The sequence below is a fragment of the Neltuma alba genome, unplaced genomic scaffold (assembly GCF_004799145.2).
Source record: "Neltuma alba isolate B1F8T4 unplaced genomic scaffold, ASM479914v2 tig00011322_pilon, whole genome shotgun sequence".
NCBI classification, from domain to species: domain Eukaryota; kingdom Viridiplantae; phylum Streptophyta; class Magnoliopsida; order Fabales; family Fabaceae; genus Neltuma; species Neltuma alba.
In genome coordinates this window covers 272,654-332,806 of record NW_021636029.1, presented here as the reverse complement: position 1 = coordinate 332,806, position 60,153 = coordinate 272,654, and the positions used below count along the sequence as shown (strand labels likewise).

Below are 60,153 nucleotides of genomic sequence, written 5' to 3'. Positions count from 1 at the left end.
TAACAGCATGAGATTGCAAAAAAGGATCACAGGATTAATACCTCTCAATTACAATCACATATGCTACAATCAGAATGACCGTTCGTGTTTAAATTTTTTTCTGTCGATATAATGCTTTTCTCCGTCTCTCAACCTTGCAGACCTCACATCACAAATGAAGTCGGTTCACTCCAGACCGGCGAACGAGGCTCAAATGAAGGGTTAATTAGATTGCGTTTTTTATTTTATTAGCGGCACATTCAAAAGGCATGCTAAAATCAGTCACTTTTCTGGTCTTATCTTTTAATAATTTTTCTCTCGATATATTGCCTTCCCCGGTTTCTCAACCTCGCAGACTTCCATCACAAGCTCCACTCACTCACAGATACAAATGAAGTTGCCTTCTTGGCCAGTAATCTTTATCCCCTTCCTCTTCTTCCTCCTCCTCTTCCATCGTCTCCTCTCCCGCCGATATAACCTGCCACCGGGACCAAAACCGTGGCCTATCATCGGAAACCTTAATCTCATAGGCCCTCTTCCTCACCACTCCTTTTATGAACTCTCCCAAAAATACTGACCCATCCTGCATCTCAAATTAGGCTTAAAACATGTCGTCGTCGTATCATCAGCCGACGTTGCCAAAGCCTTCCTCCAAACCCACGGCCAGACCTTCTCATCCCGACCCAGAACTAACGCCGGAAAGTACATAGTCTACAATTACTCCGATATGCTCTGGGCCCCCTACGGTCCACACTGGCGCCAAGCCCGCAAGATATGCTTCACACAGCTATTATCTCAGAGGAGCATAGAATCCAGCGAGTATATCAGAAAGGAAGAGATGAAATGTATGCTGAATGAACTTTTCATTTCTTCGAGCAAACCCGTACTGCTGAGAGATTATCTTTATGCTTTAAACCTAAATATTATTAGTCGCATGGTGTTGGGGAAGAAGTACGTGCGGAAGGATAAGAGTGGGTTTATCAGCTGGGAAGAGTTCAGAAGACTGGTGGATGAGTTTTTCTTGCTGAATACGTTTGCGAATATTGGGGATCTGATCCCTTGGCTCAATTTCTTGGACTTGCAGGGTTATACAAAGAGAATGAAGGATTTTAGTGTGAAGTTTGATAGGTTTCTGGAGCATGTGCTGGATGAACACGAAGAGAGAAGAAAAGGAGTTGAGAATTATGTACCCAAAGATATGGTGGATGTGCTTTTGCAGCTTGCTGAAGACCCCACTCTTGAGGTTAAACTTCAAAGGCACATAGTCAAAGCATTAACTCTGGTACGTCAGTGTGCCTTCATCACTTTAGTAACTTTATTGCCGAATTCAAAGCCTAATTAGAACTGAATTCAAAGCGCTATCCTTCAGTTCAAAAAGCTGCAGCATGTTTTATGAATAAGCCACTTCTAGTATTTTACGGTAAGGGGGGCTTGTAGATTTAAGGTTAAAACTCATCAATAGGGACATATAGACAAGCAGTAATTAAGCAATATGCAGTGAACTATTGATCAGAAGGACAAATTAAATCTAACCGTACTCGCAATAAGTTTATTAACAAGCTTTAATTTGTCTACTACTCAGGACCTTGTGATAGCTGCGATAGATACCTCCAATGTAGTTGTAGAATGGGCAATGTCAGAGCTCTTGAAAAACCCAGAAATCCTGAGGAAGGCCACAGAAGAATTAGACAGAGTGATCGGGCGAGACAGATGGGTAGAAGAGAAGGACATAGTGAACTTGCCTTATTGTGAAGCCATTTGCAAAGAAACTATGAGATTGCACCCTGCAGCAGCTGTGTTGCCTCCGACGACGTCAGCCGTAGACGGCGACTCTAAAGTTGTAGGGTATGACATCCCAAAAGGGACCCAAGTGATCGTCAATGTGTGGGCTATCGGCAGAGACCCTGCAATATGGGACAACCCTAATGAGTTATACCCAGAGAGGTTCATAGGTAAGGATATTGATGTGACAGGACACAACTTTGAGTTATTGCCATTTGGTGCTGGAAGAAGAATCTGCCCTGGTTATCCTCTTGCTCTTAAGGTCGTGCATTTAAGCTTAGCCAACTTGGCGCATGGCTTCTCATGGAGCCTGCCGGATCATATGAAGAAGGAGGACGTAAACATGGATGAAATTCCAAGGCTTACTAGCGTCAGAAAACAACCACTTGAGGCTGTTATTAGGCCTAGACTTTCATCTCATGATCTTTACTTTCAGTGATTATGCATAAGAAAGGAAAATAAACGCTTAATAATGACGCATAATAATATAGCAATGAAAATTAAGAACCCTATCAGCTAGGGTTATTAATGTAAGTCGCAAGGTTTAGGCACTATTTTCCTCACATATAGTCACTTAATGCAGGATGATATTTCCATTTTAATTACACACACGCATGCTGTATTTGGGGTGGGTGCAGGTGGCAGGGACTACTACTATCGCAAATGGAAAAATTTTTAGTGTGGTGGTCTGTGCGATCTGGAGCATTGTCATTTAGCCTCTTGTTATTGTGTAATAAATGTAAAAGCATATGGTACAAATGATATAAAAATTATTACTTGATAGTACGTTTTACTATTTCCTGTGAATTAGTGATCCACTGGTTTGGTATGCAACCTAAGTAGGGTTGGATTAGTAATAACGAGAATTTCCAACTGATCCACTCGATGAACCTAATCATTTGCCCTTATTCAATTTTATGTTGGAAATTATTATTTTTTTGATAGTACTGTACAATAGATAAGAAAAGAAGCTAAGTCACAGGAAGAGAATGAAACTGACTTAAAAGTATCCTACAATCTTCAACTAGACCCCTTAGCTCTTCACTGACTTATCGTTCTATTAGCTGACGCGCTTCTAAAATTCTCATCCGCATGTGTATGAAGAGGAAAGGATAACGGTTGAATTCTTTTTAAACAACTTATGAAAATAAATCAATAACTGGATTAAATTGAATGTCACTTGAAAATCTTCAGCCTAGAACTTGAGAAATTTATTTAAGAGTATTGCCAAACCATCACTACCCACTTAAACCACTATCTAATTTAACTCAATTGCCGATAGCTAATCTGAGGAAAAAGAAATTGGGATGTTGCAATGGAGAGAGCAGTGAAGAGAGAAGGAAAAGATAAAATATCTTCGGCTGTTTATTGGTGGTTTGATTAGAAAATTAAACTTGATAGGATCATGCCAAAAAGTATATCATATTTTTTGACTAAATGAACCCAAAGTTGTTGTCTTATCTAAAACGCATGAAATTATTAGTTAACTTGTAGTATTTGGTATCCAAAATTCGTACAACAGATAAGGGAACAAAATCTTGAGAATCTCATGAGTATCTTATCACCTACAAAAGTCCAGGAGAAAAAGCATGGCTTCCCACTCTGCATGAGGTCATCATGCTGGTAAGGCATGGTCTCAATTATCATCACGTTGAAGAATATCTTGAGTTGTAATTTAAAATACCTTTTGTGCTTTCATCTTTTTAAAGAAAAAATGATGATAAATATCGGACTGACCTACTCACTCCCACAAAGTTCCCAACCCTCGCACACAAGCTTCAAAAACATAAAAGCAATTACTCATACGTTAAATACCATAAGCAAATAATTAGAACCTTTTCCTTTATATTGACTCACAAATGGAAGAAGTATTATTTTAATTGATGGTTAATTATAAAAGCTTTAGAAGGCAAGCTTTACTATATGAAGCGAAAAAAGTCATGCATGTTTGATATGCTTGCTTTTTTTTTTTAAAATACAGGTATTCTCGTATCAGAGATAATTTTATTCAAGGCACTATCAAAAGCCGCACAATTTTTCTAATGAGAATTCAAACTTTAATTTATAGAAAACTAATTTCTTCTGGATTGTTTGAATTGTTTCAGATGCTTTTTGATAACAGCGGAACGGGCAGTGCCTGAAAAAGCCAGAAATCTGGAAAATGAGGCTACGCCCACACTGCAAAGGATCCCAAGTGGCGGGGAATCTACGGGCTATACAGGGACCCAACACTTAGGACAAGCCCCGCAAGCTTGGGCCAAGTTAAGGTTCCTGTACCACCCACGGTTTAAATGGTCAGGGCCTGCCCATGTGACCCAAGTTTGTTCAACCAAAAACGCAATCTGATCGCCTGGCCTGGTTTCAGAGCTTTCAAATTTCGTTTTGCAATTAGGAGACACCCTTGCATGATACAAGCATTTGACATTTTCATCTTTTTTTTTTTTTTTTGGGTTTTGTCCACAGCTCTAACTCTGCAAGTTATGCAGCGCTGCACATGGCTTCATTTGAGAATAGTCTCATGGGTGTTCATGCAATTATAGGACACAAGACAGAGTAACAAATTGTTGGAAGATAAAGTGTCAACTTTGTTTGTTTTTTGGATGAATGACTTTAATTAGAATTATGATAACGCCGACTTCAAATGATAGTGTCATTTAGGTCATATTACTTTCGGTTCTTAATATAAAAGCTAATTTGACATTTAATTTTGTCCTAAATATAATACCTCAATCCACTTTGTTTCCCATATTTATTTATTTTTTAAAAAATAATCATTGTAGTAATCGAACATGTTAAATATTTTATCAAATAATAATTTTAACTAATACACATGATTAGCAAAAGTATTCTAAGAAAGACAATACATATTTGTTATAAATAACTAACTTAACTAATTTTTTTAACATATTCAAATTAGTCAACAGTTCTTATATTAAGTACCGGAGTTAGTATATAATTCCAAGGTTTAGTCTAGGATGAGTGTCCTTGTAACTTCTTCAACCCCACTTCCAGACTTTGCATAAATAAAAATATATATATTCATTTTAATGCTAACTAACCAGAATATATATATTCATTTTAATGCTAACTAACCAGAATATATATATTCATTTTAATGCTAACTAACCAGAATACTTAATGACTAACCATGCATGTATGCAATATTCTAATTTGTTTCCCACTTTGAAATATTATAACTTGTATGGTTTTTTCAACGATAAGAATGATTTCGCGGTGAATATAATTATAACGTCTTTATTTTTATGTCTGTGTTGGGGGAAAACATGACTACCTTACGTTCATTGAAAAGGAGTGACTCATTTTCACTGACAAATTGCAGCAACGCACGTATCTCTTGTCCAATACCGATGATGCAAAACTAGACCCATTCATAAATTATAAAATAAATACGTGCGATTTTTCTAAAATATTTTATCATTTAAGTAAATTAGTTCTGAAGAAAATAATAAATATGAGCAATAAAGCATATTAAACTTGTATATTTAAGAATAAATTTAATTCTCTAACTAGGTCCAGTATTAGAAAAAAGAGGGAACACATTAATTTATTTATAGCCGGTCTAATTAATTATGGTTAGACCATGATTGTGTCAGTAAATTATAAATTAATGCCTCTAATGAGTGATCCTATTTTTTTGAAAAAATGTCTAGCGACTGGATTTACGAGGATGACAACACAATGGGCTCTTTGCTAGTCCACAATGGTAGGCGCATTGCTATCATTATTGAGCGTACCATTAATGCCTACAAAATTGAAAAAGAATTAGAAGAAGAATCAAATAATAATAATAATAATTTTATCTTATTTCAAAATACAGTACTAAATAATAGAAAGAACTTAATCACATGGAATGCTTGTTACACATATTGATCGTGGAATATTCAGATCCAGTTGTCTTACTCAAACAAGGTTGCCAATTATGAGTGGGATCACACCTAACTTCTATCAAAACTGGACATTTAAAAAATATCAATACTTATATAGATTAGGTAATATGTCCAGTAATTCTTAAAGTTAAGCATGATTATTATGTTTTGTATTTTAGCGTCACAGTCTCTAAATTCTGCGTTCCAAATATAATAATATGACAAAAACAGATTTGGTGTTCTTTGATTTTTTTTTCTAATAAAAATTTAGGTGGGTTGGATATTAGAGGTTTACCGACCAAGACAAGGCATGCATCCAGATTTATTTATAAAGATATTTACATATTGCTCATCAAAAAGATCTTCATATCAGTAGCAAGATTTGAATTCACGATCTTGTAAGTTATGAGTTAACTCCTTATTAACTGAAATTTTTATTGGCTTCTTTAAATATTATTACGAGGTAACATGTTAATATGTATACCACACTTTAATTTAGCTTCAAAACTAAGGGATGAAATAAGCTTGTGCAATGCAAAAAGCAAATAGATTCCATGCAGATATTTTATTTTTGTTGTGTGATCGATATTTAATCAAAGCATTGAAAAGGATCCTCGATGGATCGCTAGTGCTGAAGTCTTAATTAGACAATTATTATGTATTGCTCAATTTCCTCGTCATTCATATGGACCATCCTTCCTTGAGCCTTTTCTACTTGTCTGTATCTAAATGGATTATATGTCCTTTGTTTATCATCACATTTAATTAAAATTATTACTTATTATATCTTTATTAACAGTAATATTTTTGTTATTTTTATTTCTAAATGATGGGAAGGACCAAAATTAAGAAAATAAATATCATATGAATCATAAAGCTCAATTTAAAATTTAAACCCTTGTTACAGACTGATGCCATATTCGTCAAGACGATTTTGTTTCAAGGAACGCAAATTGTATCTCTAAAATGAAAAATCACTTATAAAAAAAATTCATGGATATGTTTTTTTGGTTAATAAAAAATTTAAATATTATTAATATCAAGAAAATTCTCATATTAATGACAAAATTCCAGCACATGCTCTTATAAAGGTGATTGTTATGTGAGAGTCAATTCTTACCTACTACACATTAATAGTCATTAGCTAATAAAACAAGACTGTAATTCACAAAAGTAGAAGCAAATGACGTGATTATAATTGACCAAAACAATTAGATTACAAAAAATACAAAGATTAAAATCTATTGACATACCCGATTTAGTAGTGCTTATATAATAATTTCTTGATTCAATGATCACCGGCATATTCCAACGAATATTCATTTATTATTGCTGAATTAATAGGATTTTTTTTTTGTTATTGTGGTGAAATAATGAATATGAATTAGTGGGAGTAAAGGAAAATATATACACTTGAATTAGATTATCAGACGCACTCACATCGAGAGGGACTGGACATTTGCGCAGTAAACCAAGTCATCATGGATTGCTGATGATGATAAACACAGTAAAGAAACACCAAAAAGAGTCAGAAAAAATGGGAAAGGATTTGATTAATTAAGTAATTAATCAATTCACTGCTCAAGTAGATTGGTTCGGTGACATCTCACCAAGTTAATTAAAACAGCTGTCCAAGATTCTTACTTAGTGATATTAGCATCGCCACAAGTGATTTTCATTAACCCCACATTGTTTTATTCGTTGGCTTTGGTTGGGTTTGGTGAATAATGAAAACAACATGTGCGTGTGAGAGAGGGAGTCCCTTAGCCATCACTCTGCCAAAATTAAGCACTTCTTTAGCCTCTAAAAACATAAATTATCAAAAACTAAAATTTCTGGGGGGAAAAAAAGAAGAAGAGTTCATGGCTTTCATTTCCCAGTTTTCCCCTTCGTTTTCTTTTTTATTGTTTCTTTTGCATGTTAGTTCTGAGGGTACGTGGGGTTCAGGAAAATGTTAACAGTTGGAAGGGGGATAATAGAATAAAAATCGAAGGTCAGATTTGTTTGGTATGATGGAAGTTCCCTCCAACCTTCATATTTTTATTTCTATCATACCAAACACCACTTAAAAATATACTCCTCCGGTCCTAATTATAAGACCCAATTGACTTATTTGAGGAGATTAAGGAAGTAAGTTAAGTTGGTTATTTATAATAAATAAGTGTTGTCATTCCTAAAATATCCTTACTAATTAAGTATATTGGCTAAAACTATCATTATTAGAAGGATTATCTTGGAAAAAAATGCATAAATATAAAAGACAAAATGGATTGGGTCTTATAATTAGGACCAAATAAAAAGTCAAATTGGGTCTTATAATAAGGACCGGAGGAGTACTTCTTTCTTTATTTTTCTTTATTTTTCCTCCAAGCATATTAAACGTTATTTTTTCTTAATATAATGCTCATTTCATTTCATTAAAAATCTTTCCAATATACCAAAACGTTTCAAACATAACTTATATGCCAAGCAAGCTTCTAGCAGCCTTAACTTGAATAACCCATCTTGTGATGTGAATAATGATGATTAAACTAAAATGAAACAATTAATGTGAACCTCTCAGTCTTTTCTTCTTCTTTTTTGTCAAAGAGACAACAATGTGAATCCCAATAAGAAAAAATTAAATTGACGTATTTTTTTCCTTAGTTTAATCCACACGCGCAAATGGAAGGTAACTAATATAATTCCAAGAAATCAAATGCAAAGTCATGTGACAGTTAAAAACTGTAAAGAAGAAGAAATCGAGTGCTGCAATTTTGAATCTTCTTCTCTCCATTATTGTCCTCCGCACGAAGTGTTCTTTATTTGATAATTCACGGCAAAAGTCAACGGCGTAGGTCAATGGCTGATTTGGCCCGTTTCTGTCTTGTTCAGTATATTTAGCTCATTAACCATTTTTTTCCAACACAACTTTGTGTGACTTTCTAACTAAATGTTCTTCTTAATTTGTGGCCCTTGTTTCATTTCTTCATCTCTAAGCCATGGTGGGAACGGCCGCTAACGTCCCTGTAATATGGCGACATCACATCCACTCTGAAAAAATATAGACTCCCCGACATGAGATTAAAATCTAAATTTTTAATTAATTAAAATATCCATGCATGATTGTATTGGGAAAGAAAAACATGAATGAGTAATACTCCCTTCATTATAAAGAATTAATTTTTAACTAAATCATACAGACTAATATGAGTAGTTAATGTCTTTAAAACATTCTAATCATTTTAAATATATTTTTTATTGGATACAGTCGGTTGTTCTTTTAAGGGATGAACCAAAAAAATGGGATCTAGGAATAGTTTCAGGATAAATGCATCGATTACTTTCAGTACTCTGTAAAATGGCTTATAATAATAAGCAAAGTAAATAGTTTTTATACGAACCCAAAAAAAATGTAACTCCATTAATTATTAGGTGACTTGACAAATTGTTATTCAGTTAAATTAAACCCAATACACACTTGCCCTCAAAGTTGAGGTTGTGTATGACATTAAGTCAGTTGTTCACATCGTTCTAGTGTGAAAAAAAAAACAATAATCCTGCCCAATTAAATCATGTATATGAAACAAAATTAACCATGACCGACATGTGTTAATTAATATAGGCTGCATTGATCCTGCTAGTAAATATTAAAAGTTTAACGTTGTTTTATAAACATAATATTTACATTTTCAATGTGCCTTGACAAATAATTAATTTTAGCCAAGATGAATGTTGTTAAATAAGAGATGAAAAAACTTTAACCTTGAATTATAAGTCAGTAACAATGAAAAAAATATAGCACATGTTTATAGTAACCATTTTTACATAAGTTATTACCAATTCATAGAAATCAAACAAACAAACGTTTAATGTACACTATTATCGCTTTCTTTTTATCTACCTTGCTATTCTATTCTATTCTATGCCTAATTGCCTATCTATTTCTTATGCAACAAAAAAAAAAAGCAGATTAAATATCAATTTATCACACTAATTTGATTGTACAAGCTAGAACCAAGAGATTTATACAATGTCGTATCAGTGTAAACGGCACGAGACCTGAGGGGTCTAATCCGTCGTTTACGTCTTCGATTTTTCCTATTCCTCGGCCGGCCCTTCTCCTTCGTCTCCACCTTCTGCTCTCTGTTCTCGGTCTTGCCTCCTTTTTCAATTTTACTTTGTATCCAACCTTCCAGTTCACCCTCGTTAGGAACGACGTATACAAAGTGGCCTTGTGGAATGTCGGTGAGGTTCATGATAGACTCTAATGACTTGACCACTGCGCGCATTGATGGTCGAGTCTTGGCCTGATGACTCAGACATCGGTGAACCAAAGCAGCCACCTTTCTGGCTCCTTCACTGGAGTATTGACCCTCCAGTCTTGGATCCATTATCCTTTCTAGTTTCTGGTTATCTTTCAGAAGAGGCCTTGCCCATACTACTAAATCCTGCTCTCTCGGAGGTCGATTCTTATCCACAGATCTCTTTCCTGTAAGTAGCTCTAAAAGAACCACCCCATAGCTGTACACATCGCTCATTGTTGTTAAATGTCCTGGGTGAGACAAAAATTTGAATCCTTCAGTTAATGCCTTCTTAGTTTTTAGCAAATGCAAGAAGGGTTTGGCTTAAGAAAGGAACAATTATAACCTGTCATAATATACTCAGGAGCAGCATAGCCGTGGGTACCCATAACTCGAGTTGTGATGTGGCTTTGATCCTCGTCTGGACCGTCTATTGCTAGCCCAAAATCAGAGAGTTTAGCATTGTAATCCTGATCATTCGAATGGATATCTCAGTTTGAGTTGTGATAGGTAGAATACATTACTGATGACTTGAATGGTACATAGTGGTCATATTGAGTGAGACTCTGAAAGAACTTACGGCATCTAATAGTATGTTTGAGGCTTTAACATCTCTGTATATGACTGGTTTCTCTTCTTCGTGAAGAAAAGCAAGACCTTTTGCTGCCCCAATCGCTATTTTGATTCTTGTTAACCATGGCAAGGCTGCTAAATAGCCTGCATTTGTCAAGGATGAAGAAACACTGTTTTCATCTCACTCTTCAGAAGACTATTCTCTGCTTCATCAATTTCAAAACGAGAGAATTATGAATTTAATTACCTTTGAAAAGCTTGTCCTCTAAATTGCCCCTTTCCATGTATTCGTATACCAGTAGCCTGTTTTTGTCTTCACAGCAATACCCGATTAAGTTCACCAGATTGGGATGCTTCAACTGCCCCAGAAATATTACTTCCGCCTATTCATTTCATTTCATGACTTGGTTAGAAAAACACGTCTTTAATTAGACAGTAATGATAATAGTATAACATATTGCAGAAAGCTCGCCCTGTTAAGAAAACAGAGCGAGTGCTCTGATTATGAGATTCACTTGGAGATTTTAACTTAATATTTTTCATACATTGTAATTACCCATTCTATCTAAAGGTTAAAAATAATGTAGCTGCTTACCAACCACTCCCTATGGCCTTGTTTCCCATCTAAGTCTAAAGCCTTAACTGCCACAACTTGAGGTTTTAACCCAGGCCTAAGCTTGTCATCAATGAAGCCTTTATACACCTTGCCGAACCCACCTTCTCCAAGAACACTGCTGCTGCTGAAGTTGTTGGTGATCTCTTGGAGCTCCTTGTAGGTGAAAATATGAAGATTTGGTCCAAGAACAGAGTTGGACAAATCACTCACGATAGAGATTGAAGAAACATTGCTCAAATCAGAGAGGGACAGTCTCCTGGAGAGTGGCTTTTTGGAGACAAGAGTTGGATCAGAGGTTGGGTTATTAATATTCTTGGCCTTGAAACAGCCAAGTAGGAAGGTTTTGCAGGGCATGCTATTCTAACAGATGAATTACCTATGTATGTGAATGTTAAGCTTATTTGATAGCTTTATCAAACAAAAGAGCCTTGCCTTTTATATAGAGAAGCCTAAAACGTGATGCCATTACTTCCTTCTTTTCCTTCCTAGTGGCCAATGGTATAAAGCATAAAACTTGGCCCAGCATTATACAAGTCAATCTGTTAATGTAGTGGTTTAAAGTTTAAACGGCGTTAATATGCTTTTGACTAGAGAGAGAGAGAGAGAGGTGTTAATTACCAGTGTTTGGTAGCTGTATGATTATATCAAAGGGAAGGAGAAGAGGATAAATGAGAAAGCTGGCAGGTCATGGCAAGCATTTTCAAGGTGGGATGGAAATTTTCTGGAGATGGGCAATATCAACAATATTATTGCAGGAGAGCACAAAAAGCAAAAAATACGTTGTTGACGAGATAAGTTTCATTTTATTGGATGGGAAAAGGGCATTGGCTCGGCCGTATGATATTGACTTTGATTACTGAAACCCCAAATTCTCTTGGATGTTCACACTTTGCAAGTGTTACGTAAGCCAGCCTTTTCTAGTTGTCTTCATACACATGATCTCATTATTCTGCACACCTCTTTCTTTGTTATTTCAGCTCCCTCTGGGAACCTGGAGGTCTCCTTTTCATTTTTGAAATATTTTATGGTCATAAATTTATTGGATACACCGAGACAGAGCAATCAAAGAAAAATAATAGATAAATAGATATAAAAATAGATTGTGACATTCTTCTATACTTTCACGTTTGTTTGACTTTAAAAGATCTCATATGCTTTTTTAAATGGGAAAATTTCAATTAAGGACCACAGAAGAAAATTTATATCAATCAACCCCCAAAATATGATGAAATATCACTGCAAGACCGAAGGACCAAATTGAAATTAAAATTTAGAGTAAGATTACACTTGAGCACGGGTCCGGAACAGTGACGTCCATTAATATTTATTTTTTAATAAAATAAAAAGGAGGGGTATTATTGTAGTTTTACTCTAAATTTTAATTTCAATTTGGTCATTTGATCCTACAGTAATATTTCAGAATGTTTTGGGGGTTGACTGATATAAATTCTCTTCTACGGTCTTTAACTGAAATTTTCCCTTTTTAAATTCTGTGCAGCTGGTTTCTTTGCAATTTCATCATGAGGAAGCTTTGGGGAAAATTTTGAAAAGATAAATGAAAAAAGGATATGCATGGGAGGTTGGGAAACTTCCTCCAAGGTTGGCTGGGGTGGAATGTCCAGTTGCTTATGTTACTTAGCTATTCCCTTTCTTAAGTCATTGTTGTGTGGTCACAATACGAGTAAGGGTATTTCTCCCTCATCTTCTGGTTAACCTTTGAATATGATTAAGAAAGGTAAAATAATAGTTATCGAGACATGATTTTCTGGATTTTGGAAATTTCATTAAACTCAAGGGTTTGGATTTTTAAAAATTCATAAAAATAATTTTCAAATAAGTGAAAGAGAAAGAGAATAATGAATAAAAAGAAAATAGCCCCTTTTTTATGGTAGTACGAGAATCGATTGGACTGGTCGGTTTGACTAGCAGAATCGAAAAGGATATCATATCCGGTCTGACCATACAAGAAAATCCGGAAGGCAGAGAACTTACGAAGATCTAGTGGGTAAACCAATCAAGCTAGTTTTCTTAACTTTAATATTTTAATTCAATAAATATAACTTTTTTTCTTAATATTCCATATCCTCCCTTTTTACGTTTTATCAGCAGTAGGAATCCATAACTCATTATTGAGATTAAGGGGGTGTTTGGCAAAACCAAAATCTAGGTTTCAGAATCATTTTTCCGCAAAACGAAATAACCTCCTCCATATATTTACTTCGTAATCCGTAAAAACACTTCTAAAACCATGGTTTGGTTTCTATCCAAACACCCCCTAAAACAATAAAAAAAAAATGATGCTAAATATAAATTATATTTCACATGACTTGTCAAAGACGATTTTATCTAGAGTTCTCGACATGATTTTCTGGTTATATTATATATATATTATATATAATATAAATGAGTTTTGATTTGAATCTCTTCAGTTTGAATTGAGTCTATATCTTCTTTTAATATTTGAAGATATTAGCATTAAGTGATCTTCATCTTAGCTCAAGTAAATGAACTGCTAAAGTCACAGTAATAAATAAATAAGTGAAGTAATAGTTTTAATCAAGTAAATGTTCTCTCTTTTCAAATTCATTATCTTCCCAAATTGTTACAGAATGAAATGATCGATTTCATCTAATTAATTTGCACTAGGAAAACAATTATAAACGAAATCACACCCACTGTCATCTGTCAATGTAAGTTATTAATCACAGTTTAATCTATATTTTTAGCTTCTTTGGCATGCTCTTATAATCACATTTAAAAAAAAAATCTTTTGTGCTTTATGATAAAACTCCTCTCTCCTATTCACACTTAACAGCGCAAAAACTCTCTAATATCACAAGGATAACGGTAATTTAATAAAAATTAATATATTGTTGGTACTTAGTCAGATTTTTTTTAAAAATCTAATCAGGAGTTCGATCCTTGCATGTCAATATGTATAGAAAAGGTCTCGTATCAACATTAAAACTATTTCAGAAAATCTACGGTGCGAGAAGATTAGTTAATAATAACAGCAGTAAATGTTCTGCGCTCAGCAAAAAATTATATATATTGTTTTGAGAATTTTTTTTACCGGAATATTGTTGTGGGAGTTATATATATAATCCATATATCAATGATGTGAGGTAATATTCAAATCTGATCGTAGCTACCATGTAATATTACTTGATAGTTATCAAAGAAATACTGATAAGTTGAAGAAGCGGTCTTTGAAACTCTTTTACATTGACCCGTGCTAATAGTTAATTAAAATAATACATGATATTTCAAAAAAAAAAAAAAGGGAATTAAAAAAAGGCTAAAATTGATGTGAAAAGGGGGCCTGTGTGGAAAGGTCGGCTGGAGAGAAGGCATTCTAGAAGTTCTTGTCTGACGGGTCACTTGCGGTCTTCTCAGAATCTTGGATTGGACCTTTCTCCTCTTCCTAATAACCTCACAATAACTGGCCAACCATGAAATTGCGAATTCTCTCTATTTTTTTATTTATTCTGAAATAATTAAGGGAAAATTATAAATAAAAACCCCTAAATATGTAAAATTCTGATTTGAGACCTAAATATGAAAAATAGCAAATAAGGACCTTGTTCCACTTTTGCAAATATGAGATGTGGGTGAAATGTCTAAAATACCTCTTAGCCAAATGACAAGTTCACTTTAGCGAATGACAATTTCAGCGGATCAAATCATAAATTGACTGAGGATATGTCAAATGACGAGTTGACTATGAGAAATGATAAGTTTACTTTAATAAATGATAACTTCAATAGACCAAATCACAATTTAATTGAGGGGGCATTTCAGACATTTCACCCACATTTCATATTTACAAAAGTGGGATCAGGTCCTTATCTGCTATTTTCCAAATTCAGAATCTCAAATCACAATTTTACATATTCAGGGGTTTTTATTTGCAATTTTCCCAATAATTAAACAAATAATTTATATAATTTCTAATTTGTCAGTACTCGGTAGTGTCTTTCACTATCATCCTAATTTCATCAGTTTCTTTTTAATTTATCCGTGAAGATACTAATTTCACCTGTTATAATTTTAACCAAGTGATTAATGACATGATTTTCTTTAATGGTTCATTGCCAGCCTTTTTTTTTTTTTTTTGGATAACATCATTACTAACGTTTTTAGGAAAGTGAAAAAGGAGAAATAAAACTCATAGTTAAGGAATGAAGTTTGGATAAGACTCCGGACGTGTTTACTTAACTCAAAATGTCTTTGAGAAACATTTTTTCTGCAAATCAAGATAAATTGTTTTATATATTTATTTTATATACTGTAAAAATATTTTTAAAATCATGATCTTGTATCTATCCAAATAACTGAGAGCCAAGTTGGGTTAATAAAGTCAGCATTTAAGATGATGCTTTTTAATTTCGAGAACTGACTTTAACGAAGCAACTATTATTAACTCCCCCCGCCCCCCAACTCCCAAGTACATATCCGCACATTTAAGAAATTTCTTGCCTTATCTGAACAATTCAATTTAATACCCACGTACGCACACACCCCATGCACCCCGACTAATATTTTTAATTTTAATTATAAGAACTAGTTGATTAATTTAAAAAAATTAAAAAAATAAGTTAAATTAGTTATTTGTAATAAATAAGTAATATTTTTTTTAAATTATTATTGTTAATCAAATGTATTGGTTAGAGCTATCATTGTTAGAATGATTATTTGGAAAAAATACAAATATGAAAGAAAAAGTGAATTGAGGTCTTATATTTAGGATCAAAGTAAAAATCAAATGAGATCTTATATAGAACCGAAGGTAGTATGTCCTAACACGTGACTTTTCTCAATGATCATCGGCTTCCATCTTTTTCCTTTTTTACTTTTAAATGCATTTCAAGGTGAAATACTAGGTTTAATGAATCTTTTTTTTTACTCCACTGGTTCATTTGAAACTATACCCTGTAAGAAGCGTTAGATACAAATTCAGTGAAAATCTCAATTTCTCCATCAGGAAATATACCACTAACTTCTTCAGACAAATGGATCCCCACAAGATACTATTTTCGGTCTTAATTATAAGAGTTAGCTAATTAATTTGAGGAGGTTAAGGAAATAAGTTGAGTTAATTATTTATAATAAATAGCTATTGTCTTTCCTAAAATATATTTGCTAATCAAGTGTATTGGCTAGAACTACTATTGTTAGAAGGACTACTTAAAAAAATGTATAAATATGAGAGACAAAGTGAATTAAGATTTTACATTTATAATCAAAATAAAAATCAAATAAGATCTTATGTTAAAAAGCGGAGATAGTACAAAATAAGACGAAGGGGGTGCGGTAGTTAAGAGGTGAGTAGATTTCATGTCAGATCCTAGGAATAGAGATTTGATCAAATAAGGGACTACTATTTTTATCCTCATAAGAACCCTTAAAAGAGGAAGGACGTCCTATCCCACTGCATAACTCGGCGGTGAAGGATGAGGGGAGGACGCTGGAGCTAGATTTCAAGAGAACTTCGTTTTAAACTGGGCCCAGACATTACAAGGTGGGCCGAATGAGAGGGGGCAGTCTAGTTTGAAAGCCCGCAATTCTTAGTCTTAGGTCGAGATTTAAGCCCACGACTTTTGGGTCCATATAGACTATCAGATGGTAATAATAAATATGGGTTAATATAAATTTTGATCCCTCAAGTTTATCCTTATTTTAGTTTTGGTCTCTTAAATTTCGAACCATAGGTTTTGGTCCATCAAATTTCTTTTTATTTAAAATATTGGTTCCTATAATCTAATAAAAACTTAGACCATTTTGCCTTTTCAGGGATCAAAATCTATAATTTGAAATTTGAGGGACCAAAACTAAAATGAGGACAAATTTAAGGGACCAAAAATTATATTAACCCTGATAACATGATTGTAAATGTTGGGCCTTCTTCAGGCCAAAAACAAATGTTGGGCCTTTGGGCACGAGTTTAATCCTAAAACCTTCCGTTTTTTAAAATGGGGGGAAAATCATTTCTCTGCTTTTCATTATTGAATCCTTTTGCCCACATTTGACGACTGAGAAATTCAGTTATTTTCAGTTAGCATTAATAATTACATTCATTAGGTGGAGGAAGGGGTTGACTATTAAATTAGAATCAATAATAGGAGTATAATGATAAACCAAGAGCCAAGAGGCGTGCTTTCTTATCCGACTGAAGAATGACTACGTGTTGTGTGTGTGCTGAGTCATCATTCGACTGGCTTTTTCTTTATCGTTGACCTTTATCTCCCCCCCTGAACATAAATCCCCCCTTCCAAATATTCCAAACCTGGCAACACCGGACCAATATAATCATTGAACCAAACCCATATAATTTGAGTTTACCTTGGCATGCTTGCTTCCAAAACATCACGCGACACATAAAATATGTGTGTTGTGAACGTTAGATTAATTACGGAAAAGTTGCATACATGGCACGGTTATAATGTGAGCTAATTATAAGAATAGGGAAGCAATGGTAGGCAGTCAAAAGCAAGAGAAAAAAGATACTTGCAAATTGTGCACCGAATTAATTGCTGCTATTAGAGGTAAAAAGGGAACAGGATTGACAAACGAGGGACGCACACATATAGGGGTACAAAGTTCATATAAATATGGGAGAGGTGAGAATTACACATAATATGAGTACAATAATAAAAAGGGAAAAGAAATAAATAAATAACAGGGGAGGGAGAGAGGAGAGAAATTGCGTGAGGAAGTGAAGTGATTGAGCAAAGAAAGGGTTGAACTTGAATGGTTTGAATGAATGAATGAACGAAGGGCGTTGCGTGAAGGGGAAGCCCTCAAACACTCTCTCCATGGGCTTCCCGCTGGCTTGCACGTTTCCTCCACTTTCCTCCTCAAGCAAGCAACGCCCATCCCAAAAAAAGACAAGCAAACAAACAAACAAAATATATTTTGCCTCCTGATTATTGTTATTTTATTAAATGCAATTCTCATTCCGCCTTTTGACTGCTTCGCCTGTGTTCTACCTCTTCACCCACTCATTTGGAACTGTGTGCTCCTCTTTTCCAAATTACACACCGGCCCAATCAACAACCCCAAACACAGTTATTCCAAATATTTGACTCAGTCCAAATGAACCACTTCATTTAGACCTTCTCTCCGTGTGCGAGTGTGGGAGTGAGCGTTTGTAACGTTAGTTATGTGAGGAGTAAGTAGATGATGGTTACAGTTGAAATGTACCCCCGCTCCGCCAAGGGCGGGTTCGTCGTGGTAAGGTTCGTCACTGAGGCCGCCAACGTCTTCTATTTCTTTCTGGAAGCAGCAAAAGTCAAAACTGGTGAATACTTATCAGCGTCGACCGTGCAGAGGGGGACGCCCTCAGATGTGGGAGAGTGCATGGCACGTGCCCCGGAACATCATGGAAGCCCCCCCCTCTCTCTCTCATGTCTCATTCCCACTACAGGCCGCCAATGACGACCACGTGTCCCGCCGCTGCCGCCACGTGTCCCCCCTCTCTTCCGCGGCTGAATCTGCCGCTAAAAGACGATCTCATGGATGGAGGGGCAGCAGCGGGTGGTGGTCCACCGGTCCTACCCCCCCGAAGCGCCCAACTAACTGCCTCGCTCAACCCTTCGTCCCCACTCCCCACTGGTTCACACGCCACAATCACTTCAAATTCACACTGTTCATGCTGTCTGGCTCCTCCCTCTTTTCCCATATCGCCCCTCTTCCTTCCTCCTATTTTCACCTCCCACCAAACCCTCTTTCATCTTTTCCATTTGATTTTAGGGACCATGGCATGGTAAGTCCCAAATATCTAAGCGTGCCGTGATAAACGCCGCAGTTTTGTTTTGTGACTAAACGGACTGCCAGCCCACTTGCCCACCAGCCTCTCCAACTCCATCATCACGCGTCTCAAATCCAAACTTACAAAAAAAAAAATTGAAAATTTGTAAATATTTTTTGTCATTTACAAATTCATTGTTATAAACACTAAATAAATTGTTGTTACTAAACCTGTTTTGAAATTTAGTAATTTTTAGGTTCTGTTTTTGTTATTTTCTCTCTTTTTTTCCAAATGAAAATTTATTCCATAATTATTAACATGCCTAACAAAATATGCATTCTCCATTGCGCACTCCAACTCACCCAGAATTGCTGTGTTATTTCGTCTACGAACGTAGGGCTCGTTTTCTCTTAAATAACATATACAATTAGAAACTTTTTTATAAAAATTTATTTATAATTTTTAATTATATGTGGATACGAGATAAAGTGTGTTTCGCGTGCTCATCTCGTACCGTTTACAATCATTTAAATTAAACTTACCTAAATATTTACTAAAATAAATACAAACTCTTGGCAACACGTTTCCTCTTCTAGAAGCCCCGACCTACTTGTTTTTTTAAATTGGGATAAATACATAACATTCATCGCTCCATGACACCGACGTTTTACGGCTTTTTGAACTGGTTTTACGTTTCGCCTAGAAGAGGGACGGAAAGAGGTGATCTGATACACTCTGCTTTTTTTTTTTTTTTCCCCAGGCGAAAAAAAAATAATGGAAATAAATACACTGTTTTTATCTAAAGAAAACATCGCATGCGTTTCTTCTTCTAAAAGCTTTCTCGCACAATTTTTTATTGGCATAAAAATTGGACAGCGTGATGCAGATAAGCACAAAAGTCGAAAGTATACATTACTCGCCTCGTAATTATAAAAACTAGTTGATTAATTTGAAGGGATTAAAAAAATTAGTTGAGTTAATTATTTATTCTAAATAGGTGTTATATTTCTTAAAAATCTTTGCTCATCAAGTGTATTGACTAGAATTATCATTGTTAGAAGGACTACTTTGAAAAAAAATGTATAAATATGAGAGACAAAGTGGATTGAGATCTTATATTTAGAAACAAAATAAAAATTAAACAAGATCTTATATTAAGAACCAGAGGCAGTATAATAAAGTGTGTTTGCAAAAAAAATAAAATAAAATAAAAATACTTCTTCTGTCCTTAATATATGATCCAATTGTTGAGTTGGTTTTGGTCATAAATATAAGACCAATTTTTCATATTTATCAATTTTCTCTAAATTATCCCTATGGATACCCTTTCAACCATAATCAAGTAGAAGAGGAAGATGGGGTATTAAGAAAAATGATTGTAATATTTTAAAAAAACCTATCATATTTTTTATAATTAACTAAGTTACTTAATCTTGTTAATCTAATTAAATTAGTTAAATAGGTTTTATATTAATAACGGGAAAAGTAATAAATAAAGCGCGTGTGCTAATTATGCTTTTGTTGCCGAAGCAATAATCAACGTTTCAATCAATTATTGATCATTACTTTATCCGTGCAGTGCATTCACGCACGCTGCTGACCCCACTGGCTCCACTATCCTTAACACAGCTCCTTTTTCAAAATTCTAAATGCAATTATTCATGCAAAAGAAAAATCCCCCCACATATCCGTTTATAGAGTTAATTATCCATTGGCTTCTGAATTTAACGTTATGTGTTTTTATACATAAAATTACTGGTACTCTAAAAAATCTCATGCTTTTTCTAAATTTTAAGACCACTGGGTAATTAATTATTTCTTCAAATATGTATTTAAAACTAATTTTTCCTGAGTGAATTGCGCTTTAGCTAGTTTACTTTCAGATAATAATTTAATTTCAAATCAGTTAAGGAGATGATTGATGGCTCTCACCCGTTCTGTATTTATTATTTTTTCTTTTATTAAGTGATGACATCACCATAAATCTTATCCTTTATTCCCATTTCTTTACCCATTCCGTCTCTTATCCGAATTGTTGTTAATGGGGCCAACACAATAATAAAAGGCAGCCTGAGCAGTTGTTTTTTTTTTTTAAATTTCCGAATCTATCTATTTTACATAGTCGTACAATAAAAAATTTATATATTAAATTGATAATTTTATTATAATCAGGGGGAAAACTTACTAGAGAATGATACCTTATGCTTAAGGATTTGTGTCATTTCCTGCAACTGCAAGAGTAGATTATATTCCCTTCCTCTCCGGCAAGATCATTGAAACATGTACGAGTATTTCTTAAGAATATACTCCTGCGGTATTTAATATAGAACCTAATTGTTGAGTTGATTATGATTATAAATATAAGACATATTTTCATATTTATCAATTTTTTTAAATTATCCTTATGGATACTTACTCAACAATGATGAAGTAGAAGAGGGAAGAAGAATATTAAGAAAGATGATTATGATGTTTTAGAAAAAACATGTCATATTTCTTATAATTAACTAACTTACTTACCTTTCTTAATTTCATTCAAATTAGTTAAATAGATCTTATATTAAGTATCAAAAGAATAATATAAATCATACTCAGCCAATAACCATCTTCATTTCTGCTTTATCTTTGTGGAAAAATTTGCCTGCTTTATTCTCTTGCTTCCCCAATTTTTTACATCTTCTGTGGGAGTTCTTAGACTTCTCATCTCCCCTGAAGACCGTCTAGATTCATGGGAGCCCAAACATTGCCAAATTTACATCAATTAACTGAAAGCCACCGGATCATCAAAGAAGTTTCTAATCACTGTTTTATTTTGTAATCCCAAATCCCCATTTGGGAATATGATGATTACAGGCAATTGGAGATTCCGTTATTAGCGGATTACTTCGAGGTCAATACTGTAAATGCGCACTCCCTGCCATTTCCAAACCTTTCCCCTCCACAACACAACAAGCAGCTCAGGAAAAAAACGCACGACAGATTCTTCGGAGACAAATCTCGGACGCAGCCTTCGTTTAATTTCCAATCCTATTTGACTCTCTTTCTCCCTCCTTCCTCGAAAATCAGTTGCGTTAACCCGTTGTAAATTCCCCTCTATTCAGGCCTCTTTTGTTTTCTGGACCTCTCTTTTCTATCAAATCTGTATGTACATAACGCTGTTCGTTTCCTTCGTTTGTACTTCTCAAATCAGCGCTGGATCTTTGAATTGTTCAAATTTGTTTCTGTATAGACACATACCGAATCCTCTGCCCGTGCTTCTTTTCTGGCAGCGGGTTTTTCAAAACTGTCCATAGGCATAGAAAAGAGAGAGTCCTTCGCTCAAAGTTCATTGGTGCTTCAAGAAATTGCTTGTGGATTTCTAGGAAAAATTAAATAGTTTGCTGATTCACATATTTGACTTTAGATTTTTAAAAAAATTATATTTATTTGTTTGTTTGGTGCTTCTGAGTTTGGGGTCCGAAACCCAGTAGGCGAAGATACGAAGAAGAAACATGACGGTGTCCACTATCGCTTTATGCGCCAGCCCACCGAGCAGTGTGTGTTCCACTGCGCATCCTTGCCATATCAACACCCATGCATCATACGATTTCGATTTGGGTTCGCGATCGTCGTCGTCCTCCTCCTCCACGACGGTGTCCCCATCTCAAAAACCAGGAATGAGTGGCCTTTCGTGTTTATTCTCTTCTCCGACGGTGAAGCCCGTTCCCTTGTCGAGCTTTCCCGTCGGCGGAGAGGAATTGGGTCCCTTATCTGAATTAAAGGAATTGAGCAGCTCCTTCTCCTATTCACCGAGCAAATTTGCTGGGTCTTCTTGGAAAAGAGATCAGAGCCCTGTTTCGGTTTTCCAAGGACCGGTTTCATGTAGTAGCAGTAGCGTTTCTGGTTCTGCAAGGAGTTCCCCAATGAGGATCGGAGGGGATAGCTCGATTCGATGTACGGACAGTGGATTGTTAGATGGCTTGGTGAGAAATTCATTGGGTTCATGCTTGGATTACAATTCGCCAACTTTCGAGCTGCGTGGTGGTGAAATAGATTTGGGTTCTTCATCTTCTGTAGCGGATGAGCTGACCTTCAATTTGGAGGATTCTTTTGTGGGGGGAACTTTCGAGCCGTATGCTAGAGAATTGCTTTTGGGTGCCCAGTTGAAGCACAAGATCTTTTGTGAAGAATTCGTTGTTAAGGCTTTTTGTGAAGCCGAGAAAGCGCACAGAGGGCAGGTAATTAAATCGAGATTTGTAACCTCTACGTGTGGATCATGTGATTGGTGGGTTTATTGTCGTGAGTTGAAAGGTTTTAAATGTGTTTCTGTAGATGCGAGCTTCTGGTGATCCATATTTGCAGCATTGTGTCGAAACAGCGGTTCTGCTTGCTTTGATTGGTGCCAATTCCACAGTTGTGGCCGCTGGGCTTTTGCACGACTCGCTTGATGATTCTTTTCTGACTTACGATTACATCTTTGGGCTTTTTGGCGCTGGGGTTGCTGATTTAGTTGAAGGGGTGAGTAATGTCTTTCTTGAGATTTAAATCAATTTGCATCGAAATGAACTTCTGATATGTTTACCTTAAATAGATGCTAATCATTAATAGAGCCTTCTGAGTTTTGAATTTGAGCTAGACATCGGATGTTCATCTTAAATCATCTTTCTCTTAATCTCATTAAATAGGTTCTTAAATTGGTTGTTATGTATGTTTTGAACGCTAGATGTTGATTGTTTGATCCCTTGTGGATTCAGTCTAATCTATGTGGCATTTCAGGTTTCTAAACTCAGTCACTTGAGCAAGCTTGCACGAGAGAATAATACGGCATGCAAATCAGTTGAGGCAGATCGGCTGCATACCATGTTCCTTGCCATGGTTGATGCAAGGGCTGTCCTCATCAAATTGGCAGATCGATTACATAATATGATGACACTAGATGCATTGCCAGTGGCCAAACAGCAAAGGTTTGCGAAGGAGACTTTGGAGATTTTTGCACCTTTGGCCAATCGATTGGGAATATCTAGTTGGAAGGAGCAATTGGAGAACTTATGCTTTAAGCATCTCAATCCAGAACAGCATCAGGAGATTTCTTCGAAGCTTGTGGAATCATTTGATGATGCAATGATTACTTCTGCTATAGAGAAATTAGAGCAAGCACTCAAAGATGAAGGCATTTCTTATCGTGTCCTTTCTGGGCGGCACAAGAGCCTGTATAGCATTTATTGCAAAATGCTGAAGTACGTACCACCTATCCCTTAATTTGCTTTGTACTTCCGTTACTGAATTTGAGTAAATATATGAAGATGATGCTAGGAACTTCCTTTTTTTGGGTCAGGAAGGATTGTTTGAAGCGTATTATATTGCACAAGATCTGTGTTAAGGGAGGGGGGGGGGGGGAAGTGCTACTGCAAAAATGCTTGTAAACATAAATATTTGTTTTTGGAGTTGTTGGATAGTTCCGGCATCTCTTCAGCTGCAGTAGGTTTTATTTGAACTTGCATGTTTGTAACCCCCCCCCCCCCCAAAAAAAACAAAAGAAAAACTTGCATGTTACCTTCCATTTGGCGAACTAGAGTAGTAAGCCAAGGATCCTTAAATGTTCATGGGTGTATGTTTATATTTGCAGGAAGAAACTAAGCATGAATGACATTCATGATATTTATGGGCTGCGCTTGATTGTTGACAAGGAGGAGGACTGTTATAAAGCCTTGACAGTTGTTCACCGGTTATGGTCCGAGGTACCTGGAAAGTTCAAGGACTACATTCATCGTCCGAAGTTCAATGGGTATGTACTAACTCAGTATTGGTGCTCTTAAGTCTAAACTTGCGTTTGGACATCTATATTTTGTCTGACTCTTTTATTGTGTGATTATAGGTATAAATCTCTGCATGCTGTTGTGCTGGGTGAAGGAAAGGTTCCCCTTGAAGTACAAATCCGGACAAAAGAGATGCACCTGCAAGCAGAATTTGGATTTGCTGCTCATTGGAGATACAAGGAAGGTGATTGCCAGCATTCTTCATTTGTGCTTCAGATGGTTGAGTGGGCTCGATGGGTTGTCACCTGGCATTGCGAGACAATGAACAAAGATTGTTCAGCTATTGGATGTTCTGATTCAGTCAAGCCACCATGCAAGTTCCCTTCCCATGCTGATGGTTGTCCACATTCCTACAAACCTCATTGTGGTCAGGATGGCCCTGTGTTTATCATCTTGATCGAGAATGATAAGGTTTGTGTCACAGATCTACATATCTGAATTTCGCGTTCTATTATCTGGCCAGGTTTTTATTCTTAGAAACTGATAAATTTCAAGTAACTCAAAACAACAGGACTTAGCTAGTCCTTTTTCCCCCCTTTCCCCTCTCAACTTACTGGAGTTCTTGCCTGGGCATGTATATATGCAGATGTCTGTGCAGGAGTTTCCTGCAAACTCAACGGTGATGGACTTGCTGGAGAGAGCTGGGCGAGGAAGCTCTAAGTGGACCCCATACAGATTTCCACTGAAAGAAGAATTAAGGCCACGGCTGAATTATGAGCCTGTGAACGATCCCAAGTGTAAGTTGATTATGGGAGATGTGGTGGAGCTTACACCTGCCATACCTGACAAGTCTCTGACAGAGTATAGGGAAGAAATCCAGCGTATGTATAATAGGGGGCTAACTGAACCTGCTTCAACTGGCATGGTTGGCTCAAGAAGCTGACCTTTGATCGGTTTTAACATAACATAACAAGATAGCACAGTTAGCGGCACATTGCACACATGCGTATCTGTACAGAGCACCTATGTTTCTGCTATGAACTCGCTAACTTCGATTCAATGATCATGCTCCCGATGCTTCATACCATTCATTGATCCCTTGTAGCTGCACATTTTATTTCCAAGAAATCACCGTAATCATATTTGATTAATTTTTATTTAATCTGGTTAACAAAGAGAACAAAGATGTTAACGAGATTCCCTGAAAAATCCTCTTTATTTTTTTGTTGGGCGTTGAACAAGTGCGAGAAGCTAATTCGCTGGTGTTGGGTCTTGGAGAGTGTCCTGCGTCAAGGAATCAGTAAACTCAGGAGTCCAATTTTGAGAGGCAACGTATTTTCAAGTTAATTTTAATATTATATTACAAATAAGTGAGTTATTAAGGTAGAGCGTTTTGATTTTCTTCTTTTGGGATAATAACAAAGCGACGATGTTACTACTCGCGGAATTAAACTGTTGTGCCGTTTGCCCAACGCCAAAAACGCCTTGTTTGCGTGATCGTGTGTCTCCAACAAATGGTGTAGAGGAGTTGCATATAGAGCCCAATAAAAGAGAGTCCATTCTGTTCTGTTTACAAGTGAATTTGGAAATTTCACAAGGAAAGCCTAGTTAATAAAGGAAGTGAGCTAACGATGGAAATTGGGTCTAATGGAATGGATTAAAAGAAGTGAACCTGAAAAGGTGATGCACATGTACTAACCATTTCCGAGATGATTGGGCCTTTATCTTCGACTGTAATGGACCGCCTTAATTAAGTGGAAAACGACTTGGCTTGCGAAACTTGTTATTGCGTTCAGGCTTCTTAAAACCATTTTATCCATTATTCCCATCAGATTTTATCATGTGTGTTATTTTTTCTACACAGTGTACTAAAAATGTAAAAGTTTCACTGTAAGAATTGTGGGCGCTCGTTGCGTAAATGAGTGAGCTATCTCAGCAGTCAGACAGTACATTAAATAGGCATGTTACTTGTGTGCTTCTCCTATTTGTGCATTGAAGAAGCAATGCCTAGTCTATGTCAGGTTGTCAACCTGGATTTTGACTACCCGCCATTATTACGTATTTCACAAATGGGACCCTCTTTCTTCCACTAACAAATTAATATAAGAGTCTTATATTTAGTATTGGAGGAGTATAACATCTTGTTTATAGTTTACAGATGAAGTTTTATAATTAAGACCAGAATTAGTATAATGCACAGGTCAGGGAAGATTAATACGCGTGCAAAAGATGTGAATTATACCCCACACCCCACAAGTGTCTTTGGTTTGAATTCTATTACTGATATTAATATCTGATTAGTATGTAATTTGTAACTTTTTTTCCCTGAGTACCTTTTTTTTTTTTTTAAATATAGTCATTTCGTATCTTTTAACATGATTTCTTACATTTACGGTTCATGTACTTGTTATTGTGATGTATGAATCACATTTGCATTAATAACGTAACTTGAAGAATCCAGCATAAAGGTCCGTTGCTCGAGAGAAAGCAGAAAGCTAAGGTACGATGATGCCTATGATGCTGATGCCATATATGGCTGATGCTGATGAAGATTCAGAACCATTCACACAGGCCAATATTCACAGCTTTATTTTCTTATCAAACACCTTGGTCAAGTCGTTTACAATCCCCCAGTAAAACCTACTCAACCTCTTGCAGAAGCATACATGCATAAATTTTCTCAGATAAGACGTTGGTCGCATTAAGTTCTCTTGCAGAGTCCACGAAAAAGGTGTTTTGATCAGCAATTATGTACATCTATGTGGATGAATAGAACTTAAAGGGGGGAAAAAAGGACGCACACACTGACATACACAAGCCAATTTTGAAATGACTGGTAACTAACAATGAAGTTGGGATATATCATTATATCTGTTCAACGGCACGTGGGAGGGGTTAAAAATAGACCATTTTGACAGAGAAACACATCGCTGTGCTTTTCAAAAGGAAGCAGCGAAGTGTGTGAATAATAGGAAAGTCTTCTTTGCTTAAGTGCTAAGATATATCCATTGCACAGCCTCGACCTTTAATCTGGACGAAGCAGGTTTTTAGTTTTGAGAAATTTACGCCATACAAGAGCAAGCTTTTTACACTGGAATCCTTTTGTGCCTTTTTTACTTTAGATTTTAATATTGGACATTCATTCACTGAGTCAAAAGTGTATATATTTGATGCAAAATGAATGTTCATGAAGTAACCCACCATGTCAGCAGGCTTCCTCTATAGCTTCTGCAGTTAAATACTTACTGTTTAACAGTTTGAACATTTGTTCATTGTATCGCCGTTCTGTCTTTTGAGATTCTTTTCAAAAGAGAAAAGGGGAGCCACTACTGCTTGGCACCTCCCGGTCACAGCATCCCTAATACAGACAACAGAGTTTAAATGCTTTGACGAGCAGTGAACGTTTTTTGGATGTTTATTTTGAACTCGTTTAATTACTCAAAAAGAAGGGAAAATAGCTCTAAAGCTGCAAATGAATTTCAAAGACAATAAATGTCGTACATGTTGTGCTTATATACTTTATGAAGTAAAAAGTTGACTTCTGATGGAAACCAAGTGAACCTAGAGACAAAAATTCACAGCATCTATAAGTGATGAGCACATGCGGTTAAAGTGTTTTTGGGCGGCCTAGCTGGCTAGCAAACAGTAGCCACATTAAAAACCCTAGGACCAACCCTTCACAGTGTCCTAAAAAGCAAACTTTACTCATTCCATAAACAGCACCATTTGAGTTTTATATATGCAGATGGTGGGTATACAGGAAAAGCCCTTCTTTACAGCAAGACCAACCCTGGTCAAGATGACTCGTCAATATAATATGATTTGATATAAAAAATGGTTAACTAATTTAAATAAATTAAAAAATTTGTTTAGTTATTTATAATAAATATATATTTTTTTAAAAAATATTCTTACTAATTATATCTATTAGTTAGAATTACTATTTAATAAAAACTTTAACGTTTCAACCATTACAAAAACTATTTTAAAAAAATAATTAAATATAAGAAATAAAATGGACTGAAATTTTATATTTAGTATCAAATTGAAAGTCAAACCACTTCTTATTATAAGCATCAAAGGTAGTACTATTTTTTATGGCTATTCTCTAGCATCTTGTATTCCATATTGTGATTTAAATTCAAATATTATCAATAGCTCATACCAGAAAATTTGTTCAAAGAGTTCTGAAGTCCTTTCATTTTTGACTCGTCCACTATTGGTGCTATGATGGAAAGCTCCCTTAAAAAGAGTAAGCAACATCAATGACTAATGAAAACTAAAAATGATGATGATTAAATATAATGACATTGTATGAGAAGAGTTTCTTGTAACATCCACTGTTATACATGTCTCATCTACTCCACAGAGAAAGTGATCGGTGAATCAGAACATTTAATTTTTATATAACACATCTCCCTGCTTTTCTTTGGCAGTTATGCATGGACTACAAATAAGCTTTATCCTTTATATATTGATACTTGATCATATATGCACAGCTTGCATGGAAATTTTAAAAGTGAAAGCCAAAAAATAGAGCAAAGAGATAATGGCACTTGTGTTGAGACGTAAAAGGTTTAATACTCTTTACATACAATAACTTTTGAATTCCAATTTGGCAAATAGAACAAATGATGTTAACAAGAGTTTGCATGACTTAACTATAATTTAGAATTTGCTTTTTTTCATTAATGGAAGTCAGTCCTAGTTGATGAGTTATGACCGTTTAATTATGAAGTCTCAAATTTAAACTCGTATAAGTGCAGAAAATACATTTAAGAAAGCCATTTTAAATTGAGTCCAGCAAATCTCAAATCTCAAATCAAATCATGTCAAGTAACCATTAAAGAGAATAAAATTCGGTTTTGTTGGTATCATGGATACCCAAGTTTTGTTAACCAAAATGTGTGTGTGTGTGTGTGTGTGAGGGAGGGAGGGAGGGGAAGAGAATTGAGTTAGGTATTGGGAAATGAATAAAGGAGGGGGGAGGGACATGTGTAGAGAGGCAGAGAGCAACAGAGTTTTAATACCTTACCTTGCCTGACACCTCCTGTCCTGATGCCTTCTCCTCTCATTTCTCATTTCTCATTTCTCATTTCCCATTTCCCAGCATACCAAAAAAACAAATTCCACTTCATATCTTCCTTCTTTAACCATCAGTTTCTACCTCCCTTCCTTCCTCTCTTTCAGCAATTATGCTTAGCTTACTAATTAAACTCAAAACTCAGCAATCAACACTTTTAATACTTTCCTGATCTGATTGAGGTACTCGTTTCCCTCATTAAACCACCTAAACTTATACTAATAATTTGCTTATGGCCTAATCACAAAAATGTTTATGTGACTAGCTAAAAGGGATCTTGTTGAATGTGCAAACTAGCTAGCAAGAGGTTATGATGAGCAACTTGTAACCACATTTCTACTTTATAATAAATTAATGAACAACACTGCTGAAAAATTAGGAGGGAAACGCATCAATCAATTATTTATAAGAAGAAGATTGTATGAAAGACAAATGTGATGTATACGCGTAATTTCTTTTTAATTTTAGTATAAAGACTCTTCCCATGATTCTTAATGTAAGGCCTTTTGTAGGAGGCATCAATTTATTTCCTAAGTACTATTGTTTACTTGGACTACTTTAAGCTCATTAAACATCTTTATTTTTAACTAACTCAACTGCCTCCTCCAATTAATGAATTTCATTTTGGGTAATTTTAAATTTTTAACAACATCAACTAATTTTGAGTAAACATTTTAATTTATGTAAAGTTACCAATAAGCTGTTAAAAATATCCTAGTAATGTAATATTATTTATCAACACTGCAAATATTCTTAAAATATAATGTCTTCAAATATCCACAATACTACTAGCATATAGAGGCAAACCTTGCTGTAGTGTCCTGTGACTGAGCAGCTTACACTTCAAACATAACCAGATGACACTATTTTCCAGGATGTAATGTGAAGAGACAGCAAACCCAAAGGTACATGGTTCTCCTTTATTTGAATTTAATTTTGCTTGCTTACGTTTTGTTCATTTGTTTATGGATTTTTGCACCGATGTCAGAGACTACAGCAGCAGCTGCAGAACAAAGAGACAAAAGCCATTAGATGTTCAGTCATTATAACTTGCAAGAGCAGGAGCACTCTCAATACTCCACTCTCTCACAAACCCCAGCAGGAGCATGTCATCAGAGAGCCATTAGTCTTAACTCTTATCCATGCACAGAAAGAAGATTCTTGCTTCGTAGCCAATGAGTTCCTTAAACATGCCCTTCGCTTCAGAAACAAGAAGGAATCCATTTCCTTTTTATCTTTGAAACCTTCTGAGCTTTTCTTCATCGCTGCGTAGTTTTAAATTTTTATGCACATTTAAAGCTTTTCGAGGGTCAAAAATGATAAGCGAAACAAGTGCAAGAAATGGATCTCCTTTCACAGCAATTCAATGGCAAGAACTTGAACATCAAGCTCTTATCTTTAAATACCTGTTCTCAGGGAGCCCCATCCCACCTGATCTCATTTACTCTGTCAGAAGAAGCCTTGACTCTTCAATGTCTTCTTCTTCTTCTTCAAGGCTCTTCCCCTTCCATCCAAGTAAGGATAAGCTTGTTATTTTGTGGTTATTAAAGATTATAGTTCAGTTTTTTCCTATTTTTATTTATTTATTTATATTGCTGCAGTTGGATGGGGATGCCTAGAAATGGGATATGGCAGAAAAGTAGACCCAGAGCCAGGAAGGTGCAGAAGAACAGATGGCAAGAAATGGAGATGCTCAAAAGAAGCCTATCCGGACTCAAAATACTGTGAGAGGCACATGCACAGGGGGAAAAACCGTTCAAGAAAGCCTGTGGAAATTTCTTCAACAGCAACAACAGGCATTTCAACAAACACATCACAGCCAATCTCTTCACCGTATAGCAACAGAAGCCTTACCATGAGCAATGCCAATCCACCGTCAACAACTTCTTTCCCTTTCTCTCTATTGCCCTCTTCTGTGCCCTCCGATACCCAACCTTATTCCCATGTTTACCAAAATTCTTCTCTTAATCCCTTGTACTACACCCATTCAACCTCATGTAAACCTCTTGATTCTGATTTTCCTTCTCCAAAAAGCAATGCCCACCAGCTATTTTTGGACTCTGGACCTTATTCTAGGGATGAGGACTATAGGTTGGTCTGAAACCAAGGGCTAGCTTCTTGTTATACATGTTCTTTCTATTGGTTAATTAGTAAGTTTGAGTTTATTATTTCCAGCAGGCATACTCATGGAATGAGGGAAGGTGTGGATGAGAGAGCTTTCTTTCCAGAAGCCTCGGGGAGTGTTAGGAGCTTTCCTGATTCATATCAACAATTACCATTGAGCTCCTGTAAGTCTTATTCAAACTCCCAGTTCCATAACATGAATGATAATCCAACTCCAAGACAGCAAGAAGAGCAACATTGCTTTGTCATGGAAAGAGACTTCAACTCACCGGGGCAAATAAAACAAGAGAATGAAACCGAGATGACCCAGAGATCCCTTCATCATTTCTTTGGTGAATGGCCTCCAAAGAACACAGATTCCTGGCTTGATCTCGCTTCAAATTCCAGAATCCCCTCTGGTAATGTTTTATTATCTGTAGCTTCCTCTTCGTTGTATCTGACGTCTTAATACTCCTTTCTATACTTATCTTTATAATTCTTTTAATTTATTTAGCCTCCTTTCCTGGACAGATGAATGATAAGACTCATTAGAGAATTGCTGCAGATAAAAGAACTTATTATGGCTGGGGTAGCTTTCTTTTGCCAAAGAGTGGTCTTTGTTGAGTAGGGGGCCACAGTAAGAGGATCTGTCATCTGTGTCTGTACTTTTCGTGATATTTATATGTTACTTTCTTTCTTCTCCTTGAAGGGAAAAAGGTTGTCTCAGATTTGCACAGTTTGTTGTTTGACTGGAAAGCATAGTGTTGTTACCCCGCGGTCTCTACTTTGATAATAGCTTCTGCTTCTTCTGAATATGTCTTTGGACCAACAGAGAACATGTGCAATGAATCATCAGTAACTTGTACCAACACCGTGAGCGATACACTAGCTCCCTCAAGTCTCCTGAACAGAAAACTACAAAATTCTCTGTCGCACTTCCAATGGACAGCTTGAGCTGCTAACATTTTTACAGCTAGGGTTTCATTTTCAAAGTTTAATCAAATAGTGGTTCACATATTTGTGCTTTTGTTTTTGCCCTTGGTTCCTTCCTTTGCCAACTGACTTAGGACGCAGTAATCTAACATCACAATAAGCGTTAAGCTTACCAAATATTGGAGTTCCTTTATTGGATTAAAAGAAAACTCATAAAGTTGTCTGGGACAAGAATTTAATTTCTAGTAGGGTCCAAAGCCTAATATGACGTACCAAGTAAAATTATAATCAATAAAGTCAGGGTACGCACCACCAATTGCACTGTTCTCTGTAAAGCCATATGCAATTTTCTCCTACCAATCCCCCATAAATTGCTACCAGTTGTAAGACTAAATCAATCATTTTTTAAATATTTCAAATAGTCAGTACAACTAAGGCAAGACAAATTGGTGTCAAATTATTTACTGGGGACAAAAAACAAGTTCATCAACTTCATAGCGTTAATAATGAAAGCAAATCGTATGCCCGCATACTCTACGAATTCCTTGTCTGCTGTCGAAAAAGTATTGGCAGAACCATTTAAGGAAACACTGTAAATTGGACCAAGTAAGACCATAGTCTCGGTCCTGTTTGAACATTTTCAGATTCAGCATCCCTCAAAATTGACCAAGCAGAACCCCATGACCCTATCCAAACTACGATAGACACTCGTACAAATACCTGATTTCTAAATTACATTTCAACCGTATGTATTGTCAGGTCGGTCGGATCTACGAGTGTGTCATGTCCTGTGTGCATGCGCACATAATCTCCTTGGCTAACTATCAACCGTGAAAATAACGCTATTTCACCTGTTTTTCAAAGAATTATCATTCCATTGTGCATGGTTATGCCGGCTTTACCAGCTTAAAATCAAATTTATAGGCTATAGCAGAACATACTATCCGAATACCTGCTTGACCCAATGTCTGGATTTTGAGTCCTGACTAATGCTATAATATGCTTAAACCAACTATTGTTCAGAGTGTTCAGCTTCTCTGGATTCTCGGACAGCATCAACATGGTAAGATAGTTGAACGAGAAAGGTCCATAAGGACTAATGTTTATCCAAGTCGCATGTTGAATAATATGAACTGGCTCAACGAAATACCACGCTTGGCCATAATTATTAAGCTAACCGAATCAATGTAAGCCCCGCAGGTATCAAACCTTTACCCTGATCCATGCTCAATTCTAAACTACATCCCCCTCTGGAATTTCAGGTAATCTGTGCAGTGTTCAACGTCTCTTTAATAAACAGTTACCGACAGAAGTAGTAACAGCAAGCATAAACCAAGTTGCAAGCACAACAATGGGCACCCTGATACCTTCTAAGAGTAAATAGTCATCAAATTTGCTCACTTTAAAATGCACGACACATTAACATGACAACTTTCAATGCAAGACAGGCATGCAGAAACTACAGATCTAGAAAGACACAGAATACTTCTGCAAACCATAAGAAGATAGGCATACTCTCTGACATTTATGTTAGAGGAGAAGACTACACAGCATTTGTTTTGTTTCATTTTCTGCCGTCTTAATGACTCTCTTTGTTAATTAAGGGTAAAAACTTCATTGAAATTCCAAAGTGGCAGGTATTTTAAAACAAAACCCATGGCGGGAGCATTAAAATTTGTCCGAAAGTCATGACACCAAATTCTGTAATGTACGGTGAAATGTGCATTACTCAGCACTTACTATTTGTGTAGAACACTTTTATCTAGAGAGCGTTTTGGCTCTATTTGGAATAATTTATAAATAATTTTTTAATCATAATTTATAGAATATAAGGTAAATATGCAAAGGGGGTTTTATTTCGACTTACTTGTATAAACTTTTGAATGCTATCTCAAACAGGCCTTTAGCTAAGAAGTCGCATTGGTTTGGAGCAACCTTAAGAATAATCACATAAATTCTGGTCAGCACATACACTCGACAACTAGGAGTAGATACATTCCACGGTAACGACCACACCAAATAGCGAAAGGAAAAGAGTATACAAATGTCATTGTTAAATTTCCATTACTTTCTAACATCATTGTACAGTGAAAATGTCAGGAAAAAAGAAGAAGAAAGAACTTAAGAAGAATAAAGGGCTTCTGTTAATTATAAGCCATGTAAAGAAACTAACAGGGGAAGGAATGATACGAATAGAAATTAACATTAAGAGCAGACAACATCAACTAAATTAACACTCTGAAGGCCCAAACGGGAACAGCGATGCCTCAAGCAATCCACAATTGATGGTCAATTCTTGTGGCCCTTGCTTTCTTGCCAAAATATACAAAATCTCAGTCAAGAATTTCAACTCTACCAAATAACGAAGAATTGACAAGAGAACTCGCAAAGTAATTTTCCAAAGGACAAGCTTCATATCTGTCATGAGTCGTTTAAGAGTTGCCTTCGCTTATATATTAATAACCCGATCACCCCAACTTGCATTAATGCCGCCATACCCAAAAACAATAGCCCAATCTTCTTACCCGCATTCATCGAGGGCGGCGGTTGCCGGAGCTGGTTAAGGTGGTTGTCATCAAGAGGAGGCGGTGGAGGTTTGTCCACCGTCACTTCATTCGTCGGGGAAGCAGGATTTGGCGGAGGAGTCGCTGCCGATGGTGATAGCGGCGGCGGAGGTGACAGCTTAGCTCCGGGCGGTGGAGGTGATGATGGAGGCGGAGGCGAAGGCAGAGGAGGAGGAGGGGGAGGGGGCGGGGGCGGAGGTGGCGGTGGTGGAGAAGGAGTAGGCGGCCGCGGTGGAGGGGGAGAGAGCCGGGGAGGGGGAGGGGGAGGCGGTGGCGGGGGATGAGTAGGAGATGATGACATTACATTACTACTGACCATCTGGGATCAACAAGTAAAACATAAAGGCTAATGATATAGCCAAATATTAGAAAACTCAAGGACGAAAATGCTGAATCCATAAAACAACGATCAAAGGATTCCGATATTCAAGAACAATTCGGCAATGGGGGGTTTTTCGCATCTGGCTACACCCACCGTTGGCATGTAATTTTGTTCTCTGAGGGTCCCTGATGGCCAATTCAGCTGTAAATGCAAATCCTTGCGTCCCCAGAAACCCAATGCAGAGAAACCAACCGTACGGGATTATCCCCAAAGCTTCGCTTTCTTCGTCTTGAGCAACCGACGAACAAATCCGAAATCTTCGGCCAAGGGTTGTGTCCTTGGTGCCCAGACAAAAGCGGGACCCTCCTTGTCGAGAAGGGAAGAGAGAAATGGGTAAAAGGAAATGCCGGAAACAAGATGAAGCGGAGTGGATTGGCAGGTAGTAAATATTCCGGGGAAGAAGAGGCGAAGGAAATGGCGGAGATTGAGAAAGAAGGCCTTGGAATTTCTTGACGCTGGGTCCAATCCAGCGTCAGAGAAATTGGAAGGAAATTGCAGAGGAAAAGAGGGGGTGGGGAAGAGATTGTACGGGGCCCGGGGAAAGTTCAACGGCTGAGCTAATTTAGGAGAGTTGATGAGCTAGCTGGACAGAATCTTCAACACTTGAACCTGTCATGTGCCATGAAGACCGAGAAAGATAGAGAGAGAAAGGGCCCGCGGGAGGGTGTGGGGGCACGTGGTCTGGTGACGTGTCAGCCACGGTGAGCCCATGACAGCGTCATTGCGCGGGGCCCATTTGATGGCTATGATGCTCTTGTAAACTATAAAGCGAAAGAAAGTGATGTTCTAAACGACATGCGTTTGAATTAATATCAATCACGCTTTTAGATGGACGAAGATGAACCAAATTTTTATTGGACTTTTTCTTTTTTCAATTTTAAGTCGAAAAAATGACAGCAGGTTATCAATGATAAAATTATCATAATATAGTACATGTATTACAATATAATAAAATTACAAATTATCAAAATTATTTGCCACTAAATATAAATATATTGATATGCATGATATAGTACCGGTAGCCAGTAACGTTTTGCTTGTCGAATTTTTTTTTGTTGGTTTTTTATTTGTTTGTCTAAAAGTATTCTATAACTGCCGGCCAAATTAAAAAAAAGGGAAAAAAATGAAAAAAAAATGTAACATTTTAGTTGTCAATTCTTTGGAGACGAAGAGAGTATATTCACGGATAACAAAGTCTAATCTCGCCTAAAATACTGCTGGCAGAAAGTATATTCATTTCAACCAAATTCTTTTGATACTATTAGCTTCGCATAAGCTACACCATACAGAGATTAATTTTTAAAATTAGCTCTGGTAAAGATACATAATACTCAACTTTATTGGGTTTCCATTATTTCACGGTACATGAGTAGTCATCAGTTACAGTGAAATGTGAATGATCACATCCTCAGAAGATGTTTGTACCTCAATAAGGAATCATCAAGCCAAATCATTGTTCTTATCATACTAAGCTTTTTTATAATATATTAGTAGCACTCTCAATTAATAGAAGAGCATAAGGTAGAATTGTATTGAGTATATTTATTTCATATATATGATATGATGGCGTTACCAATCAAGTATTCCAGTTTGGCCAGTACTCATTTATACTAGTATTATTTTGTTACACCACATCAATGCGTAAAGTTATCAAAGAATATACTCCTCCGGACCTCAATATAGGATTTAATTGTTGAGTTAGTTTTAATCCTAAATATAAGACATATTTCTCATATTTATCAATTTTCTCTAAATTACTCATATGAATGCTCCATTAACCATAATCAAGTAGAAGAAGAAAAGGAAGTATTAAGAAAGATGATTATGGTATTTTAGGAAAAACTTGTTACATTTCTTATAATTAATTTTCTCTAAATTACCCATATGAATGCTCTATTAACCATAATCAAGTAGAAGAAGAAGAGGAAGTATTAAGAAAGATGATTATGGTATTTTAAGAAAAACTTGTTACATTTCTTATAATTAACTAACTTATCTAATTTCATTAATCTAATTAAATTAGTTAAATAGGTCTTATATTAAGAATCAAAGAAGTATATATATATATATATATATTTGAATTGATGAGGTAGGCACTGAGTGCTCAAGGTTATAAATAGAATCCAACATGTGACTTCTTATAAGAAAACATTAATACTACTTGGGTAGAATACTAATGTTGGGCACCGGTAATATCTGCATGACCCAGATCCACCCACTCAAGCCATGTACATCCAGATTTCAAATAGTTGACTATCCTTTTATAAATAAAAGAACCCCGTCATATTTTTAAAAAATAATGTTTCGTATAAAGTACTACTATGGTCTTTAATATAAAATATATTTAACTAATTTGATTAGATTAAGAAAGTTAGGTAAACTAGTTAATTATAAGAAATATAACATGTTTTTTCTAAAACACCATAATCATCTTTCTTAATATCATTCCTCCCTCACTTACTTGATTATAGACTTATGGTTGATGAAGTATTCATAGGGGTAATTTAGAAAAAAAATTGATAAATATAAGAAATAGATCTTATATTTATGATCAAAATGGACTTAACAATTAGGTCTTATATTAAGGATCAGAAGAGTATTAAATCTTCATTTAATATTCTTAACTAATGATTGTTAGTGAGAATAATGTTGAAATTATTATAAAAACGGGGCCATAATATGATATTCAATTATATGTATGACAAATTTTAATTAAAAATTCAATTTTTTTCGTGCAAGCCTGTCTCTGGAGCTTGTGACTTGCTGGGGATAAATACTGTTTTGTGATTGTCTATCTGTCCTTGCATATATTTGTATGAGATGGGTTAACATGGCTTTTAAATTCAATCATTTAACTAGAATGACTTTTCCATGACCAGAACTAAATAAATATATGTGATTTGAATGAATAATGATCTGACTTTAAACAAAGACGAGACAGCTAATAAACGTAGATCATGAAGAACCAGCAAGAGACAGCTTTATTAATTGCTACCATTTTGTGGAGATTGCAACCTTAGATTGAGTTCACAACTTTGAACTGTGAAGAGGAATATTCCTCATATCTGTGTGGATTACATATTTAATCATACCCCATCTTTTGACTGTCACATGCCTATGCCCTGTCCTATTCTTTAAGGAAATAAATAAATACAATATTATGGATGGATTTCTCCTGTTGTAAAGGGGAGCACAAAATGGAAGAAAAATAGCTGCCGCCTCAATACTTATTTTATATCATCAATTTACTTACTTGTTTATTGTCATATTTGTTTCTTGTTTTGCCGCTAAATATTTATTATGATGCCATTTGTAAGAATGAGAAGATTATTGCTTTTGTTTGGATCACAACAAAGAGGACAAAAAATGAAGAAAAACATTGTTTTTACATGTGTTTGAGCGAACATGACAATAAATATATACTCCTCTGGTCCTTAATATAAGACCCATTTAAATAATTTGATTAGATTAAGGAAGTTAGGTAAGTTAGTTAATTATAAGAAAAGTGACATATTTTTCCTAAAACACCATAATCATTTTTTATAACACCTCCTCTCTCTCTTCTACTTGATTATACTTGAAGGAGTATTTATAGGGGTAATTAAGAGAAAATTGATAAATATGATAAACGGGTTTTATATTTAGGACCAAAACCAACTCAAGAATTGGGTCCTATATTAAGGACCGGAGGAGTATATATATATATAAAGGGGCTAATTTCATAATGACAATGGTGCCCATATAAGTAGATATATTTCCCCTGAGATCTATAAATATATATTATAATTTTTGAATGATTAAGTGTGTGCATAAGAGAGGCCAACACTGCAAATGGAAATGATGATGACGATGAGTTTTTGCATATATTGTGTAAGTTTGTGTATATTGATCTACAAATCCCATTTGAAGAGGGGAGAGCGAAAGAATCACATTTTGTCACTTCGTTTACCTTACCATGGCCCATGGCTGTTGGGTCAATCAGACAATGGATCTCAAGTGAAATGAATCCGTACTATCAAACTGAGTTGGGCCTAATGGATCCACCAGTTCATTCCAAAGGCCCAATCAGCGTATCCATTCCCCTCTGCATACCCACCAACATGCGTAAACAGTAACAGGAAAATATCGGATCTGAGGCCATCTTCAATTAATGTGATTTTCTTCTTTATAACTACTACTATCAAAATTTAAAATGTGTATCTTCTTCACCACCACGAAAATTTTAAAATTTGCATGCAATGAACAGAGCGAAGGATTACAATCATTGTCCATAAGCAACCACAAATATTGAGTGCTTATTTGGAATGATCTTTAAAAACAGCTTTTTAATTATAATTTAGGGTTAAGGTACACCCAGCACCCCCAAGTATTTTGTCAGGTGCACCCAGTGGCCTAAAGTAATTTATGGTGCAATTTTACCTTCAAAGTAATTAAAATGGTGCACCGGTATCCTATGTTAACAGATCTGTTACTTTGACCGTTAAATTGATGAGTCAGCATAAGTTTGACCAAAATAATCTGACGTGACATGTCCAATAAGCAGGTGATATGGAATTTTTTCGAGGTTAAGGTGCATTCAGCACCCCAAGTATTTTTCCAGGTGCACCCAGTGACTTAAAGTAATTTATGGTGCAGTTTTGCCCTCAAAGTAATTAAAATGGTGCACCGGTATCCTATGCTAACAGATCAGCACAAGTTTGACCAAAATAATCTGACCTAGCATGTCTAATAAGCAGGTGACATGGCTTTTCTTGTTAATTTCATTGTTTTGTCTGAACATTACTCCTCTAGTCCTGTTTATAAGGCACTTCCAGCAAGTTTCACACAGACCAAGGAAAACCTTAAATTTCATTAACTCTCGTTTAAATTTTAATAACTTTTCAACTTTATCCCTATTTAATATACATTATACCTCATATAAACAAAGTCAATACAATAATAAATGAGGGGTAAATTTGTACATTCATACAAAAAATTTCTCTCAGTGCCTTATAAATAGGACCAAAAAATATCTTCTCTCTCTACCCTATAAATAGGACCAGAGGAGTATCTCTGAAAAAATTTCTTACTCTGAAAAAAATTCTAAGAGCCGAAGAGAGCATTTACTGAACAGAGAAAACAAAGCAGTGGTAGACGAAAAAAATTCCACATCACCTACTTATTAGACATGTCAGGTCAGATTATTTTGGTCAAACTTGTGCTGACTCATCAATTTCACAGTCAAAGTAACAGATATGTTAGCATAGGATACCGGTGCACCATTTTAATTACTTTGAGGGCAAAATTACACCATAAATTATTTTAGGCCACTGGGTGCACCTGGAAAAATACTTGGAGGTGCTGGATGCACCTTAACCCCGAAAAAGTTCCACATCATTTGCTTATTAGACATGCCACGTCAGATTATTTTGGTCAAACTTGTGCTGACTCATCAATTTAACAGTCAAAGTAACAGATCTGTTAGCATGGGATACCGGTGCACCATTTTAATTACTTTGAGGGCAAAATTGCACTATAAATTACTTTAGACTACTGGGTGCACCTGACAAAATACTTGGAGGTGCTGGTTGCACCTTAACCCTATAATTTATGAAATACATAATAATCATGTGAGAAGTGTTTTGTCGTGACTTATATAGATATTCTTGTAGACACTTAATATAAGTAGCTCCAAATAAATCTCCGAATGTGCGTTTTGATCCAAAACCTCATTCAAATGTGACGGGTACCATTAAAACTGACGCATATTGCAATTAACTAACTATAGATATTATTACCAACAGGAGTTGATCCAAGTGGTAAACGGTTTGGTACTATTTAAGTGAGGTCTCGAATTCGAGCCTCAACGTATGCAGAAATCTCCGTTAAGAGACTCACCCATCACAGTTAGATATATGACGTGAGTCAAATTTAGATATAGTCAGAATAAAATTACGGTGAATTGAGTGGGTTAAAAAAAACTATAGATATTATTTATTCATGAACGTAGTGGCCCAGGAAAATGAAGGCGAAGGAAGGAAAGGAGCAAAAGGGATGTTTGGAAGTAGTGGGTTTGCTCAACCCCTCAGTGACTTGTCAATCAATAACCTCCCAGTATTGTCTTTCTTTCCCATCACCTCATCTCAAGAATTTGCATTTAAAAAACCATCATTTTGTCCTTTTTCTCCCAACTACTGTATTGCTATTAATTACTACTGCCTCCTATTTTAAGTACAAAAATTTGTTTTATACATTATGAATGGATTAGATTTTATAATTAGAACTAAAAGTAATATTAATTAAAGATTAAAAAATGTTTAAGTAAAAATAAAATTATGATTTTAAAAATATTTTTATGATATATGAAATGAATATATTAAAAAATTGTATCGGTTTTAAAAGGATTTTTTTTAATCATCCAAACACCCGTAAGTGTAAAAGTAAGCAGCAAATTGACGGGCAAATAAGAAGGCATTTGCAAATTGCATGAAACTGAAACATGCATGTATCTCCTTGTCCTCTTTCTGTGTGCCGTCTCTGTCTCTGTCCTTTACCTGCCTTTCACCCTTCCCCCCAACTGCATGCCTGAAAACGACCCCTCCCTGCCATTAACATCAATCAATGTGAAATGTATACGGCTCATGGACTTGGTAGGGGTACTATTAAATACACAATTTGCAAAGTTTTTTAAAGGAAATAATTTTTTATAATTAATATATAAAAAATTTGGAACATTTTTATTAAAAAAATGTCCACGTTGAAGTTTAATGCACAAAGATAAAAGTATTCACTAAATAATGGTACTATGGTCAAGATAAAATTTTAATAGGTGACGCAAAAGAAGAAAGACCTTATATTAGGGCTGTATCAAAATCTTTAAATAGACCCGGAGTACTGTACTGGGAGGGCGGGGAGCATACGAAATTGTGCATGTTTTTATAGAAACACTGTTATATATAATTTTTGTTGTTTTGATTTTTTTCTCTGCATGTGTTTTTGTTTGTCTTTCTCTACTTATGTGGGATTTACGTGCCAATTTCTTGTGCACGCTGTTGGAGCATCCATTAGAAGAATACATGTAGTAATTACTGTAATGAGTATCACATAGTAAATCGTATGCAACGCAGGAAGAAATGTTTAGGGGGTATTTGGATAACCTAATAAACACTTTTCAGAAACACTTTTTCGTAAATTAAAATAAAATTCTCTATATATTTATTTCGTATACCATAAAAATATTTCTGAAATCATGGTTTGATCTTGCCCAAACACCTCTTTAGTTTCTGGAATTTACAGCGAGAGCCCAAAAGTGATATGTCGGAATTTCAGAGACGCCCCCGCACCACAATGCGAATTTACGCAAATTCAAGGAAATCTGTAAAATAATACCCATATAAGACCCTGGTACTTATATTAGTGTATAAAAGAGTCTTATATTTAGAATAGGAAGAATAATAATAGTAAATAAATAAAAAGGGGAAAAACAGACAGAGAGAGAGACATCAGCAGGAAGCGCGAGGATGAGCTTCTCCTTTCCATTCTTGAAGCATATGGATCCTCCTCCCTTGCTTTTCCCCAGCATAACCCCCCTTTCCTTTTCAATTTAAAAAAGCATATAAATCAAAAGGATTCAATTTGGATCATTCTCAAATTGATTACAACAACAACAAGTCTTATCTCAATAGGTGGGATCGGCTACATGAATCACACGACGCTATTATGCTCTGTTAATAACTCAGTCCTTAGATATATTATTGATTAGGAGGTTTCGTTATTCAAATTGATTGTGAAGAAGATAAATGCGAATGTTAGGAATGGATTTGGTAGGGAGGCAATGAAGAAGGAAAGAGTAAGGGGGAAAAGTCAAAGGGTACATAAACACAAAAAGAAAAAGGTTGTGGCCGGAAAAGAATTTTTTTTTTGTTGGGGGGGGGGGGATAGAGTAGACTGCGTGCCCCAGAGAGAGGGAGAGAGAGAGACAGAAGAATGAAAGGGGCATGCAGACGCGATGCAGAGAGAAGATGGGGAATGGGTTCTGCAACTGCATAGAGCTATGCATGTAGGTGCGGCAGAGGACTAGGTGCCTGCCTCTCACCTCATCCATCCTGCTACCCTTCCCTCCTCTCCCTCTCCCTCCTCTTCTTTTATATTCCTCCTGTTTTTCTTCTTTTTCCTCCCAAATCACCCCAAACTAATTTACACTTAGCTTAGTTAGACAGATTTCCATTTTTGTGACCTTCTATTTCTTTACAACAAGTTTATGTAACTTTGGAAATATTCTCATGATTTTTTGCTTTTTCCCCCCTTAAATTTAAAAAAATGGAGTGTTTGTGTGTGTGTGTATATATATACGGGTTGGAGAGAAGTTGGCGGGGGCACGCAATTTAAGGCATCTCTTCACCGCAGGCTCTGAACTTGCTTGGATTCTTTCAGATCTTTCCCCCTCCCCTCCTGCCTGCTTCCTACGTGGGTCAATCCCAACTTTACCCCCACAACAAATAACTCCTTTTTAATTTCATTTTATTATTATTATTATTATTATTTATAATAATGCTATCCTAAATTCCTAATAACGTATCATTCCGTTCCATCCCATTCGCAGTCAAAAGATGGCTACCCCCGGTGATTCCCTGCTCCCCTGCCATACCGTAGTTACTATACTCGCCTCCTGCCTCCGCCCATATATATATTTTTTTATTACGAGCAGTACGTTTTGACTTTTCGTGAACTTCTGTTCCCTCCTTCACCGCCATCTGGGCCGTCCACTCCCACAGCCCATATCAAACGCACAATTTCGATTGGTCTTTCTAATCCAAACGCCTCTCTCTGACTCTGCGCATTATTGTGTCCCGCCACTGCCTCGAGCTCCGCGCTCTCAACTTTGGAATTGGAATAACTTAAAACGCTGCGTTGAGAGGGTTCTTGTTTCTTCCCGGTGAGTCTCACCATTCTGGAGGCATGTCATAGGATCGTACGCAGTGAATTGCAGGGATTTCATAATCTTTTCAATTTTCTTTTTACAAATAAAAAACAAACAAAAATATTGCTTCATAATTAATGCTGTCACACTATAACCAACCTGTAGGGATATATCTATATACTCCTTCAGTTCTTATTATAAGACCCAATTTGACTTTTTATTTGGTTCTAATTATAAGACCCAATCCATTTTGTCTCTTATATTTATGCATTTTTTTCCAAGATAATCCTTCTAATAATGATAGTTTTAGCCAATATACTTAATTAGCAAGGATATTTTAGGAATGACAACACTTATTTATTATAAATAACCAACTTAACTTACTTCCTTAATTTCCTCAAATAAGTCAATTGGGTCTTATAATTAGGACCAAGGAGTATATATATATAAATGGAGTGGATAGTATATACTACTACCTCCGTTCCTAATTATAAGAGCCAGTTGACTAATTTGAGAAAAGAAGTTAAATTAATTATTTGTAATAAATAAGTATTGTTTTTCATAAAATATCCTTACTAATTAAGTATGTTGGCTAAAACTATAATTATTAGAAGGACTATTTTAAAAAATTGAGTAAATATGAGAGGCAAAATAGATTGGGGTTTTATATTTAGGACTAACATAAAAGTCAAATATGGTCTTATATTAAGGATCGGAAGTAGCATGTTTTAACAAAAAACACTTTTAAAATAATAGATTTATACTCCTCCGGTCCTTATTATAAGACCCAATTTGACTTTTTATTTGGTCCTAATTATAAGACCAAATCCATTTTCTCTCTTATATTTATGCATTTTTTTCTAAGATAATCCTTCTAATAATGATAGTTTTAGCCAATATACTTAATAAGCAAGGATATTTTAGGAATAACAACACTTATTTATTATAAATAACCAACTTAACTTACTTCCTTAATCTCCTCAAATAAGTCAATTGGGTCTTATAATTAGGACCGGAGGAGTAATTTTTTTAACCTCATATTCAACCTAAATTTAGATTTCTCCCCAAAGTCAGGCTTAAATAAGTTGACCCATACTCAATATTCCCACGCTCCAGATATTAAACCCGGACATCCAAATATCCGCGGTCAACACCGGCTTCTGCGTCTTCGCAAGGCGTTGAACGCATGCAGACAAGCAGACAGACAAACACACGAAATAACTAGATTGATTGCAATTTTAGATTACGTTTACATTTTCTCGGATCCCAAATATAAAAATTAGTTAATTAATTTAAGTAGATTAAAAAAATAAATTAAATTAATTATTTGTAATAAATAGATACTCCTCCGGTCCTTATTATAAGACCCAATTTGACTTTTTATTTGGTCCTAATTATAAGACCCAATCCATTTTGTCTCTTATATTTATGCATTTTTTTTCCAAGATAATCCTTCTAATAATGATAGTTTTAGCCAATATACTTAATTAGCAAGGATATTTTAGGAATGACAACACTTATTTATTATAAATAACCAACTTAATTTACTTCCTTAATCTCCTCAAATAAGTCAATTGGGTCTTATAATTAGGACCGGAGGAGTATTATTTTTTAAAATATCCTTAATTCCTTACTAATAAAATTTACTAGTTAGAACTACCATTAAAAAAAACTATCTTGAAAAAAATAAATATAAAAAAAAATGAATTAGAATTTTATATTTAAAATTAAAATAAAAATCAAATAAAGTCTTATATTAAAAACGGAAAGTAGTACTATGAGACTTTTACATTAATGAAAAATTAGGAAAAACATTAAGACTGGAATATACTTTAGACTTGCATGCTTGTTAATATTTCACATGTAGAGTGTGTTTGGATGATATCAAAATTATATCTTTTATAATATATGAAATAAACATGTAAAAAAGTTTAGTTACAAAAACACCTCTCTAACAGAGAAATGTAATGTACACATTTTAAACGTAAAAAATCACCTCTCAGCTAGTGGCAAACAAGAGGACAACATCATGTACGGATAAGCATTATTCTATAGAAACTCATATAGGGGGCAGCGGGGCTTTCCTGCGGCTACTTTATATCGTACGTTGTAGCTTTCTACTGGCGTCGATTGTATTATCGGCTATAAATTAATGCTTTGATCAAAGACGTTCCCCCTCCCCTTCCTTTTCCCTATTATCGTAACAGTAAAATCCGAACAAGATTCGCAGAGCACGCAGGAGAAAAATAACACTATTGCTTAGTCATGTAATCCAGAATTATAACTCGGCATTTCACTTAACGAATCCCACTAAATAAACACAGTAGGATTCAAAATTTCCTTACATAGTCACGTCTTCTTCTTTGCCTTTTTCCTTTTTCCTAAGCTGAAAACAACTACAAATTTCCCACTAGCTTACCCTATCCACTCAGCCTCGAATCTTGAAGACCTCGATCTCGTTTGTTCATTCATTCCACAAAGCAAACATAGGAACTTGATGAGCCAGACCCATGTTCCCAATGCGAATGTCATTATTCGAGTTATCATCACCGTTGTCGTTGTTTCCATCATCACCATCACCATACTTTGGTCCCTGCAACGAGAAGAACCCGGGTCCAAACTCCGAACCATTCACCCCAAACTCATTTCCCATTCCCACAGAACACTTGGGACTTTCTTCCGAGTTTGACGCGTCCTTAGCATTATTATTCGTGCCGTTCTCGGAAGTACTGTGATCATTGACCTGTTTCTCGTTGGGGTTCCCGTCATCATTCCAAACCATGCTGGCTAACTCATCAGAAGAGTGCTCACCATTTGTTACAGCCAAAAAGGGCTGTGGCTGCTGCCGATGAGCCGCCGTCGCTAATGACGTTGATGCATTAGAATTGAAGTCGTCCGTTGTGGTGGCCACACTGCCCGGAGCTGAGTCTTTCGGAGACTTCTTTGCCAGATCTCCTGCAATGAGGGTCGAGCTGGAGCATATTCTCTTCACGTCATACCTGCTTATATCGAAGTTGGTCACAGCACTAGTTCCCCTGAACTTAATTGCAGCAATATCATATGCTTCTGCGGCTTCCTCTTGTGTGCCTGCAGGCAAATATAGTGATTAACACAAGCAGCTTACGAGTAAATAACGAGGAACAGGTGTTTAAGATAAGGTTAATTAAAAGGAAAATATACGAAAGGTTATGGTGAGGGAGGTTGGTGAAACTTACTAAATGTACCGAGATACAAGTCTTTGTTTCCTGCAACTCTACCGATCCTAGCTTGCCACCTTCCATGTTGATGGTGTCTGAAGAGAGACAAGGGAAGCAGATCAATGTTTTGCCAATAATGGCCGCCAAGTTAATTCAAAAGCTGGAATTGCAGTAAATAATGGAAAACTTTTTATCAATATTATTAATGATAAAGTAAAAAGCTCAGAACTTTGGCCATACCTTGTCACGCCCCTATACACAGAAGCACCTCTTGAAAATCCACTGCTCTTCCTGCTCCCCAAAGAACAAAAAAGGACACATCGTTTTGTTCCATATTGAATATAGGGGATGAAAATTAATTGAGGAATGAAAAGTCAATCGACAATGCTCAGATAAAATTCATTGCATGTTTGCTATATTAAAATTTTGCAGTAAAATTATCGCAGAGTCTGCTACTGAATTGTACAAAAACTACCCACTTATTGCTGAAGGATCGCTATCTAAACCGTATCTAATAAGATCACGAGAAAAGATTCGAGTGGGTACCTCCTCAAATTGGCCACAAATTCTTGCCTCGTCATGTGCTTCATCTCTTCAAGTTCCTTCTCATAACTGCTTAACTGATAAAGCATTTAAGAATTTTTAGATGAAGTGTGGGCTATAGCCGATGGTAGAACCATGAAATAGTTCAATAGTCGAAAGCTAAAAACAAAACAGCGAACATAGACAAGACTTTTCGATGGAAGGAACAGTGCAAGTCTGAGAAAGCATACAGGGAAATTTATGTGAGTGGTTGGGCCCCAATACTTGAGCGCAGCTAAGTCATAAGCCCTTGCTGCTTTTTCTTCTTTATCATAACCACCTAGTAACAATAATACAAATTATTATTTTCCAAAAGGGATGAATTACATATTTTCTCTCAGAATCATGCACAAGAGCACACCTTTTCATGCTTTTTTCAAAAAAATATAAATTATGCACCAGATCAATTGTTGTCATGGGAAAACAGTAAAGACCAGAGAGGATGGTAAAAGAACTACAGAAAGAGACATGCAAATGTATAGTGGATTTTCACCTACCGAGGTAAACTGTGCAGAGAGAGTTGAAGCGTTGAAAGGAGAAGAATCCAACCAGTGCGTCAAACAAACCGTTAGTACATATATTCTCATCAAATCAAGAGAAAGGGCTAAAAAGAAAAACAATGATGATCATCTACCACAAGGTTTAACGGCGTGTTTGGTTCTTACTAAACCATGATGTGAAAAAAGAGGACGTAGTTTTTCTCTCACCTTGCCTTCCTTTCCTCGTTTGCCCTTCCTTCCTGCAACTATTATCCCACAAATGGGCCTCATATCTCCCAGTCCATCTATGCCTAATACCCCGATATGGAAAACATAAAAGGAATAATGAAAAGCCGAAGGAACGATATAATTCGTTAACTAGAAGAATCACTATCCTTACCTTGTAACACCTCGATATTGAGATGTTCTTTGACCAAAGGTATCAATAGATTTGCGAGGCACGGGTTCTCTAGCAGCAAGAGATTTTGTGATTGGCCTTTTACGAGCATCATCTTCCACTTGAACCGGTGAAACTGCACCACAAAGAGTGTTTGGTACACTAGGACTCATAGTTAGGGCTAGAGATTGGTAGTTATAACCATTTACTTCAGCAGAAGATTGAGATTGAGCCAACCAGGACTTGTACATGCCGTTACTTGGGATTACAGCTCGCGGGTTACCATCATTGTATGCATGAAAAGATTGGATTAAGGAAGGAGGGTTTGCGAAATTTTCCCCATTAGTTTCCATCTCAGTGTTGGTGCTGAAGCTTGGGGCCACATTCACATTGATCCTGCTAGAAATGTCCTGGTTCTGGCTCTGGTTATGCTCTCGGTCTTGATCTTCTTGTTGTGTACTGCCTTGGCAATACACTTTGGTTTCAGCAATATCAGACGTGTTCGAGTAACAACCCAAGAAATCTTCAAGCTTTGGACCTTTTTCATTGGAGGTTCCTCCTACTACTCCATTATCATACCTCCACTCTACAGAGCAGCCAAAAAAGCCAGATGAGAAATTGATTGTATCTTTAGAAAGCATGCAGCAAAGGAACTGATTTCATTGCTAAGTAACAAAGTAACCAAAGGAAATAGAGCGAAAGTGCTGCTTTGGCTAACATGCAAACAGAGGCCAAAGATCAAACACATCCTATTCATAAAGAGAGACAACTTCTTGAACATTCAAACACAAGACAAATACCAAAAGAGGATGAATAAAATAACAGGAAGATATTGAAATATGAACAGTGACATGCACTAGTACCTTCAGCTGCACCAGAGTGCCTAAAAGGGTCAGCAACACAGAGAGAGCCATCTGATCTCAAAGGCATAACCGACAAGCGAGGATGAGAAGGAGGATAGCCTCCACGGTGTTCTGCTTGGTTTTCTCTACCATTCCCATATACTTCATCAATCCTCAAGTGTGGAGTCAGAGAAAACCCCATCCAATCGCTCATATTTACCCTTTCTCAAGAAAAACAATCACCACGCGCTTACACAACCTAACCCCCAAATCTCTCTTTCTCTCTCTATATCTGTATCTCTTTGTCTGTCCCTCTCTAAAATCAACAAGCTTGTGTATCTCTATGCAAGTTGGGAATGTTGGAGTTCGAGCTCAAACTTCGAAGGTTGATGTAGTGAAGTTGGGGGATGGAGGAGGGAGTTAAAGTTTCGATTTTTTCCCCTGGATGTATCGTAAAAATCATCATACGGACTTGTTTCTTCTCGTGGGTCTTATAGGACTGGGATTTTCCTTTTCTTTTCTTTTTTCTTTTTTCTTTTTCGTATACGTAGTTACTGGTGCGTGCGAGTGAAGAAGGAAAGAGGGTGAAGATTTTGGAGAAGCTTGTGTCGTCTTATATTCTCAGCTCTGTCGCTGTTTTCTTATGAAAATATTGGGCTTCGTGCCGCCTCTTTCATTTCTTTCTCAGATTTGCGCAGAGGTGGCCATGACATGTAGGAGAAAAAATTTTAAAGACACGAAAGATGCCAAAATTTCTCGAGCTCTAATCAGGTACGTAATGATGTAAACTCAATTTCAGTGTAGCCCACGGTGTGATTTGGATTCGAAGTCGGTCAACGATTGAGATTGGAGGAGGAGAAAAGATAACGCGGAATGAAGAGCAGGAGAACGCGGATTATCCAAAAGCTGTGAGCAGCAGAAATGCATGTTTTCATGTTGGATTGTGATTAGTTTCGAGATGACCTCGCCTTCTTTTAAATATTAAATTTAATCATTTGTTACTTTTTCTTATCTTTTTATGAAGGGGAAACCATTTTGAAGTACTTTTAATTTTTAATTTGGTGCTTATTTGTTTTTTTTAATTATAGCATTTAATTTTACATTATTAGCACCATTAGTTCTTATAATTTTACTTTATTAACATCACCAACACAAGTGGCAATGATGCTAACAGAACAAAAATTAAAAATTTAATTAAAAAACAGATAACATCAAATTAAAAATTGAAAGAAAATACATCATTGGAATTAAGCTAAAATAGAATTCACTCATACATTACATACAACAAAAATTAATAAATAAAATTACAAATAGCTCGAAATACATGGAGCGGTTAACTGGGATTTTTTTTTGTTTTATATAATTGGGAGCAACTTTATTAAGGAGATATCCTCTGCACTCAAACGAATTATTAATTCTGATTTTTAATATAAAAATAATTAATTAATTTTAATAGATTAAAAATATTAGTTATATTAATTATTTGCATTAACCTGCACAGGAGGGGCCAAAGTAAACGCTTATCTACGTTATTCAAGAAATGGACTGTTACGTTAATGTGGTCAAAGCCGAATGATGTTGGGGGAGTTGCTTGACTTGAAATCACTCACTAGCTAGTCAAAATGCAGGAAACTTCCTCACTACATGAATTTCGTCCACATGGCTGCACCTGGAAATTTTGTTTGACACGTTGAATTTCCCATCACCCGAAGTTATTAATTTGTATGTGAATCTTTATTCTCAAATTTTCACCTCAATATTATTTAAGGGACACTGCATGAATTATTGATTGATGACTTGTTTCAAACTTATTATAGTTAAAATTTATTTATATAATATATTACTTCTGCTCTTTAATATAAAGTTCAGCTTATGATTCAAATTGATCTACAAACTAAATTTTATATTAAGATTTAATATTTTATAATTTTTATTAGATTAATAGAGGGTGGGGCCTCCTTCCTCTAACGCTCTTTATAATATTCTAATCTCTCAAATATTTATTTTCATTATTAGAAATGATGTGATTTTGATTTATTAATGATTTTTTATAGAAAAATACATTAAGATAGTGTAGTTTTGATTATAAAAGGTTCAAAACCGTACAATTTCATCACTGTAAGATTTTAAGATGTTCCTCGTTTTGTGTAGAATTTAATAATTTAAAAACAATAAAATAAGTGTTCAAAAAATTGGAGTGTTACAAAAAGAAAATGTTAGAGAGAAAAATAGGTCCCAATGGGCCTGGGAATAAAAGACAAAGAATCATCTTGGGCCGAGACTATATGGAAAATATGTCAGCGATCTTAGGTCACATTGGAGTCCTTCAAAACAACGGGCGTGGGCCCATTTAATGAGACATGGGCTTACTATTGAAAATCCAACAGCGTGAGAATGACCCAATCAACTGATGAAAACCATCATCACGAGTGGGCGCCTGCCGAATCAATTAATCTCAAGTCAATAATGTGCCTGTTTGGCATCAATTATTTTGGGCTTATAAGCCCTACAAGCCCGATTGGAAAATTTGAAGTGTTTGGTTGGACTTAAATAAAAAAGAGCTTATGTATTTTAAGCTGGGAAAACGTACGTTGCGCTCAAGCTCCATTTTCTGGTTTATGGATCACTTTAAGAGCTTATTTTACATGTGGCATGACAGAGGAGTAAAAAACGCGTGAAGAATTGAATTCAAAGTGGCATGCTCCATTTGACGGAGGAGTAAAATAATTCTATCAAAAGCTCCATTTTTTGTTTAAACCCGCCTCTATAAAAGAGGCTAGTCCTCTACTGTCACTTTATTATATAAAGCTCCATTTTTTCATTTCTATAATGTTTTTAAATTTAATTCACTCAATCAATTTCACTTCTTCATATTAAATTAATTTAAATTTATTATATTATGTCAATATATTTTTTTATGATGTTTCACTTTATATTTTAAATATTTCTTATAATTTCTCTAAAGTTTTCAACTTTCACTCACTCTATAAATTTCACTTCTTCATTATATTATCTCAATTCATTTCTTTTTTCATCTTTCACTTTATATTTAAAATATTTTTTATGATTTCTCTAAGATTTTAAAATTTAATTCACTTATTAAATTTGACTTCTTCATATTAAATTATTTTAATTTCATTGTATTATGTGAAATCATTTTTGTTATCTTTTTTTATTATTTATTATAACTCATATCTATTTTGGTCATTTTATAACTAAACTTACTTTTATTCAACTATAATCCAAACAACCTTTTACCAATCTCACTTTTGCAAACTAGTTTTTCTGAATTCCAATCGAAACACAATTCAGCTTATCCAATTTAGCTTTTACCCAACTTCACTTATCCATAAACTACTTTTCAATAAGCAGCTTTTCCAATCGCTGATCCAAACGGAGCCAATGTTGAAAGTATCCATGAAAACGATTAAAGAAGGGCACAACATAATAATTAAGTCTCCATTTTTCTATTAAGGTAGGTCCGTGCCCCGCAATAATCCTGTTTACGTTTTGGTCCTTATCAAGACTAATCCCTCTCTGTCGTATTCATATCAATCAATTACTAGCTCCGATCCTGATTATAAGAGTTAGTTAACTAATTTGTGGAGATTAAAAAGATAAGTTAAGTTAGTTATTTGTAATAAATAAGTGTTGTCTTTTCTAAAATATCCTTGCTAATCAAATGTATTGGTTAGAACTACTATTATTATAAGGACCACCTTAGAAAAAAAATACATAAATATTATAGACAAAATAGATTAGGGTCTTATATTTAGGATCAAAATAAAAGTCAAATAAAATCTTATATTAATGATCAGAGGTAGTATTATATAAACAAATTTAATACTCCTCCGATCCTAAATGTAAAACCCTTATACATTATACATTAGTGTGTATAAAGGTCTTATATTTAGGACCGGGAGAGTAATTAATACATATTTGCATGCATGCGCATCACTTTCAGTTTTTAGGTTGTTTTCCACATTTTATGATGATAATATGATGTTTCTTCCACTAAGCCACTTGAGATTAAAAATAAAACGGCCTTTGAAAATTTAAACTGCTTCCACGAAGAAAGCGTACATCTTTTATATTTAATTATATCAAGGTTTTAGGGTTACTCTTCATGGAAAAATCAAGTACCTGTCTCAATATGTAACCCAATATTCAAATTGAAGTCGAAATTGTATAGTTTTTGTTTTGATGTGATAATATATAAAGTATTAATATATCAAATAGGACAAAGCCCTCTCAAATTTCTTGTATATGATGTGCGACGAAGGCCTATGTTCTGCAAATAAAATGCAAGCTGCTAGGATCAAAACGTAGTTTTTAATTAGAGAAACAGAAAAGGAGAAGAAAACAGGCCAATGGGGTCAAACGGGTTGGAGAAGAAGATACGTTAATAATTAAGTCGTGATTACGCACGTTATTGCTCACAAAGTGATTTTATTTGGGAAAAAGTAGAAACAAATCTTTTATTGAGAAATTAATGGGCAAATATTTCTTACTGATTTTGTGCAACTCAACTTTCATTGTTTATAACTTAACTTTTTTTTTTTTATATGTAATTCATTTTCCCTAGCATGGAATCATTATCTTTTCTTGTGTAATGCTTAACTCAATTTTTCTTTGTACAACTAAACATATTTATATGCTTGTCTACGTGCAAATTAGTTCTTTATGTCTAAATAATATTATTTGCAATTTACGGTTCTAAGCTCATTTGTCAATTAAATTTTTAATGAGGGATTTATTCTTAATTTTCTATTTTATTCATTTATGTGACTATCTTCCATTCGTCTTTTTTTTGTGGGGGGGGGGGATATATTGGTTCTTTATCGGATACTTGAAGCCTAGTTACCGCTCTTTAATTATTAAATGGTACAACTAATTTGATATGTCAATTCAATATAATAGTTTGGATTCTGGAAGGCATTATTTTTGGATCAAACAAATGGCATATAAAACATTACAAAGAAGAATAATGTGAAATTGACCTTTGTATTTACATGTAAATTTACGGTAATTTCTTATTTGAAAGTAAATGCGGGGTAATTTTAATTTCATTCGAATGTTTTGTTCTAACTCAATTTCATATATGCGCACACCCTAGTAGAAAAATCCCAATCAATATGCACCATCCACATGTCACCTAAAATAATTCCACAATATAATAACACATGTGACACACACCTAATCCTTAATTAGCTCCCTGTTTTTTGGGTGTGAACACCACACATCTTATTCCAAGTTATAATAAATGCACCAAATCTTCACAAAATAACAAAATCTAAGGACTTTCTAGACAATTTTTTTTGTAGGCATTAATTTGGACCGCTATTTTTCACCTAACCAAATACATGATTTAAGATTTAAGTCAAGGGGCTTTGTATGTGCGGGTCATTTCAATGCTAACAACCCATTGACTAATGATTAATTAATTAGGGTTCCTCACAGTGCACACTCCATTAGTGAATCGAAGATGGAGACAAATGTGTAAATCGGAGTGATCTCGGAGGGCTAACCCTTGTTAATTAGGTTCTGACAAAAAAGGAAAAGAACTGGTTAATTAGGTGTAGTAAACTGTATCTGATATTTAATTAATTATTCATTTCGTTTTTGGATATTTTCAACAAAAGAAAAAAGAGAATCTCCTCACCAGAGTGTCACTGTCATTAATCTACATTCCCCATCTCGCTCCACCAGTATTCTTATATCAAGTTCATGACAATCTTACAAATTCAAATTGATAGGAATACTTTTATCCTTAATATAAGAGCTAATTAACTAATTTAAATAGATTAAAAAAATTTGTTAAGTTAGTTATTTATAATAAATAGGTGTTGTCTTTCATAGAATTTTTTTTACAATTATATGTATTAGCCAGAACTAATATGTGATGAAATCTTTAACATGTGCAACTACTACAGAGACTATTTAAATAAATATGAAAAAACAAAATATATTAGAATTTTATATTTAAGATCAAATTGAATGTTAAATTACTCTTACATTAAGAACATGAGGTAGATTTGATTTCATTTGATTTATATTAGCTTGTTGACCGACAAGCGATGACTACTTATTAGGAAACTTTTGGTTTGGGAATTTAAAATGAGAAGACGTGCTACTACCTCCAATCCTAATTATAAGATCTTATTTATAAACTATAAACGAGGTCTTATAATTAAAATCAGAGATAGTATAATTTTCTTGATTTGCATTGTATGTTTGTGCGATTATTATCATATATGTGCATTTATTTCAACACACAAACATCTATATAAATACTAAGTAGTTGCACATTTTGCACTTTGCATGTAGCCTACTCTAATTCCTTTGATGGTTAATATTTAATAGCATCCATGTCATTTCAATAATTTTTGAAATAAAATCATATTTATTATTTTTCACAAATTCTTTTGAAGTTAAATGAAATTGTAGCACGTGATTGCAATTGTAACATCACTGCATCCATGTCACAGCACAGCCTAGTGGCTATATATCTACCGTGAAATTAATTAGTGAGCAACAGTGGAGCGTGATCAAGATTCCTAGCTAGGTTAATCTAAAATAATTGGGAGGAGAAAAAAGCGTTTTCTGAGGCTAATAATTATGTTAAAAAAAAACCGTGAAAGGGATTAAAATGGGCCTCCCTTTTTAATCACTAAAGCCTTTTTGTACGGATTTATAATTCCACTTGTATTAGGCAACAATTATGCAGTATAATCTTAAATTAATGATGGCTCATCCATCACTTTGAGTTCTTTTGTTTTTTTCCCCTAACAACAAAATTAGGTGATCTATTGCGCCGTCACTTGAGCATATCTTAATTAATTGGTTTAAGACACGAATTTTTTTAGTTAATATTTCTTCTAGTACTACAGTCTACAGCGTCCTCAATATAACTTATTAATTGTACGTATTAATAAAAATAATTAAATATATATAGGAAAAATTACACACAGGTCCCACGAAATGTCAAAATTACTGACAGGTCCCAAGGGACCGTAGAGCAATATATTCTATTTGTAAAATGATGTTACTGCCCCTCACATTCCAAATTCACATTTGCTCTGTCATTGCGATTTACAGTCTTAGCTGCGACTATTAACAACCAAATGAGAAGGTGTTGACAACCTAAGCAGTATCCGTTAACAACTTACTTTATAAGATTACATAACCTCCACATAAGAGTAAATTATAACCAAATAGTATAATACAACAACTTTAACACTAAAATGGGAAGGCTTTTCGAAGCCATTAAGAACTTTAACTAACCCATAGGATTATAACTATAGTTGTTAGAGGTTTTATTATCCTATAAAGTCAGTTGTTAACAGACACTGCTAAGGCTGTTAACAGTTCTCCTTAAGTTATTAATACTCACTGTTGAGGTTGTCATTGGATCTCCGTATTAAAATTTTGTTATAATCCTAGTAGATTTAGTTAAAGTTCTTAATGGCTTCGAAAAGCTTCCCATTTTAGTGTTAAAGTTGTTATATTATACTATTTGGTTATAATTTACTCTTATGTGGATGTTATATGATCCTATAAAGTAAGTTGTTAACGGATACTGCTTAGGTTGTCAACACCTTCTCATTGGGTTGTTAATAGTCGCAGCTGAGATTGTAAATCGCAATGACAGAGCAAATGTGAATTTGGAATGTGAGGAGTAGTAACGTCATTTTACAAATAGAATATATTACTCTACGGTCCCTTGGAACCTGTCAGTAATTTTGATATTTTGTGAGATCTTAGATGAATAAAATCTCTTTTGTGGGATTTGTACGTAATTTTCCCATATATATAATAAAATTCAAGTCATTTTTAACATTACCTTTATGGGTTTTTTCTAAATGTGAATATCATATATCAATTTCCACTCTCATCATTCTATTGCTCCATCACAAGATGTTGCTCATCAACATCTCACTACATGTATCTTAATTAATTGGCTCAAGAGACGAAATTTTTTTGATTAATACTTCTTCTCGTCCTCCTCATCCTAAATATAAATCAATTTAACTTTTTTTGCCAATATAAATCGATCTTAACTAATTCATATGTTTTAACAAAAACAGTTAAAAAAATTAAATTTGTACGTCAAAAAATTCAATTTTTAATATTATCCTTTTTTTTAAACATAAACATCATATATTAATTTTTACTCTCACTGTAGTTATTAAATATGAACATATATGAAAAAAAATCTAGTACTTCTTAAGACTATCTAATAGCTTATAAAAAAAATGATCACATTTAAAAAAATACCTTATGGTCCCGTTTGGTGTGAAACATCAAAAATAAGGGATTGAGATTGAGATTATAATTGAAAAAAATCATTAAAATAGTATTTGGCATGAGTAATTACTTATTATATGGGATTAGACAAACTCATAAAGATAGGATTAGAAAATACCACTTCTCTCATGGTATTCTCCAATCTCACATACATAGGTTTAACTAATCCCATAGAGTAAGTAATTTTTTATACTAAACACTCTTTTCATTAATTTTTTTTATTGTAATCCCAATCCCAATATTTCATTTTCAATACTTTAACCTACATGTGAACCGGCCGGAGGAGTACCCGTCTCAATATGTAGTTAGCATACTGCATGTATCACTGAGTCTTTGACTTTGAGCGCCTATAACGCTGGGTTCCACCACAGGATATGTTCATTTATTCATCTACCATTCTTAACTACTGGTAAGAGATTATATAAGATTTTTTTTAATAAAAAAAGGAGATTATATGAGATTAGTATATGGTAATCAAAGTATCAAAATAGTTGACTTCTTTCCTCTAACATGTCAATTTGCCTAAATGGGGGTAACAATATTGAAGTAGAGATGAAAATTCAGAACCCTTTTTACTCATGTGAAAATACGTACAGCTTTCATTTGATTAGATAAAGTACAGAAAATAAAAAAAATCATAAATAATTCACGGGCAGAGTACATTGCGGACCTGGAATTTAATAGATGGCAAAAAAAAAAAAAACTGGAATTTAATAAATAAGATGTTCAGAAGTTACGCAGTAATATACATGTTGTCAGAAAGGGCACAAAAAGATGGGGGCCATAGAGTCTCAAAAGAGAGAAACACAGAAACGCAGCAACTTCATTCACCAATAATCTTTGTTCCTCGTGCCATCCTTCACTCACTATAGGCTATTCTCTACTACTTAAATACTTTTATGAAAAGTATATTCTCTTTCATACGATTAAAATCTCAAACTTAGTGCAACATTGTGTATATCCACAGTCAACGATTCATTCTAATTATTATACTTTAGCAGCCCCGAAAAAGTAAATCACGAAAGATTCCTACAAGTTTACTACATGAGCTAGATGACAAAAGCTATTTTACCGATGTAACAAAAAAACAATAAAAAAAGAAGCTATTTTACCCAGTCTCCCTTTTCACTTTTTGAGGACAGAACTCACACTCTTATATGAATGCAAGCGAGACTCTCAATTGTTTTAATAAAATCTGTTTAGAATGATTTATAAACAATTGTTTAGAATATAAAGTAAGTAGATTTATTTTATTTTAAAATTATATTCAAATGGGTCCAATTTATTGGGCAGTGAACCAATAACAATTAATTTATGTCAATTCCATCAATAATAAACTCACGAAAATATGAATTTTATATACTAGTTGATCTTAATTAAACCCAACATGTTATGGAGGCTTTTGTAATTTTCTCAGCAATCACGTCGGTAAAAAATAAATTCAAGAATAAAGATAGATCCTCTTGCAAGTGGCCACACCTTCTCCTGAGGAAAAGAATTTATTCAATTTTTGAAGGTCATAATCACTCGCTATGCGTCTATGCCCTTTTCTTATAGAATATGGCGGCCTCCTTGTAGCATTTATAGCAATAGACTTTTTTCCTCCCAGCATTACAAATTAAAAAAAGAAAAAAGAGGGCATTAGTTAAAAAGAAAGAAGGGAGACTTTGTAGGACTCTATGGCTCAATCATCAATCCATGACCCTTCTCTTCACACTAATGACAAGTGTCACTTCTCTCCCCCGTTTTCAAGCACAATTCATATATATAATTGCAAGAA

The 60,153-nt window shown here is 35.1% G+C and overlaps 6 protein-coding genes across 6 annotated transcripts in view; 4 read left to right on the top strand and 2 right to left on the bottom strand.

The window, feature by feature from the left end:
- Positions 1 to 409: 409 nt before the first annotated feature.
- Positions 410 to 2,200, top strand: LOC114711916 (flavonoid 3'-monooxygenase-like). Its single transcript, XM_028896347.1, has 2 exons — positions 410 to 1,261; positions 1,562 to 2,200. The coding sequence occupies exons 1-2, from the start codon at positions 707 to 709 to the stop codon at positions 2,198 to 2,200; spliced, it is 1,194 nt and encodes a 397-aa protein (XP_028752180.1). The 5' UTR covers positions 410 to 706.
- A 7,295-nt stretch (positions 2,201 to 9,495) lies between these two features.
- On the bottom strand, positions 9,496 to 11,570 carry LOC114711914 (putative receptor-like protein kinase At1g72540). The gene is made up of 5 exons (XM_028896345.1): positions 11,100 to 11,570; positions 10,752 to 10,887; positions 10,512 to 10,648; positions 10,278 to 10,401; positions 9,496 to 10,182 (listed from the first exon to the last, which is right to left on the bottom strand). Exons 1-5 carry the CDS (start codon positions 11,472 to 11,474, stop codon positions 9,608 to 9,610), a joined length of 1,347 nt encoding a protein of 448 aa, XP_028752178.1. The 5' UTR covers positions 11,475 to 11,570; the 3' UTR covers positions 9,496 to 9,607.
- Positions 11,571 to 22,028: 10,458 nt separating this feature from the next.
- Positions 22,029 to 25,694, top strand: LOC114711918 (probable GTP diphosphokinase RSH3, chloroplastic). The gene is made up of 6 exons (XM_028896348.1): positions 22,029 to 23,087; positions 23,182 to 23,367; positions 23,626 to 24,086; positions 24,476 to 24,634; positions 24,725 to 25,076; positions 25,252 to 25,694. Exons 1-6 carry the CDS (start codon positions 22,362 to 22,364, stop codon positions 25,546 to 25,548), a joined length of 2,181 nt encoding a protein of 726 aa, XP_028752181.1. The 5' UTR covers positions 22,029 to 22,361; the 3' UTR covers positions 25,549 to 25,694.
- A 5,310-nt stretch (positions 25,695 to 31,004) lies between these two features.
- On the top strand, positions 31,005 to 32,260 carry LOC114711877 (growth-regulating factor 5-like). The gene is made up of 3 exons (XM_028896306.1): positions 31,005 to 31,203; positions 31,290 to 31,779; positions 31,867 to 32,260. The coding sequence occupies exons 1-3, from the start codon at positions 31,005 to 31,007 to the stop codon at positions 32,258 to 32,260; spliced, it is 1,083 nt and encodes a 360-aa protein (XP_028752139.1).
- A 14,773-nt stretch (positions 32,261 to 47,033) lies between these two features.
- LOC114711849 (AP2-like ethylene-responsive transcription factor AIL1) lies at positions 47,034 to 50,280 on the bottom strand. The gene is made up of 8 exons (XM_028896277.1): positions 50,088 to 50,280; positions 49,228 to 49,810; positions 49,056 to 49,138; positions 48,540 to 48,628; positions 48,313 to 48,386; positions 48,007 to 48,057; positions 47,785 to 47,861; positions 47,034 to 47,656 (listed from the first exon to the last, which is right to left on the bottom strand). The coding sequence occupies exons 1-8, from the start codon at positions 50,278 to 50,280 to the stop codon at positions 47,034 to 47,036; spliced, it is 1,773 nt and encodes a 590-aa protein (XP_028752110.1).
- A 9,826-nt stretch (positions 50,281 to 60,106) lies between these two features.
- Positions 60,107 to 60,153, top strand: part of LOC114711920 (transcription factor WER-like) — a 1,401-nt gene continuing 1,354 nt past the window's right edge. Inside the window, exon 1 of the mRNA XM_028896350.1 lies at positions 60,107 to 60,153. This exon is cut by the window's right edge and continues 313 nt beyond it. The gene's annotated coding sequence lies outside the window, so the exon portion shown is untranslated.

Excerpts from the sequence above, each read along its gene's own strand:
- LOC114711914 (XM_028896345.1), bottom strand. The coding sequence starts at position 11,474 with ATGCCCTGCAAAACCTTCCTACTTGGCTGTTTCAAGGCCAAGAATATT. Across the intron at positions 10,402-10,511 it reads CAAACATACTATTAGATGCC|GATTACAATGCTAAACTCTC; the intron begins GTAAGTTCTTTC and ends TCGAATGATCAG. Across the intron at positions 10,183-10,277 it reads TCCTGAGTATATTATGACAG|GACATTTAACAACAATGAGC; the intron begins GTTATAATTGTT and ends TGTCTCACCCAG.
- LOC114711916 (XM_028896347.1), top strand. The coding sequence starts at position 707 with ATGCTCTGGGCCCCCTACGGTCCACACTGGCGCCAAGCCCGCAAGATA. Across the intron at positions 1,262-1,561 it reads TAGTCAAAGCATTAACTCTG|GACCTTGTGATAGCTGCGAT; the intron begins GTACGTCAGTGT and ends TCTACTACTCAG.
- LOC114711918 (XM_028896348.1), top strand. The coding sequence starts at position 22,362 with ATGACGGTGTCCACTATCGCTTTATGCGCCAGCCCACCGAGCAGTGTG. Across the intron at positions 23,088-23,181 it reads AGAAAGCGCACAGAGGGCAG|ATGCGAGCTTCTGGTGATCC; the intron begins GTAATTAAATCG and ends GTGTTTCTGTAG. Across the intron at positions 23,368-23,625 it reads TTGCTGATTTAGTTGAAGGG|GTTTCTAAACTCAGTCACTT; the intron begins GTGAGTAATGTC and ends GTGGCATTTCAG.
- LOC114711849 (XM_028896277.1), bottom strand. The coding sequence starts at position 50,280 with ATGAGCGATTGGATGGGGTTTTCTCTGACTCCACACTTGAGGATTGAT. Across the intron at positions 48,058-48,312 it reads TTTGTGGCCAATTTGAGGAG|GAAGAGCAGTGGATTTTCAA; the intron begins GTACCCACTCGA and ends TTTGGGGAGCAG. Across the intron at positions 47,862-48,006 it reads GTGTATAGGGGCGTGACAAG|ACACCATCAACATGGAAGGT; the intron begins GTATGGCCAAAG and ends GTCTCTCTTCAG.
- LOC114711877 (XM_028896306.1), top strand. The coding sequence starts at position 31,005 with ATGATAAGCGAAACAAGTGCAAGAAATGGATCTCCTTTCACAGCAATT. Across the intron at positions 31,204-31,289 it reads GCTCTTCCCCTTCCATCCAA|TTGGATGGGGATGCCTAGAA; the intron begins GTAAGGATAAGC and ends ATATTGCTGCAG. Across the intron at positions 31,780-31,866 it reads TCTAGGGATGAGGACTATAG|GCATACTCATGGAATGAGGG; the intron begins GTTGGTCTGAAA and ends TATTTCCAGCAG.